Source organism: Ptychodera flava (assembly GCF_041260155.1).
Source record: "Ptychodera flava strain L36383 chromosome 23 unlocalized genomic scaffold, AS_Pfla_20210202 Scaffold_23__1_contigs__length_28996876_pilon, whole genome shotgun sequence".
Taxonomy (NCBI): Eukaryota; Metazoa; Hemichordata; class Enteropneusta; family Ptychoderidae; genus Ptychodera; species Ptychodera flava.
In genome coordinates this window covers 9,722,818-9,794,906 of record NW_027248277.1, presented here as the reverse complement: position 1 = coordinate 9,794,906, position 72,089 = coordinate 9,722,818, and the positions used below count along the sequence as shown (strand labels likewise).

At 38.4% G+C, this 72,089-nt stretch overlaps 2 protein-coding genes and 3 long non-coding RNA genes across 5 annotated transcripts; 3 read left to right on the top strand and 2 right to left on the bottom strand.

Moving 5' to 3' along the window:
* The first annotated feature begins 16,241 nt into the window (after positions 1-16,241).
* Positions 16,242-18,030, top strand: LOC139123924 (uncharacterized). The gene is made up of 3 exons (XR_011549794.1): positions 16,242-16,488; positions 16,950-17,129; positions 17,827-18,030. It is a non-coding gene; the product is annotated as an uncharacterized lncRNA (long non-coding RNA).
* A 1,337-nt stretch (positions 18,031-19,367) lies between these two features.
* LOC139123923 (uncharacterized) lies at positions 19,368-20,632 on the top strand. Its single transcript, XR_011549793.1, has 2 exons — positions 19,368-19,458; positions 19,782-20,632. It is a non-coding gene; the product is annotated as an uncharacterized lncRNA (long non-coding RNA).
* A 9,633-nt stretch (positions 20,633-30,265) lies between these two features.
* Positions 30,266-34,745, bottom strand: LOC139123922 (location of vulva defective 1-like). The gene is made up of 6 exons (XM_070690072.1): positions 34,686-34,745; positions 33,715-34,143; positions 32,921-33,301; positions 32,127-32,516; positions 31,488-31,615; positions 30,266-31,038 (listed from the first exon to the last, which is right to left on the bottom strand). The coding sequence occupies exons 1-5, from the start codon at positions 34,702-34,704 to the stop codon at positions 31,530-31,532; spliced, it is 1,305 nt and encodes a 434-aa protein (XP_070546173.1). The 5' UTR covers positions 34,705-34,745; the 3' UTR covers positions 30,266-31,038; positions 31,488-31,529.
* Positions 34,746-42,026: 7,281 nt separating this feature from the next.
* Positions 42,027-43,132, top strand: LOC139124271 (uncharacterized). The gene is made up of 3 exons (XR_011549907.1): positions 42,027-42,121; positions 42,632-42,661; positions 43,043-43,132. It is a non-coding gene; the product is annotated as an uncharacterized lncRNA (long non-coding RNA).
* Positions 43,133-49,553: 6,421 nt separating this feature from the next.
* Positions 49,554-57,053, bottom strand: LOC139123746 (uncharacterized). The gene is made up of 6 exons (XM_070689900.1): positions 56,953-57,053; positions 55,858-55,925; positions 54,336-54,731; positions 53,088-53,489; positions 51,717-51,899; positions 49,554-49,708 (listed from the first exon to the last, which is right to left on the bottom strand). Exons 1-6 carry the CDS (start codon positions 57,051-57,053, stop codon positions 49,629-49,631), a joined length of 1,230 nt encoding a protein of 409 aa, XP_070546001.1. The 3' UTR covers positions 49,554-49,628.
* Between the last annotated feature and the right edge of the window lie 15,036 nt (positions 57,054-72,089).

The window sequence follows — 72,089 nt, the reverse complement described above, 5'->3', positions numbered from 1 at the left end:
CAGAAAATGGTCGCCTCAACCACTGTCCCTCCACTCACATACAGTAGAACAACTGTGCCTCAACATTTTAGCCAATGCCACGGTCAATAGTTGAGATCACAGCCTCGCTTTGATTTAAATTTACCGAGTGCAGTGCGTTTTGTCACTTTTGGCATATTCTCTAAAGTTGAGGAGTGCGAAGAGCTGACAATCAGCAAACATAGCCACAACAGATAACAAGATGAACAAGTGAATTGCTATAAGAGGCGGCCAAAACGATAAGTCAAAAGACATACGCGCAGGGCTGTCAGGTTGAAACCTCTTTGTTGAAAAATGTTTTAAATTTCAACTCACACAGATTTCAACATGTACAACAGCTAGGCGGGCCCGGGGCTGGGTTGAGACTGCATTGTCCGCTCACACGGGCCATTAGTTCAACATACAGACTGCCAGGGAGCATCAACAAGCGAAGATGGGGAGACTTGCAATCTATAAAAAAAATGGGGATTGACCGTATCTCTTATGTACGGTAGAGATTCAGTTGTCCTCCTGCAACTAATTATACAGTAAATACTCGCATTTTAAATTCTGTTCACCGTCGGAAAAGATTGACTGTCGCTTATTTAACTGCGTGAAAAGCTAGATTTTCATCTTTGAGTTTTTTTTCAAAAGACTGGTTTAAAGTTCAGTTGAAGAGCCGAAGAAAAATACATTTATACTATAATCAGTTCCTTTGTCCTTGCTAAGGTTGTCATCACCTTATTTCAATTTACTTGATGTGAAAAAAGACGGACCAGCTATCTTTGCTCAAAAAAACACAACACAATTACAAAATATTTTATAGTACATAAAGCATACACGTCTAGCGCATTGCTTTTTTATTTCAACAGAGGAATCTACAAGCTCCATATTTAAATCTCTGGATGCTCGAACTAAATATTACAGTATTTGTCTCAATCTGAAAAACAGTAATATAGGGTTAAAATTTAATACATTGGTGTTATAGTAAACCCTAGGCCTGTAACCACAATATCGTATATGTCGATTTTGTGGAATTTGATTACTCCTTTCAAGACGCATGTAATAAAAGCGTCGAACATCACTACATGCACGGCTGTGAAATATAGAACTCTCTTAGTCATGTGGTGACTATTTGGCTGTACAAGGTCGCATCAAAGCGAGTCGAAAAGGTTGCATGAGTCAAATCTACAAACAAAATTAGAAACCCCCGAGTGATTACAACACAAGTATGCCAAAAGCCTCTACAAACATTGATGACCTATACTTTTCACGTCTACCCAGTTTGAATCTCGAGTACGGAGTCACCCTACAAACGGAGCATTTCGCGTTTGACGTCATCCATAGCACCGTCATAAATCCAGGCTGGTTGTCATAGTGTCGTGTCATGTGTATTTAGAGAAAAAATCTTTTTCAAGAAAGAAGCCGAGAGACCACACAGTATACTAAAACTTAGTATCATAGAACGTCTCCGCGTGGCACACTGAGTTAGAGAGAACACAGTGTAGTAGTGCAAGACTCAAATTAAAGTTTATAATTTTGATTTGAACTTGGTGATTGTTATTCTCAAAACTTGTTTTCATTTGATGAATGATCTTGAACTTGCATTGGAGTGCTTGGATATGGATTTGTCGTGAAAATTTTGAGTCACACCACCTGGAAAAAATAATTATGTAAAATTTGTGAATATATACAGAACGTGTTCATTCATTAATCATTCACTTTTCACAAATCTATCTAGCTATCTATCTATTATCTATGTATCTACCTAGTACCTACCTGCCTATCAGTCAATCAATCTATATATATAACGATAGAAACATCATCGATAAAACGATCGATCGATCTATCCATCTATCAATCTGCATATCAATCAATCAATCAATATATCTTTCTATCTATCGATCTCTGAATCAGTCAATATTTCTATCTATCTATCTATCTTTCTATCTATCTATCTGTACTGTCTACCCGTTTTCTGTTTGTCTGTCACTCTGTCTTTCAGTATGTCTGTCTTCTCACCTACTCATGTGCTCTGAATTGTATTCTATTTTATTGTGAAGACCATTCTCTGTTGTAGACAACAAATGAAAAAGTCGATTTTCCTCATTTGTGAAAATCTGAAATTGTGACCTACTTTGTGTCAACTTATCGTAAATGTTTAGGTTCGAGGTATTCAGACAAAAACTGCAAGGTGATCGTAGGTGTTCCTTTCTGATTGAAACATAGTAGTTTAAACTGTTAATGAGCACACGCCACAGGAAACTCCACATTTGATTAAATGGCCATACTGCGCCACAAAATAAAAGCACTCACACTGTTGCCTGCGTTTCAACTTAATTGCCAATCAGAGTCTGCGTTGCCAGGATAAGAATTATCAGCACCGACAAGTTCAGGTATGCTGCTTCAGCACCACTTTCACCTTTGATGTAAAAATTTGAACTCTTCAATCAAATGCCAGGAGACAGAATCACACACAAAAATCACCACAAAGAAATGATATCATTTTTGAGATATTCTTCATCTGGGATAAAATCACGTTGCATTAAAGTTACCGATAGGATTTCTACATCGGGAAGGGACATCGTACAGTATAAGTCTACCCAAAAATCTCTTGAAAATGAATTTTCAAAATATCATGCGCATGAATGTTTCTTTGAAAATTTGAATATAGAAAACTTACTTTCACCAGTTGTCGCATCTGTTGTTCCTGTTCCGCCATCTGTTGCGCTGGTTTGGTCAGGTGGTGCTGCTGTAGTGGCAATATCTGCAACACAAACAGCAAAATCGACAAACTTATTTTGGAGATTTCAGATGGTTTCATCTCACTGAATAGTGGGGTGTCCGATAAATAATAAAATGTGAAATAAATTAAATAGTAAAAAATCCAAAGTAGGAAAACTGTAAAGAAGTAATCGAGTGCTGCATTGTTGGCCTGTGCAATGATCGTCCGGGCCTAGTTCGCTGCTGTGGTTTTCAGACGCGCGATAGAAGGCGTTCGCAACATAATTGTCGGGATTACAAAATCTCAACCTTGTCTAATATGATCTTCACAAATGTCCCCGATTTTTGAAGACAATTTTATTCAAATGAATTGAACACATTGGTTTAAGACATGTCGGGTAACGGCGTTCACCGCACTCTCGGCGCTAGTTCTTCTTGTATTAAATTAAGGTAGTATTTGCCATGAAAATGAAAGAACTTAACTTTTGCTCAAACTTTCCTCAATGAAACTTTAAACCATTGTCTTATCCAATCAAGAATAAGAATTAGGGGGTCACCATGCAAAGTTTTGGACGTGAGAAACAAATTACTTAATATTCACCGATATTTGCTAATTAAAATGGCTGCTATCCCTGTTTTAACTTTATGAGGAAAAACAAAAATTCGATTTTCGGAAAACTAAGACGGTGAATTTTTTCTTACCCAAAGAGTTTTTAAATGAGACCCTACAAGCAATATACCAGAAAAGAATTGTATAAATTTGAGTCTTAATATTTTTCCTAGTGCACATTTTACCTCAACGGCATGATAAACCGTTGTTGACTCCATGCCCCATATTGAATAAATTAAAAACATCATACACCATAAGAAAGATGCAAAATTTTAACTGACGACTATGAAGTCGTGAATATACGATGACATGCCGTCGTGACTGTATTTTTCCACAGCCAGGTAGTGCTGTCTCCATACCTCACGAATATTGAAAATTGACTGAATTCGTGCCGTTCAGTTTGTAGTATTTCTTGCACAGACGACACTCGCGCACATTGAAATTCTACCAAAAGCTGGGCCAGTCTTGGAACAACCTTAATTAAAAAGCCCATTGACTCAGAAAAAAACCCGTTAATGATCATATTAGTGTGCATTGAATATATCCGACGAACTAGAATGTCAAAAGCTACATTAATACTGGCTAATGCATTCGTTGTGTCAGATAATGAACATGATATCTAACATGATATCTATCAGAATCGGGGTGTAGGTTGTATCTTAAGCTCTAACAAATACATCAACAACGCAATATTAACATTCTGTATGAAGCACTCTATGCAACTTTGCTGTCGTCTACTGTTAGGGAGCGTTCAGTTATTATGGCCGGGGTGGGCCGGCAAAATCCAGGGGGGGGGGTCACCTCAAATTTGAAAACTGCAAAGGGGGGGGGGGTATGTATTTTTCAAGCAGCTCAGAGGGGGGGTCACTTAATTTTCATAAGTATCCGTCCGTCAAAAAGCAGTGTCAGTGTTCATAAATATTCAAAATGATTCTTTGCATGATTTCATTCTCTGAAGTTATTCACCTGTAAATCTGAACAAAAGTATAATTATCTGTCACATGAACATCTTGACTTGACAACTCTGAGGTTTGTCTTATTGTAAATCAAGCTCACTGCACTGAGGGCAATGAACAATTCCTATTACTTACATATTAGAGATATAGCAAGTTTTGTCAGGGAAATTATTTAACAGTTACCTGTACTGAGACTACTAGTACCAAGAAAAGTTAAATAATACTTTTAGGTGAAATTCCAATATCATAATTGTTGTCCACATCTGAACTTTTAAATACCCTATTTGAATCAAGTACATTTGTATCAATTATCAAACACCTATAAAAGCACAAATTAATTTAGTTAGCATTGTAAAAAAATTATTCTTAGTATTCTCATAGACTCCAATGTATAGTGAATCAACATTTCGGTGAAATTCCAAAATCCAATTTCTTGCACACATATCAACCTTTAACCATCCTAGGCTAACTAAGTACTTTAAAATGAATTATCAAATGTCTATAAATACACAGATTTTGATAGTTTTGTATTGGAAAACAATTATTCATTTCCTCATAGACTCCCATGTACAGTGAATCTACATTTTGGTAAAATTCCAAAATCCAATTTCTGGCGAAAACATCCATTTGTTACCACCCTAATCTAATCAAGTACATTGATATCAATAATCAAGAGTACATAAATACATGGGTTTACCTATTTTTGTATTGGAAAAAAATTATTCATACTTTACTCATAGACTCCCATGTATAGTGGATGAACATTTTCAGTGAAATTCCATAATCAGATTTCTTGTACACATAATATGCATCTTTAACCATCATATTCTAATCAAGTACAATTATGTTAATTATTGAACATCTGTATATGCACAAGTATACCAAGTTTTTCATTGGAAAAAAAATTATAGATTATTTTATCATGACTCCCATGTATAGTGGATGAACACTTTTGGTGAAATTCTAAGGTCAAACTTTTGGCCAGTTGTAACAACCCTATTTCATTTAAGTACATTTATGTAAATTATCAAATATCTATAAATGCATAGATATAGTTTTGCATTGAAAAAGTATTACATAGATTTCTCATACATGTATGAGAAAATATATGTATACCATGTATGGTGAATCAACATTATCAACAGCTGATTTTTAATTAAATCCAAATATCAAAATTTTGTACACACACGCTTGCGCAAAAATATTGCGATCAACCAGTAATTTCTGTCCAACCCCTTTGAGGGGTAATTTCAAAATTATAGCAAGTCAGAAGGGGAAATCTGAGAATTAACACCTTTTGAGTTTTGTAAGAAAGGTCATTTGAAAAAATCTAAGCTCTTTTTGGGGGATTCTATTGCTCCATACCCCGAGGTGTTTGTGTGTGCAGCTTTACTCAAGCAAGGGGGGGGGGGTCATGAAATTTTGTCATCTTGAAAGGGGGGGGTCATCAATTTTTGGTACAATGGGTAGGGGGGTTCACTTATTTTGACTGATGCGCAGGAAGAATTTGCCGGCCCACCCCCGGCCATAATAAATGAACGCTCCCTTAACGCGTATGCTTGTTGAAAAGATTACCTGAACAGTCTTTGCCCCCGACCTCACCAGGACTTGTTCCTAAATTCAAACAGTGTACGTCGTTGTCGTTCGTTGTATCCACATCACCTTGATTTGTACACATAGTTGTGTTGCAGCTGTACAATCTTCTTCACTGTCGAATATAAGCTCTACCGTATTCCCTGTGAGATCGACATCACTAGCACCGCCAGTAACTGGCGTAGGATTTAAATCGGTAGGAGCACTACCCCCCGCTGCTTTCGCTGTTCCAATCACTGAGTTATCTGCTGCCGCAAAGTACACATCAATCCTTCCACATCTCCACCCGTAAGGGCCGAACTGACCGTGACAGTGAAGACTAAGGAAGTGTCCGTGGCTCTGTTGTATGTTACATCAGAAGCGGGATCAGCCGGATCAGTTATTTCATAACTGTCTATTACGATATCTGAAAATAAAAAGAACGTTTGATCAATCAATCAATCCTCTTCTCATAGATTTTAATATCCTGAAAAATCAATTACACGCAATTGGTAAGTTCCTGATGACGTGTAAATATAATTCTTATTAACTAAATGTATGAAAGTAAAGAAAATGAGGGGAACGAAGCCTAATTTTAATGATTCTAGGAAATGTGCCTGTTTTCAAACGTGTGAGAAAAATGAAGACACTGGTACATTGTTCCTAGGGAATTGAAAATTGTAACAAATATTATAAGATCAGGTTCAATCGCTGCGTTGTTCATGCATGGTAAATTTGTTGACCGTACCATGCCACACATTCCGGTTTTCAAACCAGTGGGATACTGACTGACTAATAATGAAATTCAGAGCGAGTGATACTTGGACTAGCACTTTAGCGACCCATCCTTCTCGAACCCTCACATTTGCGTCGAGTTTACTGTGCTAGAAGTGACCAAGACGTGTGTATGTCGAGTAATACCACTTTGCAACACGACTATTTGAGACTTTTGCGATAATTGTGTGATTGTATGCCAGTATGTGATCATATTTGTCATGCAAATCGACGGCTTACTCACCCGTTCCATGGCTCCAATGCACGGCACAGCACAATACCGATAAAACAATTGCCAAACGGATACTGCTAAATCTGGAAGGAAGACGTCGCCGACGCCAATGTTAAACAAAATCAGACAAACATTAGCACCAAAGAAAGTGATAAAGATCTATCAAAAATTAATTTTAAAACGCCAATTTAAGGTAGTTTGCACCTCGAAAATGAAAGACTTAAACCTTTGCTCAAACTTGTCTCCAGCAAACTTTCAACCATTCACTATCAAAATCGAGAATAATAATGGGGGTCATTTGAAAAAATTTGACATCGGGAAAAAATACCCAATATTTACGGTATTTGAAATTCAAGATGTTCGCCATCCCTGTGTTATCTCTATGGGGAAATAAAATTCCCATTTTTGTCACAAAACTAAGCCGGTGAAGAGTTTCTTTACTACAGAAGCTTCAAAATGAGTCCCCACAAGTGGTGGGCCAAACAATATTGCTAAAAGTTTGAGAGTCCGCATATCTGTCCCTAAGGCGCATTCTACCTTGACACCAATGCCATTGGATATAAGAAAAAGATAGCTCCTGATATCAGCACACAGTCGGGCTGTCTTCACTCCTACCAGTAAAATGTCGGCATAGTTCTACGGTTAAACATGCTTACCGTCCCATCTTCACACCAGTTCCCTGCATGAGTGAACTGAAATGCTGTATCTCTGTTTCCAGCATTTATAACAGAGCGCAAGATTTGATTGGTTGGTGCCATGGATACCTGTTGTTTATTGGGGCTTGTTCGCGCATGACGCTTGGTCAAGAGCCGTAAGCAATCAATTTGCTTCAAGTCAGATATTAATTTGGTTTTATTCATCGGTGGATTAAATATCACCCGATATGTCATTCATAAATAAAATGTTGTTTTGTGTTTGCATAGATACCCGCGACATCACTATGACAAAGGGTTCTCTTGAAACTCCATGGCAAATACACAATACAGTCAATGTTTTAAAAAACATGCTCGAACGTGATAAGCCTGATATGTGAAGATTAAAGATTCAAAAACGGCAAAACTGGTGATTTTAGACCTCTAGGCAAGATTCTAGCCAACAAAGTAAAAAACTGAACTGTAATCTCACTGCCGCCATCTGTCTGACTGCGTCTCTCTCACCATGTCTGTCTGTCTATATCTGTATATGTCAGTCTCTCCGACTCTACTCTTTCTCTCTGTATATGTCCGTCTCTGTGCTTAATCTCTCTGTGTCTATCTGTTTCTGTCCCAGTCTCCTTGTTTATTATTGTCTCTATCTGTCTGTCCTCCTGTCTTTGCTTTTTTCTTTCAGGGGTTCTTTCCAAAATCTTTTCTTTGCTTCTCGTTGCTCCTTGATAAAATCCATGTCAATCACATACGGGTTTGATGTCGACTCTGAAGTGAAGAATTCAAACAGCTTCAGGATGAATAAGGGATGAACCAATAGATCTTGGCAACGGTGGGGAGAGGAGGTCAAAACTACAACACACGTTTTCACCTTCAAAGACTAGGTAACATATATACAATATCACAACTTTCCGCTTAATAAATAATACTTTTGAAGCGATTATTTTTCTCACTTAACATATGACAACATATGTTCGCCATTGATGTCCACTTCTCCTGACGTGATTGCTTTTTACCTTTATCTTTTAAAAAATCTTAGGGGAGCACATTGCTGCATAGGTCACCTTTTAAAACAGAAAATAATGCTTGCTCATAATCAGAACCCTGAAGGATTTCAGTCAGTGCTATCCGTGTGTTTAATCCCTAATTTATTGTGTTATCACTTATAATGCAGAGTGATATATTGGAACGGTATGTTTGTCAGGATTATCATCCAGATACTACAGTGCTAATAACATTGTCACGAATCTCATATTTAATAACACTCAGAGCTGTCTCGATGTGACAGTCTAAACAAATCGTCGTCTGTTTGCTCAGTTCAATGTCTCCACCGCTACTCTATACTCAGAGATAATACCTGACAAATATTTCAATGTCAATGAGATAAATAGAGTGTGTTTGTGCGCCATTCTGACAGAGACACTTAACATGTGAACTTTTTCACTAAAAAATTCAAATTTAACTCATGTGCTCTTCCCGTCACACAACAATATAAATCCACCAACAAAATTTTGCGCAGACGAAGGAAACAGTGAACATTGAACAGAACAGTTGTACGATTGAACTACCACTACAGGTTTGGATGACTTCATTGATGGAGAACGCCAGTCTTGCAACCTGCATTCCATTTGCAGAACAACTATCAAATACATGCTGTATTATTTCTAAATCTTAGTATCATAATTTTAATACACGAAGAACACAGTCGGGTGGTACATTCACACTTCAAGCTTTATACTGCTACAAGAGAAGCTTTACATCAAATTTGCCCTACAAATAGACATCAAAAGTATAAGAAAAAGTTGAAAGATGTATTGACGAAACTTTGAGAAACTTTGTTAACCGAGGTCATAATCGGGTATAGTAGAGATAACCTTAATACTCTGCCATACTCCAGACAAATAACATTCCTCAAGCTCACACTGCTGTCGCCGTGAATTGGCATTACCGGCCGGAGCCGCAAAACAAACAGTCTCTTCAGCACTCAGGGTCAGATAAGGGCATTTCACAGACGTCGATGTGAATTTTACCCTGGACATCTCTTGGTTGAATTTGACATTTTTGAAACAAAAGGGAGTTTTGTTATAAGACCAGAAAGAAAAAAAAATTGTTATTCGGAGTCGCCGCTCTACTTTGCTGATTTGGAATTTTTTTTTGATCTCGGCAAAGGCATACTTCTGCATTTGCAACTACTTCCTTACCGCCGATGGTGGCGCCCTACACTTCGTCGAGTTTTCGCGGGTATGTGATATTCTGAATGAGACTTTCGACGTGTTTGAACTGAGCTCTATCAACACGTTGTTGCGACGTCTGAATTTTGCAAATCACGACACAAACTTGGTCAATTTGGGCAGAAATTTCTACATTTGTCACCATCACTATTAATTTGATCGCCAGCAAAAAAATAAAAAATAAAAAAATTCGCTCGCCGCTCCTGAACCTTGGTCCAAAATCCGATGAACAAGGTTTTTTCCTCTGGCCCAAGTGGGAAATTTTTTCACTATCGTATCTCCACTGCACATCGCTACGTAAACATTGAGATAAACTTCTCTTGATATTTTGTCGCGATCACTGGGCCTGCACACACTGCCGAAGGGAGAGCTCACTTCGTCAACAGGCACAATACTGTAAGCTTCAGCGAGACATATCGTAAGTTTCAAGGCCAATATTAACAATGTCTGATTAATACCCAACCCCTCTCTGCCCTCTTATCTCTACCCTCTCGATGTTAGTAGATTTCCCAAGTGTTGCTGTTGCGATAGCACCAAATTTAAACATGTCCCAGGGTTAAATTACACATAGTGTCCATTGACACTAACCCGTCGGTAGAAAGAATCTGGCTGTTGAAAGGCGCGTTTCAATAGACAAATATCGGTTATCAACACGTGGGATAATTTCCACTAAAATTCGAATTCACTTAATTTTAACTAAATTAGTTTCTATTAATAAATATAAATGAAAAACACATTGTTCTGCCAAGCAAAAATTACAAAATCAGTTCCAACGTGTCTAAAATTCATCAACATTTTTTAAACAGTAACAGCCGATCGAAAGCCAGTCAGCAAATACCGTAAGAAAAATCTGCAGGCCCCGCAGCATGTATTTTGGCCGATTGATAATACTTATATCACAGTACAATGTGATGTAAAAGTTTATAATGATGAAGTTTTTTTACTGTGCAAAAGTCAGGAAAAATCTTGTTCGTGTACGTGTCACGTAACTGTCAAAAACATTCTAAAATCTCGATTTTCGATATGGCGTCGACACTGACAGCTAGTAACCTAAAATGTGACTCCATAGCTGAGCTTAGAAAGACCATTGCAATAACATGACGACATTCTAAAACGTGAGATGGCCGACAACAGCAAGCAAAATATACCAGAAGGACAACAAGCACTGTAACACTACAACCTACAAACGAACGGCGATTGCGGCAGAAACGTCATGGGCACAGCGCAGCCAGCGGCAGAATGGAGTAGTTGTCCAGAAGTAGTCTGGTTTCATGTCCCATTTCTACCGCTGGCTGCGCTGCTAACGAAAATAGGGTCAGGTACGGGCTATGTAAGCATGGCTGTCATTGGTCAATAGTACGAGTGCAGTCATTGCATTGAATTTATTTCCAACTTTGAGCTACCTTCGAATTTAGATTTCGTTTGCCCATGGAGTAATTTTACCTCCACAGTTTTGAGAACCAAGCATGCTATGTCGACATTGAATGAAAAACGAAAAATCTTTTTTTGAGTCATTTCCATGCAAGGTCACCGTAGTCACCAGGTCACGTCTGAGAAAAAAACACCATAGCCGGTAATCGTCATTTCCCTACTTAATACCATCGTAGAAGAGCAGAGTCGGAGACTTAAAAGTGAAGCTGTGCAAACAACTTCAACGTTCGATGTTTCGTCATCAAATTTCCAGCATTACCAGCATACAGATGTGCTGATCACTTGAGTTTGTCAGGTGACTGGGCTCATTAATATGCTGTCAAAATTCTGACTGTCCATACCTGATCCAATTTTCGTTAGCATTACAGCCAGCGGAAGAAATGGGCAAGGGAACCAGACTAGTCCAGAGGAGCAAGGGGCAAGGGGTTGTTTTGTGTAACACTGAGCTGTAGATAGCACGACTTTCCGAGAGGATAATGTATTCGCTATCATTATACAACTGTGCAGATGCATTAGAATATTTTGTATCCGTTAACACGCCCTCACCAAAGAGGGTCGGTCGATCGGCAACTCTTTAATTTTTTTATTTTGATATTAGGTGTGATCCATCAAAAAAGCAACCTTTGGCAAAACCATGCGTGATTTTTTGATAATGTGGGAGGGGGAAGGGTAGAGTCGTAGGGCTTTTAAATAAGTATAGGTGGGATATTTGAAACAGACACATTGTTATTTTGCCAAGGCAGTTGTGCAGAATTACTTTAGAAAAAATGCAAAGTGACAAAGATACTGCTGAAATATTGAACCCGTATTTCAATATTTTTGGGATTAATGAAATAATATGCCGACACCAGGCGTGGTAATAGAATGCCATTATCGTCTAAAAGTTTTATAATACAGGGTGACAAAAGGGGAGACCATAAGTTCACCAGAACGTTTTTGAATGTTTGCTTGAGACTACAGAGGGCGCTGTTGTGTAATCACGTTAACTTCGATTCGTACATGCCAGCATCGATAAAACAGTCGTTACAGTAAAATAAACCATTTTGACGTTCATATCTGCAAAACACAGAAATTTGATTCTCCATATTTTCTGACCCTTCCTTACCGTTGGGTCAATGTATCTCTGCAGACGGTATCAAGACGTCTAATTTGTGTTTGATACACGCATACAGTATGTCATGAGGTGGAATGGGACATTCACTCAGACTCTCACACTTTTACAAGTCCTCTTTAATATGCCACTTGAATGCGTGTACGTGGCGTCCAACCAATTTATTGAAAATTGAAAATTGAAATCACCTCCAAAATGCTATTTTCATTTGAATGAAATAACAACCAATTTTTAATATTCGTTTTTTCAGACAAAATTTTTATTTTACCGATTTTTTGGCACGGTTTTCGCGGCCAATCATTTCTCAAAAATATTAAAATGTATTCTAGCACAAAAAGCGTTATTTAAATGATTGAAATAGAATTTTATTTTTCATATTCATCTTAATTGAAAATACCAATTGACAGACCAATTTTAATAAAGCTTCTATTATTTGGTTATTAATGAAACATAACTCTGTTTCGCCTTGTTCATATTTTGAATCCGAAATGCAATTATCAGTGAAAACAAAATGAAATTTAATCTATTAATTCTATTTTATTTCTTAAATTTCAAAATCACGTGTTCTGGATTATTTTTAAGGACAGTTTCTGTTTTCATATTATAATTTGTATCCTAAAATGATGTTTTCATTTTCAACAAAACAAAAAAAATCATTACCAGTATCAAAATATTACCTAATCTTAAAATAAAAAAAATAGTACTATTTTCAAGATTCGTAAAATTTATTACGGGACATTGTACGTATTTGATGAAGAACAAAATGAAGAGAACGGAAACTCTTTGAAATAAAATCATGTCTTACCGATTTAAGAGGAATTTGCAATTTTACTTTGGTGCGTGCGAAAATTAGAAATTGAAAATTGAAAATTGTAAGTTTCAACCTTTTTCATTTTTTTGAAAATGGTCGAAAGACAACTCATTTGAATTGATGTTCCCGGCCCTCTACCGGCCAGTGGGTGAGCAGCATCAATGCGTACGAGACTTCCGGTTTCCGCAACGCATACTTGTTCCCGCGCTTACTGCATGTGCTGCGGAAGACTGGCCACCGAAGACGATATAAAGGAAATTGAGGGCAACTCCACAAATTAGCCCTACGAGTATGGCGAGAGTGTCCGGCTTTGGCTACAATGCCTCCCACGGCGTAGCCAAAGCCGGACACTCTCGCCATACTCGTAGGACTACTCCACACATCGGCTCTACCAAGATTGTTTAGTATTACGATGTGGTGAATAAAAGGATCATTGCATTTACTTTGTCGAGACACCGGTGAATCGATAGTGCTTTGACCCTAGTCATGTGATCTGGGTCCCCGGTAAACCGGTTTGTTGATTGAGTGATTCGTCTTAACGGTGTTTCGGAACCAAAAATGGGGTTCCTTCATCAGTCGCTCTCTTGTTTTGTATCCCCCCCGCTTGGTTGTGTGATGAAGTCATCTTCGTCCTCGAGGAGGAGAAGCCAGATTCGTTATTGAGAGAGCTCAGAGAGTTAGCCACTCTATTGACAGACTATAGCGAGCGATCCGGTGTGTGGTGTCATATTATAATTAACATGACCCAGCATCGACCGAGTTTCTGGACGCTTATAAATAAGAATTTTTGTTTTAGGGCATATTTTGAGCGTTGCTAGTGCTCGTTATGTTAACAGTAAATGTTGTACTAATCATTGGTCATTGTTCGGCGTGTGGCGTCGCTTAATTTCATGTATTTCACAAAATCTGAGCACTGATCTCTCGCTTAATCCCGACAGATTGTGATCAGGAAACAAGTCTTTCAAAGTACATGCTATCTCGCGGTGTGTTTAACCTTGAAAAACAACCACTTGCCGCATAAACTCTTCAGAGACTAAGGAAGACATCTCTATTTTAAATTTACCGCAGTTCTTGCCTTGACGGAAGCCGGAAATCTCGCACGCATCGCTTCTCGCCCACTGGCCGGTAGAGGGCCAGGAACAGCAAAGAAATTGAAATAACATGTAAGTCGTTTTTCGACCATTTTCAAAAAATGAAAATGGTTGAAACTTACCATTTTCAATTTTCAATTTTCGCAAGTAACAAAATGAACAGCGAATTCATTTTAACTTAGCTGTACATGATTTAGTATTAACGAGTTTCGATTCTCATCATTTTTGTTCTCCTTCAAATGTCAAAATTATCCTATATTTTAAATTTTACAAAAATCGGAAGAAATTCATTTTTGTTATGTTAAGATAGAATAAAGTTGACGACTTGAAATTATTTTATGCTTTGTTGAGAATGGCAACATCATTTTAAAAAATGAATTAAAATCAAAATATGAAACAAGGAACGTTCAATAAAAGTAAACCCGAACTTGTGTCTTCAAATCTTATGAATGAAACAGAATTAATTGATTAAAGCTTAATTTGTGTTTACTGAAAATTGCTTTTCGGATTCAAAATATAAAGAAGGCGAAACAGAATTATGTTTCATTAATAATGAAATTGCAGAAACTTTATTTAAAACGGGCCGTCAATCGTTTTTTTTCAACGAAGATAAAATGATTTGAAACATTTCAAATGTTGCTTTCTATGCCAAAAGGCTGTTTAATATTTTTGGGAATTGATTGGCCGCGAAAACCGTATCAAAAAATCGGTAAAATAAAAATTTTGTCTGAAAAACGAATATTAAAAATTGGTTGTTATTTCATCCAAATGAAAATTGCATTATGAAGGTGATTTCAATTTTCAATTTTCAATAAATTGGTTGGACGCTACGTACACGCATTCACTTGTGAGGCCCATTTTGAAACTAAAGGAGTAAGTAAAGTTTATGCGAGTTTAGCTTTCTGACAATCGCGAATTGTATTTTCCAAATAGAGATAATGCAGGGATGGCGGCCATTTTGAATTATAGTAAGTATCGGTTATATTGGGTAATTTGTTTCAATTTGAGGAACTGACGGTCGTTCTCCGACGTGAACAGTCCAATTGGTTACTAGGGTTGTTGATTGAGTTCTCCAGAAAAATTGCTATATAGGATTCTTGCATCATGGAAAGGTCTCTGTGCTCCCGGGCAAGTAGACAAGATATAATATATGCCAACGTGACTGATTATAGCTGGGTGAATGGCCACATTTATAGCAAATCGTGGACTGTAGCATGCCATTTAAATGGGTATGCACGCCTCTGAACCGATTGAAAATGTCCCTCCTAAGGTTAGTACACGTACGTGACTCTCACAGAATGGGACGCTTACAAACTACACATTGCATTTATATTGTATATTTCAACGAAATAAGGCACCTCCTCTTATTGTTATCTGCAAATCACGATGATGGCTGAAACATGTCAAAGCAAATTATGACATAATGAATTATATGTTTTTGAAAATGGGTACTCCGAGTTCGGGACCGAGCTTTGTAAAGCAAACAAACTTTCAAAACCCTCCTTTCTCGCAAGGAATGATGGGATATATGAAAAATAATTTTAACATAATTTAGAGGTCTATGGACAACCCAATCAAATTCTATTGGGCAGCTGTAGTCTTTATAGACCAATGGCGTGTGGGACATTTACATATTTCTCCTTACTAATTGCATATATAGCCCATGTTTGATTCTCGACTGGCACTTTTTTGAAATCGTCTGCTGTGTTTCATCGCAAGTAACAACAGTGCGGAGAATGTGGAAAATGAGGTAGGACAAATGATTCTCCAGTTAGGAATAGAGAAAAATATTTTAACACTTTTGATTCATCTTCGACTTACAGCTGCTGTAATTTTTAAGCGAGTTCGACACAATATTTGGGGAAGGCGTTGCAGATATCGAGTATTTAATAAAATAGATATCTTACAATGTATCACATGCAATGCACCATGTTTTTTTATTTTTCAGGTTTGTCACAGGTTTGAGCATCCTTGTAGTGTTCTGTTCTATGGAGTTGGTGAGATTGCCTTTAATTTTGTTTAGAATAAAGGAGAATATTAGGATAACCAATTCAACTAAGATAAATCACGCATTTTGGTCTGGAGCAAATTTGTACATTTCCTTTAACATTTGCTTTTCATTATAATTCTAGGTCAATGTGACGCGCCTACAGTAGCATCGCCTCTCAAACACAAGGTACTGCTCCATCATATCCTGTCCCTGATACGCAGAAGTTGAATTTGAATGCGAAACTGGCTACACTTTAGTTGGCACCAACCCAGCTGTGTGCAGTGGTACAACGCTTACTCCACCGACATGTTCAAGTGAGTAACAGTGTATCCTTACGCTCTGAAAAGTACTATTGGCAAAAAACGAGCATTTTAGGCCAAAAAAAGAAAAAGAAATGTTTCTGGTCAGCGCGCGCGTCACTTGAACAACAGCGCGTCACCCTTTTTTTTCTGTTTGTGGCCGGCGGCCGTGGCTGACACCAAACCAAAATGGCTGAAGAGAAAGAGAAAATTCTTTGGGGGGCATGATCAGTGACTGCATGAACAGTATATATGTGACTATATTGATAAAACTATAAACTGACCCTCCTCCACCCTTGAGAGAAAAAAAAATAAAAAAAAAATAAAATGCGCGTCGCCGCACCATTTTTTAAAGAAGGACCTGACCAGAAACATTTCTTTTTTATTGGCCTTACATGAATAAACTGCATATTTAATATCTGCTTTTCATTGAACACATTTTTCCAATATGTTTTCTTATTCTTCTCTTAAATTAGATACAAAGTGCCCGGATCCAGGAACCCTACCAACTGGACTGAAATACAAAACATCTGATCCAACATATCCTATAGATGATGGCACTACAGTGGAATTTGAATGTGAAGCTGGCTACGCCATAGGTGGCACCAATCCAGCGCCATGTACTGGTGTTACATTAACACTTCCAACCTGCACTGGTAAGAGAAAATTACAATTTTCTTCCTCGAGGTTAACTGCTTGGTGACGAAGACTTTAGTATTTGTGCTTTCACAATAAACCCTTCAAGGGCTAAAGAATTCTTTTAACGTTTGAGTAGTGTTCTAGCCACTGCATTGTTGAGTAAAATGTTTAATCAAGTAGATAGTAATTATTGTATGCGATTTGCGCTTTCTTTCCTGTCCCTCCATGACACTTCTAATGTGGTTTCTGAGTAATAAAATTAATCACGTACCATTGTCTCAAAATGATGAGCCATGGGATATTTGAAAGCAATTGTGAGAATGGAAATAACCTTTCTTCGCAATTCAGGATTTGTCTATTTTTCTTATCTTAATGAAGAAGCAAGATAACACGTAATTCAATATTTTAATATTCAAAAGGAAATTCTCCGGAATTCAAAATATTTATATTTAAAGTCATGTGAATATTTTGAAACAAGGCAAGGTGAGTGTAATCTTTTACAGAATTTGATGAGCAATTTTCCCGTATTTGACTGCTCCTTTCTGAGATAAAATAGTCAACTACTAAGGAACAGAACCCGGATATGCTATTAATTACTGTCGAATCAATGAAACTGAGATTTATAAAAACTTCTTCACTTAATAGAAAATGCACTTAGTAAAGTAGCTAGCCCTGGTACATGATTAAAGTCAGTTGCATTTTATTAATATGCAGCAACAACGTGTGCGGACCCTGGCACATTGTCCACTGGACTCAAGTACAAGGGTGATGCTCCAACTTACCCAATAGCAGACAAAGCGACGGTGGAGTTTGAATGTGAAGATGGACGTACGTTGAGCGGAACCAACCCTGCCGTGTGTAACGCGGGTACCCTGACTCTCCCAACATGTACAGGTAGGGCCAAAATTTCTGTCCACTGATATAGATTCTCCATCAGGATCAGCCCGTGAATGTCAGTCAGATGGAAGGGGTTTTGTCGCGATTGCATGAGATAATTAATTTTTAAAGAAAATATGTTTTCAAATTTACAAATCACAAGTAAAATATTAAAATTACAAAATTCGTACATTGTGTCGTCCAAACGTCTTAGTCTTTGAGCCAAAATTTAAAGTGTTTGTTCAAGGCTCGCATTGCCTTGATTGTATAAAATGTTTAACTCTTTGAGCGCCAACGTCAATTTCCCCCACCCCCTTTAAAAATATACCTCAGTCAATTTTTCTTAGATTTTTCCAAAGTTTTAATAAAAAACTGTAGCAAATGAAATATGGTGTCCATTTGGTCAAAAATTATCAACAAATTTCAGAAAAATTCATAAAAACTGGCAAAATGTGGCAGTGAAGTTTTGGTGGGAAAAATTACAGCACTCAAAGGGTTAAGTAGGTTATGCGACAACTTAACAGACATATTCCAAAGGCCTTTACGATTTTTTGTAAGTTGGGATATTTGTTCAGAGCAAGGCACAATAATTGCGATACAGTTTGTCCCTGGTTGAAACTCTAAACTAAGAAATAAATAGATTTTATCATTACGCTAAAATTCAGCATCTACTTGTGCCGATCCCGGCACATTGTCCACTGGACTCAAGTACAAGGGTGACGCTCCGACCTATCCCATTGCCGACAAAGCGACAGTGGAATTTGAATGCGATGACGGATACACTTTGGGCGGAACCAACCCTACTGTGTGTACAGGGGGTACCTTGACCCTCCCCACATGTACAGGTACGGGGTGTAGTTTAATGTCAAGTTTGAATCTGATGAAAAGTTCTTTTAAAATCCCAGTTGCAATGGCTCCGAAAAGTACATTTTGATATTCACCTAGTCACCACCTGCATCGTAATTTTCATTTTCAAAGCAAAGGCAGCAAACTTCAGTCACTATTGGGAGGATGGTTCACGAGTTAAGAATTCCCCTCGCCTCTATTAATCTCATTTGAGTTAGGATTACTAAAGTATTGAAAAGACGATATGTTAATTGAATCACTAATAACTTGTACATGGGTCCAATGGCGCTATAGCAAACAGTGTTTATGGCAATTGAATATTTATTGTTTACACATATTTTAAAATTTCTCAATGCATGCCCAGGAGATATTGTTTTTTGTATTTATTATATTTTATAAATTGGTTTCGTGATTCCTTTTCTTTCACATTACCAGTCTCTGAATTTTCTCTCTGCCTATCTTATTCTGTCTGCCTTCTGTTCTGTATCACGAACTGTCTACGAATTTGTCAACGTGTGTCTGTCTATTTACAGCCGACTCTGGATCAGCTTCCCTCACTGTTGGTATTCTGACTATCTTGGTACTGGCCATCGCAGTGTTGGCACAGTAGGACTCAAAAACCAGGTAATTAAAGAAGTAGAGTTCCTTTCTCTTCTTTGCCGACTTTTATGAGAGGAAATCATTGCTGAGTAGTGCATAAAGTAAGGCGATGTAATTTGCGCGCCACTTTTCTGGAACTTGACATCGGTGAAAGTATTTCATGTTACATTATACCCATCTCGGCATTGTGCATCAGAATAATAGCCAACCCAATCCAAGCCAACCCAATCCCATCCAATTTTTGTCTCTCCTAGCAAGTTGAGCGCATTCATTATTGTTTTAGTTTTTTCCCTCATTTTTCCATCGCAAGCTTGTCGGACTAATATCAGTTTTCTTATTTTTTTCAGACAGCGAAATATCATCAGCTGATCACATTTTGTTGGAAATGACAGCAAAATTTAAACACCGAGTATTCTTTTCAATGATTTGCAATAGCCCGCTACACAAGTTTTTCGGTATAATTTCTTTTTTCAATTTCATTTAGATAGTAATGTCACTATTTACTCAATTGTAACACGATTTACAAAAAGTTTATCCCAAAAATTACTTACAAGCGCCAGTCCTCAATCCAAGATTTCGCGTTCTTGACATTTACCTTTTTACATAATCTCATTTGTTCTTTCACTTTTTAAAGTTGTGTCATCTTGATCAAGTTGTTCAGAGGTACACCTTATAAAATTTTGCCGACCAACAGTGACCCATGCGAGAACCAGGGATTTAGGACTGTTGCTGTAAATTTCATCGTCATGTGACTATCAGAATAATGTAACTATGACGGTACTATGGATGACGGCAAGTGAGACTCATAATAATAATGATTTCGTTTCTACTTAGTTCAAAGCTTTTGACAGAATCAGAATGGTTATGATGTCTTACCTGTCGAACGACTCCGTACCCGAGTACTAAAAAGTTTCGATTAAACAAAAGCATGAAAATTCTGTAATGTCCTTTACATTCAATGTCACCTGTTTGTTATCTGATCAAGCAGAGAACTAAATGCAAATGAATAGCTTTGTTAGTTGAGTGTTTGCACGTGACTCTGAAGTTTTGTATTGTTGACATGTAATCGCTTTCTTGTTCGCACTGAAAGAAACTTTGGAATATTTTTTTTCATCGTTTTGACTATGTGATGAGAACTTTGCCTTTACAAGTTAGCGTGGCTTTCAAAGTTTGAATAAACTTTCTTTGTTCAAATGAACGAATGAAGTCTGCACATGCTCTGGTCATGTCTGGGGTATGAGAGAAGTGCACGTTTGTTGTTAAGGACTACGTGGAGTGTGCGAGTTCGTCTTGACAACTAATACTACCTCTATGGCTTGAAATATCAAGCTTAACGACTTTATCATGTCAAAATGAAACTCATCACCATGAAGAAATAAGTAAATACCGTTTGAATGAGATTTTACGTCCTTTAGTTTACCTTCGTTTTCGCATAGACAGTGGAACTTTACTGTCTATAGTTTTCGCTGCTCCGCCACTTAAAAAACTTCCCTTGCCCGACAAGCGAATTCGAGAGGTTAAGCTGACCTCTGACTCTTGACCCTATGATCATGGAGAATGCAGACGAAAAGCAAATATCTAGAGTAGCAGGGACCTATAAATAATCTCACATTAACGGCGAATTTTTAACAAACTGGCTAATCTAGACTGGCCAATTGATCTGTTTCTGTGTTTCAGCAAAAATGTCAGCATTACTTGATTTGCTTTATGTAAACGATAATTTGTTGAAAATATGTCCCCTGAAATTCATCGACATACAGACTTTGGGCGAATCGGTTCTTAGTCACCAGCTATGTCACCCCTGGTCCATTCACATCGTTCACAACCAACAGCGGAGGGAAAGGGTAACGACCGACCGAACGGTATCGGTGACCACTAAACTCGCCTATCAGGGATTCTGTACAAATAATGTAGCGATATGAATAGACTTTGAGTCTTGATATTATGTGATAATTTGAGCTAAAAACGGAAAAATGGAAAATAGCATCTTGCTGAGTAAATAAATTTCAAGTTCCTGTCGATCATTGAACGTGCGTGTATCGTCTGCACCCCATGCTAACGCTGTCCAAAATGAAGTCGTTCATTTTATATCGGGACATCAAATCATAGACCCTAAAACGGATCTATGATCAAATCGGCTTCACGTCCAGCCGACAGAGAAAAGGGACGAGCAACTTTAGACATATAGACGGTGGGGTAGAGATAGCTACACTATCTCAAAGAAGGGAGGGACCAGGAGACGACACAACAGAAAGTTGGAAGTGTAGTATGTAAGACTGAACTCGATCGAACCGAGGCCAAATATATTCTGCATGAGGCTTCAAAAATCTCTTTACTGATTAAGTGGCTTACAACAGTTTAGTGTTCAGGCGCGACTGCGCAGAGAACAATATCTTCAAGTTTTAAGTCAACTTTGTAGACAGGAAATATACGTACCATTTTAGAAAGAGTAAAATCTTTCAAACAAATAAGTCTCTAATTTCTTGTGGAAATCCTTATGAAATATGTCCTACTATCTCAAAATATATATTGGCTCACAAATTGAAATATAGATGCCGTTCCCGATGCTTACCTGTAACTATGTCAATAAATTATAAACGAAATTAGACGTAGCTGGGGAGTCCGCTATTTATTAGCTTCCAAGGGTCTCAGCAAGGTTGTAAACACCGTGATATCGTAAACATGCCACCGGGGGCACTCCCATATGCGCTGTCACACATATTGCCTTAAAGCAAAGGATTGTGATATTCCTATCGTCTGTAGTACAGTGACTTCCTTTATTATACATTACGAGAGTACCGTGTCTTCCGGTCGCCGCTCACTTTTGAATAACATTCCGCAATGACGATCACGATTCGGGCAGTGGTGGGAGCTGTCCGGGCTTAACTGTTGTAAGGACAACAAATGAAGTGGGAGGTGGAAGGTATAGGTTGGCATTTGAAATCCCGTTTTGCAAAACGTTCTGTTATTGTCGGAAGCGACCACGCCCATCACGCTTCTTCTGCAGTGCTCGTCGGAAGGTAGCGTAAACATTGCCAATATCTTCTTATTTCGGTTATTGGCATTATAGTTCTGATGTTCCTCGTTCATAAGCAGAGTAGAAGAAGACGACATTTTGCGTCTGAGCAGATAAGGTCCCAGTTTTCACTTCACCGTTGGGGTGCGTGAAGAGATTATACACTGTATCCTGTATCCATGGCTGTCATTGGCTGGTTTAATCGAACAATCTGATTGGCCGGGCATGGTGGCGGAACCATAGATCGTAAATTTTCACAAGCATTAAAAAGCCGACGTTCATAATTTATTTTACAGGACTGCAAAACATGCTCTTGCGCGTGATAAGTGTCTACGTACGTATATTAATCATGTTGCGGTATTGCCAACTACTATATTATTGCCTGAATACATTGGTTTAGGTGCCGAGAGCAGGTGACATTTTGCCCGATGCCAGGAGGGCATATTGTTACCTGCTGCGAGGGCACATAAACCCATGTATTCAGGCAATAATGTTTTTATTACATTCCTCTTCACATTGAGTTAATGGTATAACATTTGGTTACATGCATGGCATTTTCAAACCTTTACCATTATCGACCAGCATCAAACAGATTTTAACGAAAGTCAAAATAGTCCAGTCAAACTAAGCCAAACAAGGGGTAAACCTAGGACTAATTGCAACAGAAATTATTTCTTCACCATGCATTTTGGAAAGGTCCTAGAAATAACATACTAAAGTATAATAAAATCTAAGGGGTGCAACAGTGCCTAATTTGCATAAATGTAAAGGGGGCTCATGGGTATAAAATTGTCGCTGATAGACGGTTTCTACTGAAAATATGTGGCTAAACATGCTTTTGATCAGGTTTTTTTGGCTTATTTGCCTCCTTTTTGGTCTAGGCAATGTTATTGAAAATATTTTGTCGTCATACAAATATTCCTCATTTGCATAAATCCAATAAGGCCGCCACAACACTTCACTTTCTTAGTTTTTTCTCGAATTAATAACTATTTTTAAGCTACTACTGACAGCAATAGATTAATTTTTTCACAGTGTATTTTATACAAGTCCTAGAATAACATACTAAAAGCCTAGTACAATCTAGAATTGTAAACAGTGCCTAATTTGCATAGATGTAAAAAGATTATGGGTACAAACTAAGTGCTGATAGAATGTTTCTGCTAAAAATAATTGGCTAAACATGATCTGTTAAGCAGGTTTTTGGCTTATTTGCCTTTTTTTTGGTTTAGCTAATGTTGATGGAAATATCTAGTCTTCATAGAAATATTCCTAATTTGCATAAATCCAATATGGCCGCCACAACCTTCACTTTTCAATGTATTTTTCCCAATTAATAAGTATTTTTATGCTACTTTTGACAGCAATAGAATTATTTATCCACTGTGTATTTCAGAGAAGCCCTACAGTGACATACTAAAAGCCTCGTACAATCTAGAAATGTAAACAATGCCTAATTTGCATATATGTAAAAAGATTATGGTTACAAACTAGGTGCTGATAGAATGTTGCTACTAAAAATATTCGGCTAAACATGATATATGCGGGTTTTGGGCTTATTTGCCTTGTGTTTGGTTCAGGCAATGTTGATTAAAATATTTTTTCGTCATAGAAATATTCCTCATTTGCATAAATCCAATATGGCCGTCACAACACTTCGTTTTTCTTTGTATGTCCCTAATTAATAACTATATAAGCTACTTCTGACTGCAATAGAATTAAATTTTCTTGGTGTATTTTAGAGAGGTCGTAGAATGACATACTTAAAGTCCAATACAATCTAAGATTTATAACATTACCTAATTTGCATAGATATAAACGGATAATGGGAGCAATACATTCACTGATAAAAGAAATATGCATATTGAATTGAGAAAAATGCGACATTATGTTCAAGTAATGTATGCATTTATCTTAATTTTTGTCCAGGCAATATTTTTGAATACATTTTATCGCCCGAGAAATATTCCTAATTTGCCTAAATCAAGTATGGCTGCCACTGCATTTCACTTAAAAATTATATTTAATCTACACAACAAGTAGTTTTTGTTTCCACTCTGTATTGAATGTACAGAATGACAAACAAAATGACTGTTAAGAGGGGAGACAGTGCATAATTTGAATAAATATAAAACTTAGAAAAGGGAACAAAATCGTTGCTGTTAATAGATTTCTTAAAAATATATTCAGCTAATGATATTTAATTCAAGCAATTTGATATTTTTAATGTACTTTTTGTGTTTGTAGGCAATGCATAAAATCATTTAAGATTCCTCATTTTACATAACTGCAATGTGCCCCTCCTACCACTTTACTTTTCCCTTTATTGACCTATAGTATAAATGACTATATCCAATGTTAAAAATCAACGGAGATCATTAGAACTAAATTTTAGTAGCTATAGGGTCATGGAAGTGACATATCGCAAGTTTAAAGGCCTTTGTTGGCACCAGATTGTCTTATCAGAACATTTACCCACTAGATTACAATTTCAATGGAAAACAAAAGGCTATTACACCTCAATCATTCTCTTACAGACTAGAACAAAGGCGATCCAAGGGATCGCGAAAAGTGCATTTAATGAAGTTGTGCATAAGACAGCTAATTTACCCAAAAGGCTAAATGGGTCATAGATGCTATACAAACCTGGTGCTGATAATCAATTTACGAAAGTGATTTAAGAGATAAGTTGACATTGTAATGACTATGTAACATCATTTTCTTGTTTTTAGTTCAGGGAATGTTTTCAAATATATCTTACAGCGATAAAAAAAATCTTATTTGCATTTGTCCAAAAAGTCAACCATGTCACTTCCTTTTTCTAATTGGAACATGAATTATTTCTTCACCTTAAATACTTAAAAGGTCCGAGAATGGTATTTTCAAAGCCTAATACAATCTACATTGTGCAAAGGACTAATTTTAAAAGATTTTATAGGAAATGCCTACACTGTATTAAATGTAATAATTGAAACTTGAAAGGTTTTACAATATCGTAAAGAGAGATTGGAAGTTTTTACTAACATTGCTAAATATAATTTACCTAATTTTGAGCGATTCCTCATGTGCATAAATCATATATGATGATCATTAAAATAATTTTCTTTAATTTTTCAAATTGACGTCAACTTATTTTAATTAATTATGCTATCAGTAAATGAGAAGTTACATTAAGAGTCACTACTTGTTTAAGTTATTTAATACTTTAAATTCTTCCTATCGAAAGATGTCCATTTTATAACTTGAATGAACATTTTGCTCAGTACAAAGAAATTGACATGGTTATTTATTTTCTGTGTATTTTAACTCATTTTAATAATTATATACTAATAGGGCCTACAGAATGAAAAGACCTGTAAAAATAAACAATGATTGATTCGTATAGTTCGTTTCAATTATCTAGAGAATTTGCATAATGTCAATAACATGGGAACTTACTGGAAGATTTGGATTTTCTTAATGCATACCAAAATGCTTGGCCAAATAACCAACACTTTGAACTAAGGGAGGCTGAAGAAAATTTGTGTTTCAGCTCTATTTTGTTTATTTTCACCCTTACCCGTATTACTTATATATAGATTAAGTGTGGGTAAAATGTAATAAAGACCAGGTTGTGTGGTCACTGGTAAATCAGATATACTTTTGACTGTGTGCAACTTGCCTGTTCATGCCACATACAGAAATTTATGATAGTAATGATTTATAAAGTATAATGATCATGATGATATAGAGGGACGATTGTTATACTATACTGCCAATCATCATGAAATATGGATAAGGAAAGCTGTTCCTTTATCAGCTGAAAGACATTACAATAATCGAAGGACACTGCATTTCTCAAAATTTTGAAATTTTTTGAAGACAACAATTGAAAATTAATATAAAGTCATATAATGGACTGAAGAGAGAGATTTCCTGTTTAATCTTACCGTACACAGCCATAGCATTTGAGGAAAAACTGAAAAAAATCTGTTGACTGAATCATGATAATCTAAATCACTGGTAAAAGCAAATCTAGATACTTTTCATAATGTTACATGGTCTAGCTGCTCTTTCAAATTTTCATGACCGTGAAACAAAAAACCAAAATGTGAAGGGATTTGCATCACAGAAGTGCTGTTAACGAGTTTATCAATTATGATATCAAATTTTGACATCAAATTATCATAAAATTGGTTATCCTGTATTTTGAACCTTATGGAAGTCTCACCTCAGATTGGCCAGACTCTCAATTCCTTGAGTGATCGATCTTATTGGTAATAATACAGAAGTCTAATAATCTGCAAATGGGAAGTCCATTACATAACAGCCCCATGAGTGATACTTGCACATCTAAGATCTGATATGATACGCAGTACAATTATATCATCCTATGCTTCACATCTTTTCATTGACTTATCCTTCCCCATACTTATGGGTTCTACATGAACTGCAGCAGCATGAATAACCCGACAGAAAAACAAAATCTAGACTTTCTGTTGTCAACGAAAGGATTCTGGCTGTAAACAAATGAACCACCTAGAGGAAGATGTAAACAGAGAGGAAGAGGAAGAAATTTTGATATGATAATGACCATCATAATAATTGTCAAATTATGTTCGTATTTATACTAATGATAGTTTAATAATGAGAAGGATGATTCACAGGCACAACTGTTAAGTGTGGTGTACCATATATTAGTAGCTGAATATTTCCATCGTCATTGAAGATAGTGACCAAAAGCATAAAATATTCCTTCAAAATATTTACTGCAATCGAACAAGTTGTAGGAGAAAATGACTTAAAATGACAATTGATGTCAAAAACTTGAGCACGTCCAATGATTTTTTATGAATAACTTATCGTCGTAAAAGAAAGAAGAATATCCAAAGACAGAATTCTGATTCCTTTTATTTAAACAGTAATTCTCTGAAACTCTTCTCTTTATTCATTGCATGTCTGAATAACCAGAAAATGTAAATGGAAGCTATTGTAGGCTTAATATATTCAGAAGACTGTTTGTGTCAATTATGCAAATTAGGCCTTTTGTATTAAAATAACATACATGCAAATTAGGTCAACCTAAGATGTTTTAGGTAATTCTTGCAAAACCTTAAGAATTTCATAGAGAAAAAAGCTTGTTGAAATATGAGCTAAAACATTTATTTTGTCTGAAATAGTGGGAAAACTGCGAATATATGCAAATTACTTAATTTGCATAACCTAACCTTTATTGTTCAAGAATTTAGAAAATAACTTGTTGAGCCTTACTAAATTGTGTTGCAATCAAAACAGTCACTTGAATTCAGTTTACATGCCCAAAATGTGAGTATAGCAGTCATTTTAAAGGCGATATATAGCTAATTTGAATATATGCAAATTTAACCAATTTGCACCCCTTATACTTTTCTATACTTTTAATGTGTCATTAGTGAGACCTTTCAAAGGTCATGGTGAAGAAATAATTTCTGTTGCAATTAGTCCTAGGTTAAACCCTAAATTGACTGGACTAAAATAGCAGTGCGCGTATACATCTAGCGTTAAGCGTCTTCTCTGTCGTCGAAAACGTCGAAGGGCTTCACTGGACGGGTAACCATGGAAACCGGTCAGTACATCGTTCACCGGCCCGCCAACTTCCCGGATGTTCCTATTCAAATCACTGCACTGTATGCACTCACATCGAGGCATGGCTATTGACTCTCTTGTCTGTGAAAGCATGAAGATGTTTGTTGCGAGGCAAGGCACGGTTCGAGTGTTTGTGCCGCAAAGACTTGCAACTCAATGTTTGTTCCAATCGATCAAATGCCCCATCACGTCAGGAAAACATACGTTAGTAAGACTATAACAATTCCTAAAAGTGTAGTTACCAAGGACAGTCGTGCAAGGATTATATCAGCGATGGAAGCCCTTTTTTGAATTTATCCCAAGATTCTACCAATATTGTAAGTGATATCGTGAAATACATGTAATCGTTGTCGCATACCGAAAATTCGTGTCGCGCTTAGCGCAGCAAGTGACAGAATTGGTTGACAGAAAAGTTAGATAGCATTGTAGAGGGCGTAATTTGTCATGGAGATGGTGTGTTCAGTATAACTCACAAGGCAGATTATTCCACCACTGATCCAGCATTATAAGGCCCAACGTTTCTGCAACAATACAGAATTGAAAAAAAAAATATTTTTACAAACCTTTTACCATATCTTTCAAGACGTTGAGACAATCAAGATTTAATAAGCAAAATTACAAATAATCAATAAAGATTATAGTTGCCTTGTAAACGTCTCATCATTTGATCAATGACTGCCAAGACTACCATGCCTCGTCATAACAATCCGCAAGAGAGGGCGTTGTTGTGTACTCATACCAAATGCGAATCGTAGGTCTTTGATGTGCCCGTTGTGCTGCCCTCTACATTTGAGGGACTTAAATACGTTTTGGAGTACCTTTCGTTCAGGTGATTAAGAAGGACTGACTAAAGAGGGCAGCAATGTGCAAAGACCCCACAAAGCAGATGAAATGTAACCTTGCTACGTACATCATAACATGTTCCTTTAAAAGGGCCTTGAATCATAGACCCTCGAGATTCCTTCAACATGGAGACACTCACTTCCGAGAACACAGTACACAGTTCATATATCGCATGTGTCTTGCCAATGATCTGCGACATTTTCTGCATATCCTTCAGTTTCAAAGAATTACTTCGTCAGAGAAACACGGACCAAGTCAACTGCGGTCTATCAGCGAATGGTGAAGAACTTGCATTTTTATATTCGCCAGGAATTTTCATCGACAAGAATAAGCATTTAAAACCTTGCATGTGAATTGAATTACACAGCTAGAGTAGGGAATTCAAAGGAATAAAGGAGCAAGCCTGTAAGAGCCATAGAGGGCGCACCAGACCAGACCGCATCATCTTCAGTTATGCAAAGTACAAGTAAAGTTCACGTAAAAGGCAAACAACGCCAAATGTGGACATTTCTAGGTCAGTGAACTCAATGATTGCTCTTGTCCTGATCGCAAAGCTAGCGTTGACAACTGCAATATATATATATATATATATATATATATATATATTATATATATATATATATATATATATATATATATATATATATATATATATATATATATATATATATATATATATATCACGTTATGTTAATTATCATTCGGGAATTCGGAAAAAAACAGGACAGTGTTATGATAATGTAACTTACTTGTAACTTACGCAGTTTACGCAAAATTCGTTAAATTTAGGCATGATCTTTTCCAGATTCATTTGAAATTACGAGATCCATAGACATGAATACGTGGACATTCTAGTAGGGATTTGAACACTTTGCAAGGAAACAAAAACCTTGATTTCCGTTCTATTCAAAACATAGGGGTTTTCAGTAGCTCATAGCCTTTGAAATGATAAACTGAAAGTATTGCATTCTTTAAAAGCTGAAAACTTCACGGCGTTTCTTTTTTCACGGTCGTCAATACTCTCGATGAGCACTAGAAGGGCGCCACCAGGTGTCAGAATAGACATTGCTACTGGTACGTTTGTAAGCCTAGCAATTGTCTAAACCTGAACTAATTCACTGTGTTAGAATTCAATCGGTCTTCCTATACAACCACGTCTCTCTGTCCGCTTTTGCTTTCCTTTCAAAGTTTCTCTCACTCACGCACTCACCATTTCACTCACTAGTTGCTTCTTTGAACACACAGACAGACATGTTGATGTGCAACTGAAGCAACTTCACGATATGCATGCAGAATATCATAGTGATCATGATTGGTAAATAGACACAATCAAAGCCGCGAAAAGTGGTTTCTGGCGAAAACATTTCCATAATGCAAATGAAAGACATCAACTGCTTCTCATTTGTTTTATTATCAACACAACTGCAGCAAAAGACAATCGAGATAAAACTAGTATGTCATACCATCTTTTTTATCTTTTCCTATCATTTTTTCGAAAAATGTCACTGATTTATATGTGTATATTTTGACTCCACCATAGATTATTTGCGTTCATTAGAGGACGGCCCAAACAGACGCAGTTAGAAGAAACGATTTTAAACAATTGAAGACATAAACGGCAACTTAAATCATTGCCTTTCAGGTAATAATACTGTAACTTATTCAAATTTTCTAGCAAAGTGTGTCTCGAGTACGGAGTCACTCGACAAATGAGACAACGTCTGCGAAGTGTGACGCTATCTCAGGTGACGTCATCCATAGCACCGTCATAAACACACTGTCATCAATTGAGACTGTTTCCTAAATAACTTCAAAACCGTTTGAGAAGCGTTTTTCTGACGCTGAAGACAGAAGCCAAAGTTACTAACAACCATAACACAGCATACATTTACACGTTCAGATAGATATCTGCGTGATAAATTTGCTTTGAAGGTTAAGCATTCAACATCCAAAGTGGGTTTCCACTGCACTCACAAAATATATCAAAATTATTTGGGTTGCGAATTTTGCTATGAATTTGTCTTTGGACAATTTTGAATCAGTCATGTAATTAGAGTGACGTCAGAAGAGCAACTTTAGTGGCTAATGGTTTAAATGATTTCCATTGGTTTCCGATCCACCTGCTACAATGTATCTTTCACCTGAAAGGACAATGGAAAATGGAAAATGTTAAACGTGTCGATAAATGCTCTAGATTCGGTACATAAACAAAATTTCAGCATAAATCTGCTAAGCGTATCACCTGAGATTTCTTATTAAAGTAAAGATAGCATTGTTATCATCATTATCCCGTCACCATCATCATGTATCTTACATAGAAATACTCTTGGATCGTGATTTAAATAAATTGTTTGGCTTAAAACTGCCAAATTCATATGCATCAGCTTGGATGTCATATTCAGATTATCATAATAATTCAGTTAATTGGTTATCATTATCATCATCATCATCATCATCATCACCATCATCATCATCATCATCATCATTATCGACTTTGTGTATACATGCTACTCTAACACCATAAAAATAATTTGGCACATTATATTTTATGTACAGTAAATCAGAAAAGCACAAACACGGAGTAACTTACATAGAGATGATTTTTGTGGAATCGCGCGTGGCTGGACAAAAGTCAAGGTCTCACGGCTAGCATCACAGCGAATGCCAGGATGGTTGTCAGCAGAGTGTTAGAAGACACGAATCCAGCCCCAGAGTCACCTGTAATGTGATAAATAAAAACACAACTTGGCTCAGTATTAGAACTTCTATGTTAGTGATAGGTAATAACAGCTCTGGAAGTTAGGCAAGCAGTATTTACAGATTCCAAACCTTCTCCGCCACAAGGGAGCCACCAAGAGGTGCCAAAATAACTGGTGTGCATAGAGGGCGCACTTACGCATGGTAGTTAGGCTACATATTTTAACACACGAGTTTTAGAGAAATTTTTACGCCAACAGAAGGTGCTATAAAACAGATTAATTTCTATTTTTAAAGTTAGGCAACTGGGATGTTAGTACAGCAACTACTTGCGAAGCCATGCATTTGAAGTTTATACTCAGTGGGAGCCGGAGCATTTGGTAACGCATGATGTCAATTCCTACTATGTGAATATGGTGACATCCGCGCGTTAAGTAAAAATTCAACGCTTCCAGGAAAATGTATTTAAAAGTTGAACTGAAACTTTAGAAGCAAAAATATTAATGTTTATTTGAATTTAAAATTACAAAACCTTCACAGTTAATGTTTTTGCTGACATCACGGCAGCCTTTAGCGCCACCCGGTGTGAGTTCGGCACACAGACGGTCATACGACGAACACTGCGCCTCGTCGGCTTTGATGCTTGCGGTTAAACCGGTAGTCGCAGTTGAACCGTCCGCACCGGCGGCAACCGATATCGGAAATGTCGCGCCGGCGACTGGAAACGAACTTGACTTCGTTGTTTCCGAAGTGTCCTTCATCAGGTAAGTGTTGATGGCGGTGCATTCGACGGCAGCGGTGTGAGTGTTGGTCAGACCGATCGAGAAGGTAATATCGACGGCCTTTGCTGTTCCGAATGTGTAGCTAGACGGTGACGTAATGGTGAAACTGTCCGCGAGAACACCCGGCGCTGGGGTAGAGTCTGATAGAATGAAATATCGGACACAGAAATCGGTAAGTTGAAAAATCGTTCTGTAGCGGACAAAATCGCGGTGTCAAATCTTCATTATTTTGAATTCTGTCGCTAGAAGTTGTGGAATATTATGAAATGGACAAAATGACGGCGCAATTTTTCCATGTTGAATTTTCTGGCGTTTTACATTTTTGTCGAAAGTTGAAATGTCTAAGCCTATGCATGCTAATTGAAGCCGAACTTGAAAGACCGGATATCGCCATCAACACCGCCACCAACGCCACCGAACTAACTGGAGTGGTGGTGACCGCACCACTGTTCGTAGGTTTGTTTTGTTTAAAATAATTGACCTAACAAAATATAATTCACCTTGATTTCGTTTAAGCAGTTGCGTATAGCTGAAAAATTCTTACCTGGGCATTTTATCTTGTCGCTTATGCTGAAACAGTCTATGGCATTGCCTGGAATGACTTGCGCACACATGTATTTGTACGAAGAACACTGCGCAGCGTCTGCCTTGATGCTAGCGGTCAAACCAGTAGTGGCGGTGTTTCCGTCTGCACTAGCGGCGATTGTGAGTGGAAACGTCTTCCCAGCCGCGGGTACAGCGGTAGATTTCTTTGTCAGAGATTCGTCATCGGATAGATGTATGTTGATAGCTGTGCAGATGATGGAATTCGCGGTGTCAGCATTCGACAAACCGATGGAGAACGTGAAGGCAACTGCGGTTGTAGTGTCGATGGTGTACGTTTCGGGAGCCGTGGCGGTGAAACTGTTGTCTTTAATACCTGGAACTGTGCGGGGAAAGAGAAACGTTCATTGCTATTATACCCGGCCGACCTCAAGACATCTTCATCATTATTCAGTCCAATACATCATTATTAATATTTCACACATGTACTTAATTTCTCTACCGTTACGTTGGTAATTTTCATCAAACGTTGTCTATTATTTTGCAAGCCATAAAACTAAATTTCGTAAACTTCTTTCTCAGAAATTGGTTTTTTCTCAATGACGATATATACACACTAGCCTACTGAGTGATACTATCAAGATAAATGCGAATGTGGGCCCTTGGAACTAAGTTAATTTTAAATAATATAAATGCTAGTCCTGCACTCAAAGGTTTATAATAATATATCTCTTTAGCAGATTTTAGAATTCGAACCTATATTCAAAAAGTAATTGTAAATTTTTCTGTAAATACCTGTACATTGCTTCGTTCCCGCTTCTGTACCAACGGAATTACCGAATGGCAGACACCCATCGTTATCGTCAGTATCAGGATCATTTGTCGCAGTCAGTACTACGCAGACGTGAGAGTACTCTCCGCACTTGGCGGAGTCTATTGTAAGTTCAACGGTTTCATCTTCAATGAGATCTTTCTTGTCTGATGCTGCGCTTGGAACCGTAATCGGTGGTGTGAAGTCCTTTGCTACTGGACTCGACGTCTTAGCGGTATCTCTATCTTCAAATTTTACATTGTCAGTGAAGTAAACTTCCATCTTGGTGACACTGCCATCATCGGTCCCGTCCCCTGTCAACCCGAGAGTGATGGTGATAGTCTGTGCACTGCCACCAACCATGTACGTCACCTTGTCGGCGTTAGTAATTAACGTGGATGCAACCGAGACATCTGTGAAAATAAAATACATCAATTATTGGGGAATAATATTAACTTAAGTACATATGCCAATGTCAGTAATGTTAAGCAAATTTATTACGATATAAGACAAATTAAAAATGACTGATGCAACAGACAAATACATGCATGTGCATGAAAATTCAAAAATTCATATTGAGGTAGAATACGCCTCGGAGACAGAAATTCCTTACCATTCTTTTCTGATATACCACTTGTGAGGATTCATTTTAAAGCTCTTTGGGTAAGAAAACTTTTCATCGTCTTAGTTTTTCGAAAATCGATGATTGTATTATTCTCCATATAGTTAACACAGCAAGGATGGTAGCCATTTTGAATTTCAAATATTATTGGTAAATCTGGGCTAATTTGTTCCTCTAATACCAAAAATTGCACGGTACCCCCTGATTTTTATTCTTAATTTTGAAAGACAATTGTTGAAAGAATCCTCGAGGAAAGTTTGAGCAAAAGTTTGTCTTTCACTTTCGAAATAAGCCGAATAATTGTGTACAATTCATGTATTCTTTGAAGCTTACCTTGGGCTTCAGATTTCATGGAAACACCGATTAGGCAAAGTATTGCCAGAGTAAGTTTGAATGTCCTGAAAAATAAAATACATAAAGTGTGAATCTTTTTTCAGAAAAAGTCTTATTAAACTGCGAATTCAATAGTTCTCTAACTGCGCAAAATGATGTAAATTTCTCGTGATTTATACATATCATATCTTATCATATATTCGAGAATACTTCTGCATTGGAACGCTTGCGAGTATCAATGCCTTCCATAAAAAACTCACCCGATTTCCGCCATGGCTGTACAGCAGAGTAAAACAACAGTAACTGACTGTTTCATCGGTATCATGCTGCTTTATAATGCCTTTGTCGTGCATGGTTTTTCAAGCATGACATGACAGGAACATCTCGTTGGACGGATTTCTAAATTTATTGTTTTCAGGCGTGTATTTATGAAATCTATTGGCTACGAAATTGAGTTTATGGCCATCCAGTCTACCTCTTTAAATGTTTTGGCGTCCTTAGCGAATAACTAGTTGAATTTCTCGGGGGAGGGGAGTTAATTTGGCCTGATAAATGACAAGGTCTAGTAATATATAACCAAAGATAAACCCAAGATTAACTGGACTGAAAAAAGCCACTTGCCCCCATTTTTATTTAACGTTTGTATATTTCAGAAGACATCCTACTGAGCTGAAGGCTGTTCTGATTAACACAATCTCTCTCTCTCTCTCTCTCTCTCTCTCTCTCTCTCTCTCTCTCTCTCTCTCTCTCTCTCTCTCTCTCTCTCTCAAATCTTTAAAGGTATTTTCCGATAGCGCATATCATCTAACATCTTCACAGCAGCAAAATTTAACGTTGGTTGTATTAGGGCAGTCAATCAGACAGTTTTGAGGACATTTGATCATAGATGTTGTACATGACAATATGCTATTCTAACGCATTTTGAACAAAAACGCAGATTAAAGGGGTAAAAATGTTTGTTACTGTCCCGGGCCTCCCGTAGCGATTTAGACAATTCCCTTTTCCGCCTATGGGTTCCCCTCTAAACACTCAACGCAAGGAAATCTTCCTGCTTCCCTCGCTCTCTACCAAATAAACTCTTCTCCGTGAAAGACAATCCCAATGCTATCTCTTTGCAAACTTCGTTCCCCCCCCCCCCCGAAACTACCGAAAACAGCCGGTCGTGTTCCCTGCCCGCCCATTTTGCCTCATAAATTACCGGCTTATAGCTGTAGAATGAAATTCCCCCTTCCGCCATTAAGGGAAAAACTGCCCGCCCATCCGTTGCTCGCCCGCTGACACGAAGAAATTGTCCGTCCGCCGAGAAATTGCTCACGAACAGCTTTGTTGACCAACCCTGCTGTCGAACCTCTTTAAAGTTGTACGCGGCTCGCCTGTTACGAATTCTCACTTATCTGCAAGGGGAACCTTGGCCTCACTTTAAGCTATGTCAAACACTGTAGAAGCGTAGAAGATGTCCTGCTGGATTTTCACGCCCCGTAGAACGATAATCATGTAGTAAATTAAGTTGTCTAATCGCGTGCTATACTTTACAGCCCTACCTGTTTGACATGTTTACACAAACGCCAACCGTTCCTCGACTCATATGCATGTACCATAAAACTGCCCTATCATCAGACAGATTTACAGTATCCAGCTGCAAAGGCATTGAAAGGCGAGGGCCGGTGTTTTCCTACATGCAATTTACAGGCGACATCCGTTTCGGGAGCCTGGCAGTAGGTCGCTATATCCGTTTCAACGAGAGGGAAGCGAGCCGCAAGTGCGTCATGGGCGTATGGGAGTCTGTACAAACGTTTCGCGAAAGCACAGTACAGTCCGTCCACTTACTCCGTATGAGCTCGAGTTCTGCCTTCGGGAATTCTCTATGATAACGTGCAAGAGTTGCTAATATCGTCTTGACTTGCAAAGCCGTTCATTTCCTGTCTTAAAGTTTGCAAATTATCTCTGATTCCATTTGTCTGTTCTCTTCTTATGGGCCTGCCTCTCTTGTTACTTCTGTGTTCGGTGTTAATCAGTTTATACGCCTTTCTGTAGTCCCCCTGTCTCTCCTACAATTAATTTTACAGTCAGATTATCTCAACTAGCAGGACAAGAGCCGAATACCGGTCATTTATTTGCGGGTGAAATAGGTGGCACAGGTTTGAATGCCGTCCCAATCACCTGTTGATGGGCATTGGGTTTCCAAATGCTTTTAAATGCTAAACACTCTCCTGTTTATTTCTTCTTTTGAAACAGTTTGGGTCTTCTGTGACATTTCATTCGAGAATATCGAAGGCGACGAGAGGTTGCATGTAGTCATGAAACAATAGACGGTAAAGAAGAGCTACACCACTGTGATGCTGTGATGCTGATGTAACGAAAACGAAATAAAAATAATGTAAAATGCATTCTACGAATATTGAACCCATTACTTTCAGGCCATTCTAAGGTACTTGTATACGTTTGTCTCGTTTTCACTTCCCAGTCGATATCTTCATTTACAAAAATTGACAATATGTCTTATACTGTGAAAAAAAAATAAAATCGGTAGAGTTCATGACCTCCTGGGCCAAGAAATAGCCAGAATATCAATTCGAAATCAAACTTTATAAGCCACTTTTAAGACCCTACGGTATCATGATCAACTTTGAGATGACAAACAGCAAGACATAACAATGAAGTTACAACCATCTTCTTAGGACCGCTCATGCGCAAATGTTTATTCTGTTGAAGTACCGTTTTTTGGGTGTTCCGGACGTCGATCTTTCTGTCAAGCGCGCCGGAAATTCTATTCTGGTAGGGTTTTTAGCTACAGGAAGTCCATGTTGTACAAGCAGGACGGTACAGCGTATTTGCATCGTCGTAAACCACGCGCCTCTTTACGGCAACAGCTCAGCGCTACCCGTCAAGAGACCGTGGTTGATTACGCAGAGATTCGCGGATCTATCGCTGGTTTCCAGCGCTGGCTAAACGGAGCCAATCAGAAAGTAGGTCTCATAAACGCGCATAAATTATTGTAATGAGCAATACACAACGACTTGGGCTGTGGTGCTTACCGCTACACAGCGTTCACTATCGACGAAGAGCGCGCAATGTGTAAATGTTTAATGTTTTTGGACTCAACCGCTCTATTCACACCAAAAAGACGCCATTGATAATTATTTTACAAGGAAAAGATGGGTTTCTTTGCACGAGGACCAGCGGTGGCAAGTCTGTATGCTACCAGGCATGGCAGGCCGTCCCTGCCCATCGTGTTTCACGGGCGTTATATCGAAGCATGATCGAAGGGTATCGCATAACTGGAGCAGCCTACCCCACGCCTCGCTGTGCACATTGTCCGACCCAGGCGTAGAACAACAACCGCTGTGTAAAACCCGTTGGTCAAAACTATTGATCATAAATTTACTTTACCACAAGTTATGTATAAACGTTTATGTATCGATTTCTTCATCTAGGTTCACACTGAAAGCTCTCTAATCGTGCTGTGGGGGTATACATGGAGCTAGAAACGTATGAATGGGGGCCCTTTCATTCGAGCTGGTGCTCCGCGATACAAATCACAAATGTACGCTAGGCTCCCGATCGTCTCAACACTGCCGAAATCACAGATCTCGGAAAATTGCGTAGTTGTTCAAGGAAGTCCGATTATGTTTCATTAATTCATCACAAAAGTTACGCTAACAACGGAATCAAACCAAGAGACCTTTAGTTTGTTCCATGGGTTTGCAGTTCAGCCGAGTGCGACCACATACATATGCGTACACTCGCTCAGTGCATAGACTTTAAAAACGGTCTATGGTCTATGCTCAGTGTGACCTGATGACAGTTTTCGGACAGTGTATAGTGAATTTCGCCCAAAGCCGTTTCACAAATGACGAGCAGTACGAAATCTTATTACCATACCCTTCGAAACTTTATTGTGTTTATCCTAAAACTGTTAACAGGACGGAAGTGGTATTTAGGGGGTCAAAGTTGCCAAATTGTTGACTCCATAGTGAGTGCGTAGTAATCGGACTGCTATCGCAGTAATCGGACGTCGTATTTGGAATGTGATTATAGGGGCCTAAATATTGATATTTTGAAACTTCAAACCCTCGATTTTCAATTTCGATGTGTTTAGAAAACTGTTTTTAAAAATTTTGTGATAAATTAGTTACGTTCAATCCATGGACGACGCAACTATATTTCGACGTGTATGGTGATTACATCAGACATGGGCTGTCTGTGTGTTGCTTTCGACACCTTGTTGTATCGTACGGTGTGTTAACTTCGCGAAATTTTATAGCGCCCGAAATAGCTTCTACCGAAAAAACTAACTATTCAAAACGGAACAGCAGCGTCACCTGACTTAATATGCGGTATCATGACTTGTAAAACGCTATCAATACGGAGCGAAGTGAGTACAACGAACAGCATGTCTTTAAATGTCCGAACTGAGATCGTCCGAAAATAGTCACACTGAGTGTACGGGGATGACCTTGCAGTGGGACCGGGCCGGGTTCTTTGCTGGCCATAGTCTGTGTACATACCGAAGCCATAGTATTCACATGGTGTCGCCGTTGCTCTCGATCATGACAGAAAAACTGTCAAAATTTTGAAAGCTGTCGGATTTAATGCAACATATATCGGAAGAGATGCAACAGAACCAGAGGATCTCAGGAGGCTGAAAGGAAAGCTCGATTGTGCACACACAGACAATGAGGAGCTTACGACCCGACATGACTTTGTAAAACGGATTCGTGATTGGCTAATTCTGATGATATGTTCTCATGAATAATTAATTAACCCCCATTCATACTTCCGCAGTTTCCCGGCGTAATCTGCCAGAGCTTGATTTTTGCGTAGGTCAGCGGAGCGGAAATTATTGCTCTGGCTTGCGAGAATGTGTATTTGTCCTTTAACAGGATTCAGTTACGACACTTTTATTGCTACTGATATAAAGCTCTAACATTCTGATATGCTGGTATGGCTACACAGACATGCCTGCGCTGCTCCAGGGGGATTAGAATGTGTAAGCACGTGAACTTTATGACTCGCTTTGCCAACACACGCTGACGTAGTGTAAGCAGAGTGGTCGAGTGACTCGATGAACCCATCTCGATTGCCATACCGGCTTCTTCGAAATCTGTATTGATTACAGAAAATTTGAGCAAGTCAGGTTCTTATGATATTTTCGCCTTTATCGTTGGGGCACGAAATAAACCGTCACAGCGGAAAGATACGCCATTCAGACCTCCTACGCCCGTTTGACTTTCATGAGATGTTGAGAGCGCCCTCAACTTGAAAGCCCTCTGTCTACTCGACCGTTGTAAGAGATCTGACGATTTGAAGGAGGGTGAGCACATTGCGTCACTTTGGGAAACGGTCGCGCATTGGTCACCTATCTAGATGACATTTGGTGGATTGAAAAGCACAATCCTGTTAACTTCGACATGTCAACGCATGCAATCAAAATGAATCCCTCCAGCGTGTCTAAAATAAACCACAGGCATGTCAATTGAGAATTCAATAAAATGTAATAAATCATTGCCGGATATGTCAGGAAAATTGGCCAATCAGAAATAGAGGAAACTTTTCAGGTTGTCATAGTAAAGGCTATAAAATCACAGAGATTTCTCAAAATCTGTCAGTTGAGTACTGTTTGCTGCCTCGTTGGTATAAAGTAGGTTAACCGCTTGCACAGTCGAACAGGTAGGTATTTGGAACAGCGGTCACGGTCATGTCGTTTACCATTTTATACCGAGTTTCCAAAATCTTGAAATTTTACTCAAAAGAATAATTGCGATTTTACTCATGACCTCTTTAACTGATTGCGAGTGTAAAGATGTTAAGTTCATTGTTCGTTGCACATACAATTTTGTTGTGTTTTAACACTAATTATCTACAGTTCTCTTTATTTGACGGTATATTTTATGAATTGCTTTACCGAAGAATTAACCAAATAACATTTCATTCTAGGTGCAGACAGTATGAGCATCGTTTTGTTGACAACTTTGGCGACATGCCTCTGCCTTTCTAACGCTGGTACGTTACTTCTTCTGTATAACAATAATAGACTCATATGAGCTATGGTGGTACAATCGTTATATTTGCAGGTAATACAAGAATTATACGAGTAAACAATCGTTCTCACATCACATCTTTACCAGTTTATGTCTCTTTCTTCGCTAAATTCAAGGCCCCCTGCCATGAGTGATGATCGGTTGATTTCGCGAAAGTTCCTCGGCGGACCGCTAATGGCCCGTTGAGGAATGCCCGCTCTTTCGAACCAGTGAATGAGTGCAATGCAATGAAATATTGTATAATATTGTTATATTGGACACCATTATTCGCATATCTGGTTACCTGTATGTTAAACTTATATACTTAATAGCTCTCTCTCTCTCTCTCTCTCTCTCTCTCTCTCTCTCTCTCTCTCTCTCTCTCTCTCTCTCTCTCTCTCTCTCTCTCACACACCCGCCAAGCCATTACGGTTGAGACTGGTACCTTTTCGGTAACACCCTCTGATTTCAAACTCATGCTGGTCGAAGCTACCGCTATCACATTCGGTCTGACACTTGAAAACGACGATGACACCGTCTCAGAAGGAACAGATGTTACCAATATGGCTCTGTACTTGTCAGATGACGAAAACTTCGAACCTACTGACAAAGTCAAGGTAGCTGATAAAGACGGTGGTTTATCAGGAATAACATTCCCTGTAAACGTACCGAAAAAGGAGGGAGGCAACAACGGAGTAAAGCAGGTTTCCAATGCTATAGCTAACATCACCGTTCCTGCACTAACTAATTGTGGAGATTTCACAAAATTAGTCATTCAAGTTACACCCGATGATGACGTCGCCTCTGTCGACATAACTGGCAAAGTTGACTGCAGCTGTAAGTATTTAAAGAAACTCAAACTTGACCATTACCTTATATCCTGTTGATGTATTAAATATCAAATATCATATAACACTGAGTTTATTTATCTATTCATTCATTGAATAACTTTTATTATTTCTTATTATTTGTCTTTATTTTATCAATTTATTCATTATTAATTCTATGATTCATTCCAGTGATTACAATCAAAGCTGACTCATTTTCAATCACTGGACCCAGTGACTACACTCTAAAAGACACAGAAGCTACAACTCTGACATTCGGATTGACGTTTTCAAACGCCGGTACCGCCACCAAGGTCACCGACGTACAACTCTACTTATCCGACAATGCAGATTTCACCAAAACCGAGAAAGAAGTTAAAGTAGCCGACCGGAGTTTAGGAGTCAGTGATATTACCTTCGACGTCGCTATACCTGCCGAAGATAGCGGAACGGCGGGGGAGAAAGCGATCAGCGACGCCAAGGGGAGTGCCTAGTACAAACTGTGCTGACTTCAGTCTGATCTGCGCTTTTGTCAAACCTCACAACGATGTGAAATGTACCGACATCAGTAAAAGTACACAGTGTACCGGTAAGTCTAATGACCATTCGACGTCCCTCATTCAGTATCATACTGTTCATATTTCTTTACTACATTAATTTATCACCACGATATTTTATCCTTTCATGGAACATTTCATTGCTTTCTGATCCGTTCGTAGAATTTAGTCTTGTATACTCGATGCAACTTCAATTTGTTTTCAAGGGAGAGAAACCACACGTCTTCAAAATTCATTTGTATTGGCAAACAAACCTACTTGCAAACGTATCATTGCCACATGATCTCGATTGTGCAGAAAACAAAGCAATATGGTACAACACACTGAATAGATCAAAGCTCAAAGCAAAATTAAAATTCATAAAGGTCAGATATCTTTATTAACGAATCCCGTCCCGGTGAACTTGACGTTGCACGCTTTATACGGCTTATGTTATTTGATAGCAATGAAATGACAATTCATGGTTTTCTGTACGCATGTAACGAGTGTGTGTGTTTTTCTTTCCTTACATGCGTTCTATGTGTCTACAATGATCTCGTCAGACAGTGGAACGACGGCTAAGGCCACAACTGGTAATAATAAACAGAATAATTGCTTAATAGGATTGATAAGCCACGTAAAATCACATGATTTCTGACCTTTCCTTACAGCATTTCGTTTTTTGATAACTACATAAATATGGTAATAAAAGCCGTCATGCTAAAATGTGCATGCAATTATCACATGTCAACTTCCTTACAGTTAGCAATTAACGCAATAAATTAAAATAATATATAACACGTCACTTTCTTATTTAAAGCTAACAATGTGAAAACAGTTATATCCCATAATCCGCTTCCGTCAGCAACTTTTCCATGTTCAAGTAAATGCTTGAGTTTCAACACTAGACTAGAAACGAGTGGTTTTTATCTCTTTTCTTTCCATTGGCCTGAGTTTTGCACATTTTCTTTCAGCTGATTCTGGTACCGGGACCTCTGCTATGAGTGTTGTCTTGCTCATGATTTCCAGTCTTCTGACGCTGGTCGCGATAAGGATGTGATCCGATCGGTAAGTGAAAGAGATTGACGTCCATGAATGTCAAGAATAAGTTTTGCTTTCCTTTTACAGTTTGACCACCAGTTTTTAACGATTTTGACACAGACCAGAATCATTCATCAGGAAAAAGATTATCATAACCGATGACAATTTTCACACTGAAAGTAGAATGCACTTAATGGGGATAAATATTCTGAATTTCAAAACTTCACAATTCTTTTCTATCTTCAACTTATGGGAGTTCATTTTAAAGCTCATGGATTAGGAAAAATCTTCACCGTCATCGGTTTTCGAAAATCGGAAATTGTATTTTTCTCCATAGAGTTAACAAATATCAGTAATACTTGTTTCTCTACTACGAAACTTTGCTGGGTGACCCATTATTGTTACTTTTGATTTGCTAAGAGAATTGTTGAAAGTTTCATAGACGAAAGTTTGAGCATAAGTTTAAGTCTTTCCACTTTCGAGGCGCATATTAAATATAAGAAGGAAAAGCTACGCCATACATTACCATGTAGGCCTATGTTGGCAAAGTGAGGAACTTTTCAACTGTTTAAACTGAAAAGATAACTTTTATGTCATGATAAATTCTTAATACTCTGTGTTCCTCAATCTGTGATTTCAGATGGTTCCGTCCCAAGAGAAATTTTAGTCAGGTGATGAAGATGCCTGTCAACGCTTGCATAAGTAACGCGTTCGGTGTGTTATGTCAGTAACGGTTTGGGAGAATGTAGTTAAGACTGAGGCAGAGCAAAATGTAAATGTGATCCATCAGCAGAGAGACAAAAATAATTATTTATTCATGTAGCTTGCGTCTTGAAAGTGAAAGACTTAAACTTTTATTCAAACTTTGCTCAAGCATACTTTCAGCCACCCTCTTTCAATATCAACAATAAAATTTAAGGGTCACAGTGCAAATTCCGATGTTAGAGAAACAAATCACCCAAGATTTACAGATATTTGAAATTCAAAATGGCCGCCATCCCTGTGTTAACTCTATGAGGAAAATAAACATTCCTAATTTTCACAAAACGAAGCCAGTGAAAACTTTATTCACTCCATAAGCGTTAAAATGAGCCCCCAAAGTGGTAGGCCAATAGAATATTGTAAAAGTTTGAGAGTCCGAATATCTGTCCAAGAAGCACATTTTACCTTAAACGACGCAGAGATGTTGCTCTGACTATAATATGTTATCAGAGGTTTCATGTTCAATGGATAGAATATGCTGATTTTTCACATTATCTGTTCAAATTTTACCAAATTCATTGCACCCGTCTCAGAGAAAGTACGTCAAATGTCTAAGCCAGGCAAGCCAGACCAAGCAATCTTAGTCACCCAGTTTAAATTATTGAAAGATTGATCAATAGAGGGCGCAGCTTTGACTCCCGTGTAAAGTTGACTGTTTTTCAAGTTGCACTTTTTCCTCTTTCAGGTTGTACATTGTTCAGTCAGTGTGTCACTTTACTCCGGAAAGGAAAAGACGACGCTGTGCTGTAACTGTTCTTTACAATGAGTCACCAAAACCTGCGAAATGTTGTCTTTGTTGTTAAAATAATGAAAAATTTATAAAAAATAACCGTTTTGTCGGGATCTTCATTACTCTTTTTATATCCGCCTAGAAAACATTCTTGATCTTTATGATCGTGACGAAACCGCCCCCTGGTTAAATAAATTTCCCGTAAAATATTAAAAGATAGAAACACAAGTGCCAAAACATTTTAAAGAACAGCAACGACTTATATTCAATGAATATTTTTTGTAAGAGAATTATCTTTCTGCCATTGGACACAATGTTCATCCTTAAGTTCTTCTTCCCATAGACAGAATTCGCATGTCCTATGTCATATTTTATGCTGCAAGCTATCCAAGTATCTATGACGTTTAACCTCTTTTACTTTAATGGACTAGAGATGTTTTAAGACACTGCTCATTGTTTAGGCCTTTGAGATTACGACTTAATAGTGTGTGACCATGCACGGCACATGCATGTGACAACGGGGACGCGTTGATGACGGTACTATGGATGACGCAGGACGAGGCTGCCGTGGCACGTATGGCGAGTTTCGTTCAGCGAAAGACTCCGTACTCGAGATGCGTTCCTGTTTGAGTTAACTGTTTTTGAGAAAAAATTTTGTAAAATATAAGATCCTACTTTGCATAAGCCGCGATGGAAGACTATCGACTGGTTAAGTCTCAGGAATATAAACTTAACATACATTGTCGCTCTACACGAACTGTCTGTGTATCTCTTACATTACTGTGTACTAATCATTGTCTGGTCAAATGCCATACATAAATGATCAATGTTCAAGCTATTTAAGACTGACAATGTGTTATTTTTAGATGAATAAAACATACAATACAATGAGAGCCCTTTTCTGTGAGTTTGTAAGTTCATGCATCTTATCATAATCTGCAATATTATCATGGTCGATAAAACCGGCATTTCTGTGAATTTTAGATCTGGCAATATGAACGGCTTTAATTATGAAGCATTTCAATGAACACATCGCCCGACTGAAGCAAACTGAGTCCAATCTCCTACGTCCAAACTAAATTGTATTCTTGGGGCACTCCCATAGCTCTATGAAGCAGCTAGACGTCCTAGGTTGTATTAACATTAATTGTTGATCCCGTATTCTAAGTGTTGCTAGACAGGCTTCAATCATTGCATATTTGCTTTCAAACATCGAAGTTGTACTCTTTTCAATCAGATCAAGATAATGGATAAACGAAAAGTACACCTCAACAATCAAGTCCAAATAAGCCACTGTGATATTTGTATGTTTCTGTGTTTTGACATTTTCTCCGTCAGTAAATATTGGTACAAAGATTATTCGCGTACCTTATAGGATGGGTCTGAGAATAGTATTGTATTATCATACCCTTGAACATCCGTAAAACAATTTTGCTTCACTGATTTATCTGTGATCAGTTGGATAAATATTGTACAATTTATGTAGCGTCGACGAGGTTGCTATGGATAAATACTAAAAGCAATGTGGTTATGGTGTGACGTCATCAGTTCGCCATAAGTCTGGGTCCCATGTCCCATCATTTTCTGCCGCTGGCTGCGCCGCCCACGAAAATAGGGTCAGGTATTGGCGGACGCTACTTTCGTCAGGAAGTTGACTGCACATTAGTGAGCACAGTCACCTGACAAGATCATGTGATCAGCACATATGTATACATCCAACTTGGAAATAAGACGACGAAACATCGAACGTTGAAGTTATTTGCACGACTTCACTTTTAAGTCTCTGACACTGTTCCTCTATGATGTCATTTTGTGGTGAAGTGACTATTATTGTCTATGTTTTTTTTTTCTCAGACTTGACAGACTATCCTCCTTTTGCATGTATGACATGCAGTGACTCGAAAAGAAGCGATTTTTCGTTTTTCATTTCATGTCGACATAGGATGCTTGGTTCGGGAAACCATGGAGGTAAAATTACTCCCTGAAAAAACGAAATCTAAATTCGAAGATAGTTGGAAATAAATTGAACGCAATCACTGCACTCGTACTATTAACCAATGACAGCCATGCTTACATAGCCCATACCTGACCCTATTTTCGTGAGCAGCGCAGCCAGCGGTAGAAATGGGGCAAGGACCAGTCATCTATCGAACCATGCCGCAACTGACGCCCTCATCGGTCAATACATTTCTTCCTTCCTTGAGGACGCCATTATGATATGGTACTGGTATGTTGCAACCTATGTCCTGAATTGAGATATGCCAATATCTTAACAAGACCTTAACGTTGTTCAGAATGTAAATTGCGCATTTAATGGAAGAATTACAATGTGTAGTTTGTGTACTGTCGAAACGAAACACTTAACTCTGTAACAAGTAAAATTTTCTATTCATGTCTCATGTTTCCAATTCTCAGTAACGTACTGTCCCCGAGGCGCGATCTACCTAAAGTTGCAACGGTGATGTTACACTTTCAGTTATGTTCCAATTTCTCGTGAAAATCTGCTGACGGCATTGACATCACATCACTCACTTGTGACTCATGTTTAATTCAGCAAAGTCAGTCATGTGTGAAAGAATGTCCCAAGTTGTCCTGAAAAGATACTTTATGTTATGTGGATAAAACAGTGGAAGCAGCAACCCGGGGAAAAGGTGATCGGTAATGATTTTGTTCAATTCTACAAAGATGCCAAACGTAGAGGTGACACAAAAATTGAAAATATGAAATAATCTCAGGGAGACAGACAGACAGACAGACAGACAGACAGACAGACAGACAGACAAAAGAGACATAGGCAAGTAGACAGGAAAACAGAGGGCGATACAAAGAATGACTAAAGAAATTGCTAATTCGGATTCACGAGTCGATTAGGAAAGCTTCATAACATAACAAGGCTCACATCTGTGATACAACTCAGTTCACAGTACAAGAGTCACAAAATTTGAATAGAATAATCATCCTCTCTCCCAAGTCTCCTGCTCTATCCAGTCTTACCAGAGATAATGTCAATACCATATAAAAATAATATGAATACATAATTCCCTATTCTTCAGCGGTTTTCTCTGTTGCCTCTCCGCTAGGCGACTGATGCTGTATGTTGTGGGTTCGAACCCGATTGAAAACTAGCCGTAATTCATACAGTCGTGCCTTGTTGCTATATCGCCCTCAAGCAACATTTGAGCAATTTCAAATACTTTGTCTGCTCTAATAAACAGGCGGATAACATGATTTTGAGAGAGAGAGAGAGAGAGAGAGAGAGAGAGAGAGAGAGAGAGAGAGAGAGAGAGAGAGAGAGAGAGAGAGAGAGAGAGAGACCTACTCCGTCCTGCATTTCACTTTCCATGAGAGAATACCATACCTTTTTTGTTCCTTGGCATAAGTGTCAATGCGTTAGAGCACGACAAAGGAGCAGAAACCTAGTGACCAGCTAAATAATATACTATAAATTTTAATAAAATTACTAATTACTCTTTCTGAGGAAAGTTCTTGTTTCGTCCTTCACCTAATTACTGAGATTCCGTCATAGTGCCAAGATAGTTAAGTGTCGTTTGGTTTTTGCTAGTGTTGTTACTATCGTAAGATTCCAATACTGATGTTGATCAAATTTTGCTTGAAGACAGATAAACGGATCGTCTAGAGTAATTTACAAGAGAACCATAATAAGGGAGGCGACAAGTAGATGTAGAGAAGAAACACACATTGTATTTTATTTAACAAAGATTGACTATATTTGACATTTCTCAGCGTGTTTGCAACAAATCGTGTCACTTAGTCGAGTATTACATTTCTGAATCTCTTTCGGTTTCAAATGATTATTTTGTCGCAAAAACACAGAAAGAGGTAACGTTAGTCTAAGAAAGTCTTAAGAACTTGCATTTCAACATTCACTGGGAATTGTCAGCTTGTTACAAAACTGCACATTAAGTTTACAGTTAATAGTAGTGAATTATCTGTTGTTTCAAAAAAGACATTATCGTCATTTGAAAATAATTCTGAATATCATTCTAAGTTTTCCAACATGAGGGTCACTCAGGTACGGAGTCGTTCGACAAAATACGTATTTCGATGCGTGGAGGCACTCTGCATTCGAAGATATTGTATTTGACGTCATCCATAGTACCGTCAAAGTGACATACAAGTTGCTGTGGCATTGTGCCATGTATATACTACAGAATGCAAAGTTCTTGACAATGGAAAAAAAATGCAATAAGCCCTTGCGATGGTTGCAAAATTATTACATTCCCTTATCATTTGAACGAAATTGGAACACAAGATTTGAAGACTACGATGTGAACACAAGATATCAAGTATCAATAGTGATGTAAGGAAAATACTATTGACCAATTAAACAATTCGTTTTAAAATTTCTCTAATCGTTAATACTCTTTGAACAGCCTGAACATCACGTACGATTGCATTTAAATTATAAATTCTGTCTTCAGGCGAGGCGATTTTGGTCTATTTCCTAAAAAATGATAACTGCAATTGTAATAAATGATAGAAGTTGTCAATGTTGGTGTGGTGACGACATGAAAAATGCAAAACACGCACACCAACAAGCAAGTTTCTTGATTTGGGTAAAACTTTAAAACAAACAGTAGACGAAGGATTCGGATTACGAGTATAGACATATCAAATAAAACAAGAATGGACAGCTTGCAGATTCCCTAGATGATTGAGCTGAAGCAACTGTATATCTGAAAGTTAAAAGAAAAAGAGTTGCTGTTGAGTGAAATGAGGTCAGCAGAAATATCAACCAGTTCACACTCAAGTTTGCGTACAAGTGACGCCCTTCACTAGACTTGTCCATTGTTGGTGGATCCAAAGCATACATCAGAGAAACTGACATTCCATCGATCAACTGTGAATTTGATTGCTCTTCAACTTAATAATCGAAATAGTCTGTCAATCAACCTCAACTTTGCAATCTTAACATCTTCTCATAAAAGATATCATCAATCAGTCTCTGGTGTGTGATTTTTACGTACTTGTACTTATATCTTGCAAAGTTCCTATAAATTCATTCTTTACATCTGAAATAGAGCTGCCATGAGTGCAATCAATGTCATGAACATGTTCACAGTCAGCATTCCAGCACTGGAATCATCTGTAAGCGATGGTAAGGAAATGGATTAAAGAAAATCCGCGCCTCAGTCTAACTTGTTAAAGGTTAAGATAGCATGCGCCTCAAAATTGAGAGACAAACTTTCGCTCGATCTGTAAACGAAACTTAAAACCATTATTTTTAAAATCAAGAATACAACGGAGGTGATCGTGCAAATGTTGGTACTATGGAAACAAATAATTCCAAATTTACCGACATTTGGAATTCAAAATAGCTGCCTTCCCATGTTAACTCTACGGTGACAGTATTACATTTTTAAATTTCACAAAAATAAGCAGGTGGAAACTTTAGTTACCAAGAGCTTAAAAATCGGACCTCACAGTGGTAGACCAAAAACGCAAGTTTGAAAATATGAATATCAGCCCCCAGGGTGATTTCTCATTTGAGTTAATTGCTGTGAAACAAGTCTTTTGAGCTAGCATGTTTTTTAGCTAATTTAGCAAAGTGTTTAAATTTGCTAATTTAAGATGCCTCTAATTTAATCTCTTCCTCATATTTACAATGGTCAAGATGACTTTTAAGCTAAAAACCCGTTGATTGCAATATAAATTCAAATTTGCTACAAAACATGAAGATAACTCAAAATGTTTTATAGTGCTGTGATTAGGTGATCTGCTAAGTAAAGTATTTCGAGTTTATAGGCGTGTTCGTGTTCTTCTATTTCGGATAAATATATACCTGTTCTTTTCTACCTTAGTCACTTAATAATCCCGGATTGATAGTTAACAGACATGGGGCAAATACAGTTTAAAATGTCTGTTAGTACTGCAACTTTGGGCAAGTACATATATAGCGAAAGATCAAAGAAATGAGGAAACTAAATGAGGCAACACAGACACATGTAAGCTGTTCGGAACAATGATATGTTACAGCGGTAGCAAAAATTTTGAGTAAGAAAGACATGACCCACTGAACAGACAGCGGGAGATAATGCCAAATGTTAAGGTAACATGCGCCTCGAAAGTGAAAGACTTAAACTTTTGCTCAAACTTTCCTCAATGAAACTTTCGACTATTTTTATCAAAGCAAGAATAAAAGTCTGGGGTCACCGTGCAAACTTTGATATTAGAGAGACAAATTGCTTGAAATTCCCCGATATTTGAAATTCAAAATGGCCGCCATCCCTGTGTTAACTCTATAGGGAAGAATAAAATTTCGATTTTCGAAAAACTAAGACGGTGAAAACTTTAATTTCATCAAGAGCTTCAAAATGAGCCCCCACAAGAGGTAGGTCAGAAGAGAATAGATAAAATTTGAAAGCGCGAATTTCTGTCCCGAGGCGCGTTCTACCTTAGGGTAAAGGGCGACGAATTCGGACGCGCACACGCTTTAGAACGTTTCTGCGCAGATTTAACTCCAGCCTGTCGCAAATGGGTTACTTTGTAGCGCATGTATTTAACATCACCTGTCATTGTTGAAATTGCGCTTTACCTATTTTTTTGACCCAGTCTCTTAGAAACACATGTGACCTATAAACTTGTCATATTTTGACCCCCTAGGAAGCTGGTTTTTATTCAATATGAGCGAAAAATTAACATTTCTCTCCCATTTACATGGCGCATATCACCCATTAAGAAAGTTCGAAAATTATGTAGTGATATAATTTCGATATCGTCATTTTGTAATCGATACTTGCTTTCTTTAGTTTGAGTGAATTATATCATTTTTATTTATTTCTAACGACGCCATTTTAACGTCCGTTTCCATGGCACTTGCACAACTTCCAAGAATATTTGTGCAAAGTTTCAAGAAAATGACACCACAACTTAATTTTGACGTAATTCGTAGTACTTCACCTTAAGGGGAGGAAAGTAGCAATTTGTGTAGATACAAGCAGACAGACAGACGGACAGACAGACAGACAAACAGACAGACAAGAAGCCAAATAGACAAAATAAGCAGATAGACTAATGAACGATTAAAGGTGAAATTTCAGCCCTACGTCACTGCTGATGTCTTGATAAACAGCTGATCTGTATTGATCACCTACCAGTACACGTAGGCACAGCGTGGTTCCATTTCCCATCGTCACATGTTAAAGTACCCTCACCACTCAAAGTAAAGCCACTGTCACAAGTGTACGTTACAGTTGAGCCGTGAGTGTAATCTGTGCCACTTTTCTGACCATTAGTCGGTGCTGGTCCGGGATCACTACAGTCAGCTGGGGAATCAGCTAGTGCAGAAAAGAAATCCCCAATGTGAACACAAATATGACCGTAAACGAATGTACAGGATGAAAAAATAGGATAGAGAGTGCGCATGTTTAATGGAAAGAATCATGAGCGCTTCTCATAGGCGTATATGGTGTCAAGGTCGTGTCACTGCTTAGCTCAGCAGTATAGCTTTCAAAGATTTTGCACGAATTCCTGACTTCATTTTTTATACGCGAATATAAAAATGTTCTGACCAGCGTGGTGCCAGCCTGATACATTGTATTGTCAAACCCTTATTGTGTGACGTGATGGTCTGAAGTGATAATCTAAACTGATAATCTGAACTGATAATCTCAAAAGTCAGACGTCTATGACTTCAAGCTCGGATTGTTTCTTCCGAATCTTTTACGGATAGCGACCGCTGGCTGCGCCCTTCAAATCTCCGCTGTGTTCGACAGTCACCTGTATAACTCATGCACGGTAACATGTACAGATAAGGCGCCCTTGTGTCAAGATCGCCGAGTCTCTGTTATATAATTAATTTGAGGTAGATGAGCCATTCATGAAGATATTTGCTCCCTTGTTCGTGTAATCTTTTAACTATTCAATTCCATAAATACATATGAAACACAAGAGTTATCGTTTAAATTTTAGATTAAATATGCATATTATATCTCAGGTCAAATCGCAAATTAAGAATGACAAAAATTCCTTGTGGTTACTTTGAGAAAAATATGCTCTATTCATAGCAAAGAAGTGAAAACAATAACAGCATTCAAAATGAACCGATATAAACTGTGGAACAGATAAAAAATTAGGGGTCCAAAAATGTATCTACCAGACGTATTCTGCTTCGACTATAGAATATTAAGATCAGTAGTACACGCGACGCCAAAGAGAAGTCAAATCGTGCACCTGTGTTAATTCAACCAAAAAGTATATTACTGACATGACGGACTCATAGGAGAGATTCTGCGCAGATGTGAACCCGGTAGTTGTTATTTCGCGAATAACTCACATGTACTGCGCAGACATGGACCAAGTCCGCATACCGCGTAGACTGAAAGATCCGTCGCTCGAGGGCGCTCTCTGAGCGCCTCCTTTTTACGAGAGCAGCGAGCGCCCTCGAGAGACAGATCTGTCAGTCCATCTACATACACTTGGATACAGTAACGTGAAATATGACCCTGAAATAACTTGTCTCTTACCTGTGCAACTTGGTTTTACACCAGCCTTGTCTGCGCCTGCTCCAAATTCGATGCATTTTTCGTTGTTACCTTGATACTCATCGTTAGCGGTGATTGAAACACACTGTTTGGTGTATTTCGCGCAGTTCGCTTTATCCAACGTAAGCGTCGCTGTAAGCCCAGTCCAGCTGCCAGACGTCCCAACGGCCGCGTCTTTGGGTGCATTGTCCCCACCTGCAGTTTGCTCTGTCGATTTTGTGCTGCCGTCAGCATCACTAAAGTACACCTTGACATTGGCGACCGTCGCCCCGGTGTCGATGACAGTGTAGGCGAGATCAAACGTGGATGCCGTGGCTTTGTCCAGCTCATAACCACTCGATGCAGGATTTGGTGTTTTCAAAGTAAACGTTCCCGCACCCACATCTGCAAACAGCACGAAAATAGCATTTTTCAATTTTTTGGTACCAAGCTAGAGCTGTCTCTCAATGTTTATTTTTTTAATTATGCATTTAAAATTTTACATACCAGCCGAGAAGAATTATTAAATTGTTCCATAGCATTGCCAGTGTTAACAAATCATGCATGTATTTTTTGAAATTGAAGCAAGCAAATACTACCGCACTATAGTTCTATCGATTAGGTCTCTCTTGGTATGAGACTTTTACATCCTAGCATGTGGAAATGCTAACATACAAACAATCTCCAAGTAATCAGTGAAAATGTTATTGATAGGAGATTTTGCTTGTTCATACAGCCCATAATTTTTTTAAATCGTTCGCCGCCTGCTTTGCTTTGCAAAAAATGTCAAGAAAGAAATATTTTGTTTTCTTTTGACTGCGGTGAAAGTGTTAACAAGGATTGTTCCATTTGCAGCTACTAGCTTCCTTAAACTTTGTGAAACTTCATTTCCAATGAATCTCTTTTCCTGACTTTCATTATCTACTTGAAATAATTAAGATATCATTGAGATAAGTGAGGGCGCTGCGCACGCTGTTCCTGTTTTAAGAGAATTATTCTGCCTTATGTCTGCGGCATTAAAAGTAACAAACGACGAAAATGATTTATGTATTTATACATCAAGTCTACCTCTTATCATTGCATGACGAAGGCAGTGTAGAGCGATCCATGGGTATACAATGTACTTGCTGATAGTCGACATGCGTGCACGGGACCAAGATCATAGCTATGAAAGAATATTTATTTGAAAGCCCTCAATTCTATTGGTACTGATCGAAGCAGTAAGTGGAGCTGTTTAGTTTAATTGCCTACCTGCACACACTGTTGTACCAGCAGTTGGGCCTAAATCGTTACATTTTTTATTATTATCGTTATTTGATTCGCTTTCTTCTGTTTCAATGTTGACGCAGAGTTTAGTGTAAGCTGCGCAGTTTTCCCCGTCCAATGTTATTTTTGCAGCCAGATCAGAGTAAGTTCCGCCGTCAGTTATTGCTTTACCATCGGGTGCACCAGCTCCCAATGCAGTTACTTCTGGGTTTGTCTTTTTCGATTCGTCATCATTGCTGAAGTACATCTTGACTGCTGTGGGAGTGATTGTGTCTGTCACAGTGTACGTTAAGTCGAAGCTGATGGTGGTTTCAGTGAACACGACATATTTACCAGTGGCGGGAGGGGGCGCCTTGACCGTGAGATCGCCTGCTGCAATATCTACAGAGAAAATGGAATGCATATCAGTATACATTGGACGAAGCAATCTTTTGTATTGTGGCACGGTGAAGATAATTCTCCTGAACAGCAATTGAGATTCTTTGTCACCAGGTTTAATTGAGTAAGCCGAGTAAATAGTCCAACTTTCTCTGAAGGGTGCGAGTCCGACGTAGGTAATTGAGCTCCAGATATAAGAAATGAACTAGAGTTTAGATATATATGAAGACGACCATTTCGGCCAATCTGTTGACTTTAATGTTTCATCATTCACTTCCCCTACCTTCTAATAGAAGATAGACCATTTGCTTCGACATAATACATCGCTTAATTTAGATAGCTCATACAAAAACTATTGAATACGTAAGGAAACAGTGATTGATAATAAGGGGTCGGATGTAAGTCGTCTGAGCATAAAATTTTGATTTTTTTTCTCATTATCAGTGGGTTTTCTTTCACATGTGTCATCTATTCATGTAAGTAAACCTACTCTGGTAGTTTATTTTATAACGACCAACTGATGTACATCAAGATAGAAAATAAGGAGCCAAAAATTTCGGATTTTGGGAAACAAAATAAATCGAAATTACAGATGAAATTGATAGCTATCATGTTGAATGGCCTTATAAGGAAAAAACAAACATAGCTTTTCACACCAGGAAAAATTGGAAGTGAAAATTAAATTTAGGGTGCATCCATATAATATGCGCTCCTGGAGAAATAGGATTCTGTGTGTCCTTAGATCACATTTCTCCTCAATAACAACTTCATTAGATTGATAGCTATGGAACTATCGATTTGTTTAGGTTAGCATTGAGAAAAGCCAGACATAGAGAAGTAGTGTATTTATTCAAAGGTCAATGTCAACGTTGATGGTGTTTTATTTTATCGATTAAACGTACGGCTTGCAATGACCAAGTTTACCTAATAAATGTTTGGACCAGTCACATCTAACTTGAAAGGAAATTTTCGGTGTTTTTGTATGCATTTTAGTGTATCGGAAGAACAATCAAAATTAAATGTTTCTCTGTTAGTTCTGTTGGTAATATATCAAAATAAGATACAGCTCGGGTTTATGTATTGCTATTTTGATACCAAATATGAGATTTCATAAAGCCAATACAGTTACCTGGTTGGGCATGAGACTGTGAAAGACATCCGCACAGGACAAAAGCCAGAAGTAGTCGCATCATATTCCTGAAGGAGAGAGAAAAATGAAAAAAAAATATTCAAGATTGCACTACTTTGTTTTGAATGACGGAGAATAATTAAACGTTGAACGCTGATAGAAAATTAACGTAAATAATGTTAAGATTTTTTCACTCTTTTCCGTACGTCTGCCGAGGAACATCGCATCTCAGAGATGAACGCTTTAGCAATGAAGAAATGTGCAAAGGTCTTGTTAAAACTTACTGATATATATATATATATGCTATCTTCGATTCAATCTTTACTCGGTGTGAAGCTGACGGCTTGTCTGATTTCAGGGCACTGCAGCCTGTTTTATAAAGCTGTGGAGAACATGATGACCTAATGACCCCAAAATATTTCGCTCTGATGAAAAGCAGACTTTGTCATCATAATTTATGACCAAAGGACTCAGAGAGGGCGTAACCATATATTTACGAGTGCCATCATTCATTGCTGATTGGTGGCGTGTTTATGGCCCTGTACTGTAAAGGTGCCGTTAAAGGTCTGGCTCTGTTACTGAACAAGATGCAGTTATACCCTAACTTCCAGTAGTAGAGTGGACGATTGAGGCCAACTTCCGATTCTCTTGCATTATAATTTGTACTGCTATGTGCAAACCGTAATGAGTTATCGCCAGATTTACATTTAAATACCTAGTAATGCATTTTATAAACTGACAACTTTTATCTGCGCCTCAAGTATTATATTTTTATACACTGGTTTGTTCCAGGACTAAAGCCAAGGTGTGCGTAAGCATTTGGACGGTATGGATTTCACCACTGGTGGCGGTATCTGAAGACTTGCCTAGACAGACGAACACAATTTTGACTATAATTATTGATGCCATTTATCCAGCGCCATTCCGAACTCGACGACGTTCGCGCCACCATTTCCGTTTTACAGGGGGAATGTTGACGACAGCGCATAAAGAGTCGCCATTTCAAATTTGGCTATTTAGTTAATTTTTAACCAAAGCCTGCTGTTGAAGTATGCAGGTCCATGAAACAAAATATTATACATGAAGTATTTTTACTTATTCACCATCCGCATTTCAGATGCGTCCTCCAAAGAGTACATCAGGGCCAACCGATCGTAAACTTGGACATTCTTGTCCCAATTACTCACAATTAGCATTGTTATAAAAGATAGAGTTAATGGTTTTCTCAATTTACCGTGATCAATATAAAAATCGTTTTTGGATACATCGGACACTGAGCGAATTTCATAAACTTCCATCAGGCCGTCCGAGTGGACCAACATTGGTTGGAAAATACGTTCTACAATCATGTTGCATGATGGAGCTCATAACTTGTTTGGCATCCAAAAGGAATATCGTTCAGAATTTACCGCCTTCTTTGTCATGTACGATAAAAATGTCAATCATTTACTCTTGTTTGAAATAATTTTCCTTTAAAGGATTGTCTAACTTCAAATGTCATCGAAGTTGCTAGATTTATCAAGACCAAGATAGTTTTCTTATTCATGGCCAGGACAAAGCTTCAGAAGGCACACGCCTCGAAACAGAAAGTTAAAAAAATGAATTCAATGCACATTTTGTATACTACCGCCACGCCTGACAGACTCAACTAGTCGTTTTCGCCGATTCGGTTCATCTACATTAATTAATTTGGGTCTGTCTCATTGATGTTTCTTTTCTAGCAATGCGAAAAGGGCACGCTTTATACTTCCAGTTCAAAGGTCAAAAATGGCTTATAAGTAGGGTAATTATAACAAGCTTGATATTTACAACCAATCCATTTTGATACTTCGAAACTATGGAAAAACTGCGATATTCATTAATGAACTCTCTCTCTCTCTCTCTCTCTCTCTCTCTCTCTCTCTCTCTCTCTCTCTCTCTCTCTCTCTCTTGAGTAAGGCCTAGCAGCTAGGCGATGTTGCCGTGAGTGTGTGGGGGTTCGAATCCCGTTGGGTTATAGTAAAAAAAAATATTTCTTTATCCTGAATGGACAGTTTCTACTGGTGGATATTTACTTGTCCCCGATTCTGTCTGATAGCTCAGTAAAAAGCTTCGTGCTTTTCCGATTACTATATGTGTGTGTGTACTGTGTCTATGTGTCGTCTGCTCCATGTACACTGTGTTGCTCGGTCGCGCACAGGATTGTAACATCTAAGTCGGTTGCTGTGACCAATCATAAGAAAAGATCTCGTGCGCACAAGAAAAGATGTTGTGATCACAATAAATGATCTCGTGAGCACAAGAAAAGATCTTGTGATCACGAGAAAGTTTTACGTGAGCACAAGATAATTTTTTATTTTTTGCTTTCAAACATGTCCCTTACGGGCTTTCATAGAAAAATATGTTACCATCGTTTACTGTAACTGAAAATTGACTAAAACACACGCAACGCTTTCAGAGTTGATATTGTGACAAGATGAATCTCAGCCATATACGTCGAAACAAGAACAAACAAACAAATAAACACATACTAAATTATTATCAGCTATTGGTAAAAACTTTATTACACAAAACTAAACCCCGTTGCACTTTCACTTTAACCAGTTTCTTAAAACTCGTGTACAGCGAACACCCAGAGTGTATTAATCAATGCACAATGTTTAGTAAACAGGCTTAGAGAAAAAGTCTTTGGACACATTTTACGTTTACCAGATTCGCAATCTGCTTTTACAATGAAGGCGCAATTGAAGCAGTCTCGTATTTAGTCTGGTTCCCTGACCCATTTTCCCGGTAGAGGGCGTGGGGAAATATAGGGTCAGGTACGGGTAGCCATCTTGAACAGAATTTTGTTCAAGATGGCGGAGGTTAGTAACTGACAGAACATGCTACAACAAATATGGCTGCTACTATGAAAACGCCGGTCAAAATTCGACTGGATCAGAATTATGTTCAAACACTGGTACCCGAACCAAAAACATTGGCACACGAGACGGGAAACATAAACTGAAAGGATTAATCCAGAAGTACGGGGAAATAGAGGTGATTGAAGGCTGGCTGTGATATCGCAGCAGTACGTGGCGTGTATCGAACGCGCTAGGGTCATTGAGGTCATCGCCGACTGTGGCGTGACCCCAATGACCAGAGCACGTTCGATACACGCCACAAGTACTGCTGCGATATCACAGCTAATTGAAAGCAAACTTTGTTGGAACTGTGAATGACGATTGATTTCGATGGATAGAATGGTGTCCGAATTTTGTGAAAAATGCAAGGCATCATGTCGACGTTCTAAAAGTATCAAGAGGTGTGCTAAATCACAGTGGCTAAATCATGGAGGTAAAAAGTCTTTCTTTCTACCTCCACGGCTTTGTGGTACAAACAAGAAGTTGGTGTCAAGTGAGCCTGAAAGTGCGAAACCCAAGAAACATGAGAAAAAGTTACAAGTGTTACTTTCATCCAATCATAGCCTGTTTTATTTTAACCCAATAGCGTCCATGTTTACATTAGCCGGTACCTGACCCTATATTTCCCCACGCCCTCTACCGGGGAAATGGGTCAGGGAACCAGACTATCTCGTATTCAAACTGACTTGCTTCGCTTGAGGGCGCACTTCGAAGAAGGCAGGTTTCTTGGCTCGGCGAGCATGGCCAATGTTGGGGCAAGTATTACAAAACTGAAAACCGTTTTCCAATCAAAGCGCTGACGTTTTGAATTTCACTATTAAAACTAACATTAAAACTAATATTTATTTTTCATTGAATTACCTGATATACGTCGGAATTGGAAATTGTAAAAAGGAACAAAAAAATTCAGGCCCCTACAGGCAGTGCGAAACTTTCAATACCTCCCTCTACTATCCCAAAAATTTTCGAATCCCCCTGAATTCTTCTCGCCCCCCCCCCAATCGTTTTTTTGTGAACGCAGCCTTATGAGATAACAAGGAATACTTTTTTACAATACTAAACTAACTGACTCTGTGCTTTTACAGATGTTTGACAATTGATACAAATGTACTTGGTTCCAATGGGGTGTTTGAAAGTTCAGATGTGGACAACAATTATGATGTTGAAATTTCACCTTAAGCATTCTTTCACTTTTCATAGTATTCTACCGGTAACTGTTAAAAAATTTCCCTGACAAAACTTGCTATATGTCTAATATGCAAGCAATAGGAATTGTTCATTGCCCTCAATGAGATCGATTTACAAGAATTCAAGCCTCAGAGTTGCAAAGGGAAGAAAGGCAAGATGTTCATGTGACTAATGATTATACTTTTATTCAGATTTACTTTAGAGAATGAAATCATGCAGTGAATCATTTTTATTTCCCAGAACATTTTTGAACACCGAAACTGCTTTTTGATGGGATAGATACTTATGAAAATCAAGTGACCGACCCCCTCTGTGCTGTTTGAAAAATACATAAAATACATTGACTACCGTAACTAGGCGAGTTTCAGTAGCCAATGTCTCTTCTGCCTAACTACACAACTGGTGTCATTCCTGCCAGTTACGGTAGCTGATGTCTTTCCTACCTAACTACACAGCAGTTGCCAGACATGATGCGTTATGGTAGCTATTGTATTTTCTGCCTAACTGCACACTCTGGACAGGTGAGTTACAGTTGCCAATGTTTAGAGTTACGGTAATCAATGTCTTTTCTGCCTAACTGCACACTTCTCATACCTGCTGTCTGTCCAACGTGTATAGTTAGTTAGAAAAGACATTGGCTTCCGTAACTGGCAGGCATGACACAAGTGTGTAGTTCGGCAGGAAAGATTGCCTACCACAACTAACATAATTTGGAATAGCCGTGTAGTTAGGCAGAAAAAATATTGGCTACTGTAACTCGCAGGTGTGGTAAAACGTGAAGATAGGCAGAAAATTAGCTAGCGTACGGAACATGTCTTGCAGGGGCTGTTAGTCAGGTAGAAAACACTGGCTACCGAAACTAGGAAATCAGTAGCTGTGCAGTTAGGTAGAAAATACATTAGCTACCATAACTCGCAGAAATGACAACAGTTGTGTAGTTAGGCTGAAAAGACATTTTCTTGTACGACAAACACATGACTATTGCTTATTCGTTGAATGAAAATACTACGTATACCTTGTCTAGCTGTGGGTCCATAGCTGTGGTGTTTTCAGACGGGATTCCTGCCTTTTACGGGCTGGTTTTGGCTTTTACGATTTTAACCCCGCCACATCGGCTATTCCATCAGCCGAACGACACGATCGTCCCAAGGGGTCGGAGAAAGCGGCATTAATATTACCTGATGAAAAATGTTATAAGCCTCGTACATGTAAGATAATCGATGTTATCTACTACTCTCAAAAGAAAGTATGTAAAGTCCTGTCCCGGAAAATAGCAATTTGCTTGATAATTTGTCCTGTCAATAGAAGTTGGCTGGGGCAAAGGCGATTGAAAGTATTGTGTACGGTCATGCACGGTCAGTCCACAAACCGTGGATCACGCCCAGGAGGCTAAAGCAACGTAATCGGTTTCTAGATTTTCGGGTTTGCCTGAGTCGATTTGTGTTTATTGAGACCCTCAATGAGATGTCATACAAAGGGCTGATTGTGCGGCTTATATCGTACTGTGTTGATCTGAATGGCAAAGTGTGTTACTCAAGGCAACAAGGTATTAACACCCTGTCACCTCTAGAACAAACCCTTCAGCCAAGGGCGATACAATAGTGTACTGTAGGTGCGGTTCTATGCGGTCATCAAAAGGTCAACCCCGCCAAGGATACCTTTTGATGACCCCTAAAGCGACGCACGCTACCCCGCCAACAGTAGCTGCGTTTCCACAGCTAGGGTGGTTAGTGACGGGTGAATCATTGGTGAATAAAGAGAATGTCCTTTTAATCGCGTAAAGTGTACCTTCACATATATTTTTATCCAATGACAAAAATGACCTTTCTTTAGCGCAAATGGAATGGGTGTACACAATGTTGTCCAGCACACCCGGGGCATATCAGGTCATATCTGGCAGATTGTGTTTCCGTACAAGCCAATGGCTCTTCTACCTAACTACACAACTCTTGTCATTCCTCCAAGTTACGGTAGCTAACTTATTTTCTACCTAACTACACACTCCAGATATGCTAGTTACGGTAGCCATTGTTTTCTAACTAAACTAACTAAACAGTCGTTGCAAGAAATGTTACGGTAGCCAATGCTTTTCTGCCTAACTTCACACTTTTGACATACCAACGAGTTACGGTAACCAATGTCTTTTCTGCCTAACTACACGGCTCTTGCAAGATATGTTTGTTATGGTGGCCAATGCATTTTCTGCCTAACTACACATGCTCGTCATACCTGCTAGTTAACGGTAGCCATATCTTTTCTACCGAACTCCACAGCAGTTGCTAGATTCTGAGTTATGGAAGCAAATGATGCATTTTCTGCCTAACTGCACACACTTGACAGACAGGTGAGTTACAATAGCCAATGTCTTTTCTGCCCAACTGCACACCCTGCCACAGTAAGTGAGACTACACACAACTCCCCTTGATTTGTGTGTTCAGACATTGTTTTGTAAAGGCTTCTTCAATTTTATCAGTTTCTGAACAATTTGAAACTTAATATTTAATTTCAGGATTATTGGTTAAAACTATGTTCCAAAATTATTGATTATGTTTAAAATTCAGGAGTAAATTGAATTAGAATTCGATGTTTGAAGGTGCTAAAACTTGTACACTTGTCAAAGCAAAGTTATCAGCAACTAAGGTGGTCTCATCTTACCACCTGTCAGACATGTTAATTTCCTTTGTTACAAACATTCAAAAAAAATCAGTATCCTTTCTTTTGCCAACACAGATGCAACTTATTCCCTTAGTTTCCTTGAAAATGTTGCATTGATGTCAAAAATCTATGTTGACAAAATCACAAAATTGCTATCTCCTCTGCGGAAAAAGGGGTTGATCTTCTCATTATTCACTGTGAGAAATTAGAGAACTATGATTATCAAAACTATGGTCCCAGAATTTTGAAATATGGACCGAGCTATTCTGTGTACGAAGAAATTTGCTTCAGTTCATTGAGTGATCTCCGTGTGTACGGATCATGGAGAATTGTGGGTAGCCTCACTTACTGTGCCCTGTAATACCTGCTGTTACGGAAGCCAATGTGTTTCAGGCCTAACTGCACACTCTGGACAGGCAGGTTTTGTGGAGGGACCGCGACCGGACCGTGGTTAGAGTGGCCTAGTCTGGTTCCCTGACCCATTTCCCGGTAGAGGGCGTGGGGAAATATAGGGTCAGGTACCGGGTAGCCATCTTGAACAGAATTTTGTTCAAGATGGCGGAGGTTAGTCACCTGACAGAACATGCTACAACAAATATGGCTGCTACCATGAAAACGCCGGTCAAAATTCGACTGGATCAGAATTATGTTCGAACACTGGTATCCGAACCAAAAACATTGGCACACGAGACGGGAAACATAAACTGAAAGGATTAATCCAGAAGTACGGGGAAATAGGGGTGATTGAAGGCTGGCTGTGATATCGCAGCATGCAGCAGTACTTATTGTGTGTATCGAACGCGCTAGGGTCATTGAGGTCATCGCCGACTGTGGCGTGACCCTAATGACCCGAGCACGTTCGATACACGCCACAAGTACTGCTGCGATATCACAGCTAATTGAAAGCAAACTTTGTTGGAACTGTGAACGACGATTGATTTCGATGGATAGAATGGTGTCCGAATTTCGTGAAAAATGCCAGGCATCATGTCGACGTTCTAAAAGTATTAAGAGGTGTGCTAAATCACAGTGGCTAAATCATGGAGGTAGAAAGTCTTTCTTTCTACCTCCACGGCTTTGTGGTACAAACAAGAAGTTGGTGTCAAGTGAGCCTGAAAGTGCGAAACCCAAGAAAGATGAGAAAAAGTTACAAGTGTTACTTTCATCCAATCACAGCTTGTTTTATTTTAACCCAATAGCGTCCATGTTTACATTAGCCGGTACCTGACCCTATATTTCCCACGCCCTCTACCGGGGAAATGGGTCAGGGAACCAGACTAAGAGTGGCCAATGTCTTTTCTGCCTAACTACACACTCTTGCAATACCTGCAAGTTAACGGTGGCCAATGTCTTTTCTACCTAACTACACAGCAGTTGCAAGACGTATCCATTGTCTTTTCTGCCTAACTACACGGCTCTTGCAAGATATGTTTGTTATGGTAGAAATGCCTTTCCTGCCTAACTGCACATCCCGTCATACCTGCCAAGTAACGGTATCATGTCACTCTGATACGCCTTTACAGTACAAAAATTTGGTCCACATTTTCCCGAAATCATAGCATGCACAAAGATAAAATATGTAATTATGAAAAAAAGTGTTTTTAAATAAAAGCATCCTAATCGTGTAAAGTTTCGCATTATCTCGTGTTTTATTTTCATTTTACAAAAATGTGTTGAACTGCGACATTTTGGCTAATCGTAGCACCTAACACTCCTCGCGAGAGCGCTAGAAGTGCTTGGAATATGGGTGACGAATTTGAAAATTTCATTTCCCCTAATATCCGTCGAGGGCAAAATTGGGGTGAGTGCCCCATAGAGTGCCGGGGACACGTACCCATCGGCCGAAGACACGATCGTAAAGTTCTGTCCCGGAAAATAGCAATTTGCTGGATAATTTGTCCCGTCAATAGAATTTTGCTGGGGGCGCACAGGCGATTGAAAGTATTGTGTACGGTCATGCACGGTCAGTCCACAAACCGTGGATCATGCCCAGGAGGCTAAAGCAACGTAATCGGTTTGTGGATTTTCAGGTTTGCCTGAGTCGATTCATGTTTATTGAGACCCTCAATGAGATGTCATACAAAGGGCCAGCGGAACCTACTGATTGTGCAGCCTATATCGTATTGTGTTATCTGAATGGTAAAGTTTGTTACTCACGGCAACAAGGTCAACACCCTGTCGCCTCTAAAACAAGCCCTTCAGCCGGGGGCGATACCATAGTGTACATATGCGGGTCATCAAAAGGTCAACCCCGCCAAGGATACCTTTTGATGACCCACACGCTACCGCTGCGTTATCACAGCTAGGGTGGTTCGTGACGGGTGAATCATTGGTGAATAAAGAGAATGTCCTTTTAATCGCGTAAAGTGTTTCTTCACTTATATTTTTATCTAATGATAGAAATGACCTTTCCTTAGCGCAAATAGAATGGGTGTACACAATGTTGTGCAGTACACCCGGGTCATATCAGGTCATATCTGGCAGATTGTGTTTCCGTACAAGCTAATGGCTCTTCTACCTAACTACACAACTCTTGTCATTCCTCCAAGTTACGGTAGCTGACTTATTTTCTACCTAACTACACAGCTCCAGATATGCTATTACGGTTCTAGCTAAAACTAACTAAACGGTCGTCGCAAGAAATATTATTACAGTAGCCAATGGCTTTCTGCCTAACGTCACACTTTTGACATACCAACGAGTTACGGTAACCAATGTCTTTTCTGCCTAACTACACGGCTCTTGCAAGATATGTTTGTTATGGTGGCCAATGCATTTTCTGCCTAACTACACATGCTCGTCATACCTGCTAGTTAACGGTAGCCATATCTTTTCTACCGAACTCCACAGCAGTTGCTAGATATCTGAGTTATGGAAGCAAATAATGTATTTTCTGCCTAACTGCACACACTGGACAGACAGGTGAGTTACAATAGCCAATGTCTTTTCTGCCCAACTACACACCCCTGTAATACCTGCTTGTTACGGAAGCCAATGTGTTTTTGGCCTAACTGCACACTCTGGACAGACAGGTTTTGTGGAGGGACCGGACCGTGGTTAGAGTGGCCAATGTCTTTTCTGCCTAACTACACACTCTTGCAATACCTGCAAGTTAACGGTGGCCAATGTCTTTTCTACCTAACTACACAGCAGTTGCAAGACGTATCCATTGTCTTTTCTGCCTAACTACACGGCTCTTGCAAGATATGTTTGTTATGGTAGAAATGCCTTTCCTGCCTAACTGCACATCCCGTCATACCTGCCAAGTAACGGTATCATGTCACTCTGATACGCCTTTACAGTACAAAAATTGGTCCACATTTTCCCCAAATCATAGCATGCACAAAGCTAAAATATGTAATCATGAAAAAGTGGGGTTTTTTTAATAAAAGCCTCCTAATCGTGTAAAGTTTCGCATTCTCTCTTGTTTTGTTTTCATTTCACAAAAATGTGTTGAACTGCGACATTTTGGCTAATCGTAGCACCTAACACTCCTCGCGAGAGCGCTAGAAGTGCTTGGAATATGGGTGACGAATTTGAAATTTTCATTTCCCCTAATTTCCGTCGAGGGCAAAATTGGGGTGAGTGCCTCTAGAGTGCCGGGGGACACGTACATCAGCTATTCCATCAGCCGAAGACACGATCATCCCACGGGGACGGAGAAATCATCATTAATATTACATGATAGAAAATGTTATAAGCCTATTACATGTAAGATAAGCGATGTTACTTCTACGACTCTCAAAAGAAAGTACGTAAAGTTCTGTCACAAGCCCACTAATTCACGAAGATAGTTCGGAAGAAAAATAGTGCAGACCTTGACGTTTTGATATCTGCATGGATGCTTGTTTAGTTTGAACTTTAACGTCAAGAATTTTTGTAAAGATATTTTTCGCCTGAATCAAAATGCAGACTGTTGTGAATAATGGCTGAAGCATTTGTTGGTAATATGAGGAGTTCTAGGGCTAATAGAAATCATAACAATAAGCCTGAATTTTGTCAAAAACACCACTGAGGGCGCTATTTTCATCGCTATCTCAAAATTCCGTAGACTTGCCCACACGAAAAATTAATCAGTAGTCCAGCTGACATTGACCTAAAACCTGTTAAGAGGATTCGTGCCGCTGAATGTTTTAAAATAGGAAAATCGAGCTCAACGCTACTGGTGGTGGCCTATGGGAAATAAATTAGTGGTCTTGTGCCTTCTGTCCCGGAAAATAGCAATTTGCTGGATAATTTGTCCCGTCAATAGAATTTGGCTGGGGGGTATGGGGTGAGAACACCGCCAAAATTATCTTGAAATTTTTATTTAAACTTATCTCATTATTATTATTCCATTGTTTGGTGATTTAATGATAATTATGTCAGTATTTGGCCATTATTTTGCAATTATTTGATCATTATATGGATATTATTTTGACATGATTATGAACTTATTTGGTAATTCGGTTGTTTTGACATTATTCAGCACTGATGTCTTGATTTGGAACTTAGTTCATAATTATTATGCCATTATATGGTGATTTGGTCATTTTTATGTCATTATTTGGTCTTTATTATGAGATTATTTGGTCATGATTACAATATTATCTTGACATTATTATGAATTTATTATGATTATTCGGTTCTTTTGCCATTATTCAGCATTGATATCTTGATTTGGAACTTATTTCATCATTATTATGCAATTATTTGGTGATTTGATGATTTTTATGTCGTTATTTGGTTTTTATTATGCGATTATTTGGTCATGATTACAATATATCTTGATATCATTATGAATTTATTATGTTTATTAGGTTCTTTTGCCATTATTCAGCATTGATGTCTTGATTTGCAACTTATTTCATCATTATTATGCAATTATTTGGTGATTTGGTCATTTTTATGTCATTATTTGGTCTTTCATATGCGATTATTTGGTCATGATTACGACATTATCTTGATATTATCTTGACATTATTATGAATTTATTATGTTTATTAGGTTCTTTTGCCATTATTCGGCATTGATGTCTTGATTTGGAACTTATTTCATCATTATTATGCCATAATTTAATGATTTGGTCATTTTTATGTCATTATTTGGTCTTTATTATGCGATTATTTGGTCATGATTACGACATTATCTTGATATTATCTTGACATTATTATGAATTTATTATGTTAATTCGGTTCTTTTGCCATTATTCGGCATTGATGTCTTGATTTAGAACTTATCTTATCAATATTATTCCTTTATTTGGTGATTTGGTCATTTTATGTCATTATTTGGTCTTTATTATGCGATTATTTGGTCATGATTACAATATTATCTTGACATTATTATGAATTTATTATGTAAATCCGATTCTTTTGCCAGTATTCGGCATTGATGTCTCGATTTAGAACTTATCTTATCAATATTATTCAATTATTTGGTGATTTGGTCTTGTTCATGTCATTATTTGGTCTTTCTTATGCGATTATTTGGTCATGATTACAATATTATCTTGACATTATTATGAATTTATTATGTTAATTCGGTTCTTTTGGCATTATTCAGCATTGATATCTTGATTTGGAACTTATTTCATCATTATTATGCAATTATTTGGTGATTTGGTCATTTTTATGTCATTATTTGGTCTTTATTATGCGATTATTTGGTCATGATTACAATATTATCTTGACATTATTATGAATTTATTATGTTAATTCGGTTCTTTTGCCATTATTCGGCATTGATGTCTCGATTTAGAACTTATCTTATCAATATTATTCCATTATTTGGTGATTTGGTCATTTTTATGTCATTATTTGGTCTTTATTATGCGATTATTTGGTCATGATTACAATATTATCTTGACATTATTATGAATTTATTATGATTATTCGGTTCTTTTGGCATTATTCAGCATTGATATCTTGATTTGGAACTTATTTCATCATTATTATGCAATTATTTGGTGATTTGATGATTTTTATGTCGTTATTTGGTTTTTATTATGCGATTATTTGGTCATGATTACAATATATTCTTGACATTATTATGAATTTATTATGATTATTCTGTTCTTTTGCCATTATTCAGCATTGATGTCTTGATTTGGAACTTATTTCATCATTATTATTCAATTATTTGGTGATTTGGTCATTTTTATATCATTATTTGGTCTTTATTATGCGATTATTTGGTCATGATTACATCTTGATATTATCTTGACATTATTATGAATTTATTATGTTAATTCGGTTCTTTTGCCATTATTCGGCATTGATGTCTTGATTTAGAACTTATCTTATCATTATTATTTCATTATTTGGTGATTTGGTCATTTTTGTGTCATTATTAGCCATTATTATGCGATTATTTGGTCATGATTACAATATTATCTTGACATTAGCTTGGCTTTCAATTATTTGACCTCCTTTATTATCTGAACTCATTATTTGACCTGCATTTGAACCCTACCCAGAAATCATTGCACATGGAGATTCACAATGGCGCGGTTGATCCCTCGCATAGAGAGAGAAAAGCGGGCTTTGCGTAAGTTTTAAAGCGCAGCTCAGCACATCGCGTATCTAGAATAGTTGGGCGTGCTCGAAAACTGAGATCGACCACAATTTTGGATTAAAAATCGATTGTTTTCGGCGGCGGAACTGGGCTGTGGTTGGTAGCCGACGGTGGCCTATAGTATTACACCTAGCACAGCGTACAGGTCTGTGTACCGTGTGTTCTCGGCGTTATATGGTGGAGGCCGTATAACACCGGAAACACACAAGACCCGTACGTACGCAGGGCTAGGTTACATCCAGCCTGCCACACAGAGATCAGTAAAGGTGCGCGCTATGTTAAAAAAATCGCCGAGCTGTGTTAAAAGCTCCGTGCTGTGTTAAAAAATGTCCATAAGCTTATGTTACTATACCCCAGTTCCATGGAGCGAAGCGCGACCAAGATTAGTATGTGTTTATGTTTATTAGATGCGAAAGTTTCTGAAGTCTCTTGCGTTTTTGCCAATGCGGACGCAGTGGATGTGACCGCCCGCGCCCTAAAGCTCCAACACCGTGATCCAACACGGTGTTCTCATCCCATATATGATAAGAAACAGAGTTTGACATTATGATTTATGGCGCAGGGACTCAAGGGCGTAACGTTTACCATAAATACTCGAGCAGCACCATTCATTGTTTATCGCCCTGAGCTTATGGTCCGGTGCAGTAAAGGCAACGTTGAAAGCGGCTCTACAATTTCTTGCTCGACTGTTATACACTGGACTTCCTATGGCAACCTTTACTAAGTAAACGCTACATCCGGTCTCCGGGTTGCAAACAAGAAGCGAGGTTAAATTGCTGGCAACGGGAAAATGAAGTATCATTGTGAAAAAGTCATCGCCAAGCAGGCCGAGACTGATAGATAGAGATGCAGGAAGATGGAAATGGTCAGACAGGAACCGATTGGGCAGATTAAAGGCGATAGACAGACACTGCCATGGAAAATGAAGGACAAAGGGATAAACACCTAAGCGTTAAAATTTTAGATTGAGCTAGATTGATAAAAGGCTCCATAGGTGACGCGTGTCTTGAGAATTGCCATTCTTTATGTATCATATACTAAAGTAGCTCGGGCCTTGTATCCCTGCGTGACTGTGACTGCTTGAAGTGCAGACAAGTATATCTGTTTTTGATAATGTAATTTTTTTATTTTTTATTTCAAACTTAAAGGTAAATCTTACTGTTCGAAGGGACGAAAAACAGTAGGGTTTACCTTTAAGTTTGAGAGAAAGAGACACAGACAGACAGGAACACCTACTGACAGACAGGTAGAGCAGACATGTTTTTCGGGTTTCGACGACCGCAATCTTTTCATTTTATTTTCAATTGTCTCAGCATTATTTGATTAAAGAATCATTTACAACTTCTAAAAAGCCTTGCAATTGGGAAACGCGTGCAGCTCGATTAAAATGCAACGTGACGAACACGCAGAAAAATGAATGTTATGTTCCACTGTTGCTGTCTTTGGTTTTGGAAGTACAATCATGACTGATTTCAGTGAACTAGTTCATTATACAACTAAAAGTATTGTTTCCTTGCTCTGGAATCATATTCTTTTTGCCTTAATTCCAGTAACTCAGAGCCAATGGCTTTCGGTAGAAGATTTCGACTGAATCACTCAGCCTTCATCAGCTGTTATAACACACCTCATCCACAGTCTGTATTCTAAATCGCCAATTGATAGTCACATGGGATGCGTTCTTTATGAAAATTACAAATGACCTCAAAAGAGAGATAAAACTGCAGCAAGTGTGAAGGAATACAGTAAAAAATTGGCCGACTAGCGGGAAATACAGTACTCGTTAAAAAGTATCACAATGATACTTCATTTTCCCATCATGGCATTTCGACGTGACACGAACATCAAAGACCGGCTGGTGCGTTCCAGTTTACCTAATCACGATTGCGCTACTGGAACATCATCATGTGGCCGTCGAGTATGTAACACCTGCCCACATACTTTTACAACCAATTTCATTCAGGGCCCGCGTGGTAGAGTCAATGTTTCCGGCGTGTTCACATGCACGTCGGCTAATATCATCTATTGCATCAAATGCAGACGCTGCAGCATGCTATATATTGGCGAAACAAAGCGTCGCTTAGGCGATCGCTTTGCTGAACATCTTCGCACTGTGACCGACAACAAGCTCGCATATCCGGTGGCCAAGCATTTTTGTACACCACCCCACCGCGGTCGGTCCGACATGGCAGTGTCTGCTATAATCTCCACCACAGACTCTACCCGCCATAAACTCGAACAGGCCACTATTTTTAAACTCGGTACTCTGGCACCAGCCGGTATGAATGCATATTTTAACGCGTTTGATCGTTCCCTTGTTTGATTGGCTGTTTTTCTTTCTTGTGTTTTCACGTTTCCCTAGCGAGTTTTTAGTACTGACGAAGGGTTGCACCCGAAACGTCTGCGCGTTTTAGTCTCTGCTTTGCAAGTGTTTTATCTCCCGCTGGTCGGTTAGTATTTTACTGTATTTGTTTTAACTTTGCTCTTTATTTAACGAGTACTGTATTTCCCGCTAGTCGGCCAATTTTTTACTGCGTTCTTTATGTGCTGATCCACGTAAACGACGTCATCAGGCATCATTTGTTGGAACTGTTGCCTGTCAAGTATCAGTTCAGAAAAATGATGCCCGCTGACGTCAAAAACGACATTAACGCATGCGCGGACCGGAATGTAAACTAAGATGTCGTCTGCGGCCGATCGAAACAATAGTCGAGAAATTTCTGGGTTTATCCCACTTTCTGAAGTAGAACTGAATGCTCTGGTTTCCAACAAGGACTCGAAACGGACGAAAACGTTTTGCAAAAGTACTGCGATCCTGTTGGGAAAAACTTTTTCTTGCTGAACCACTCCAACTATTAATATTACATGAGACAAGTTTTGTGTATAGTACATTCTTATGCATGACTGCGGATGAGGTGTGTTCTAAAACACATATTGACTGGCCATGAGGACAAC

What these genes read in the sequence shown, in the direction of transcription:
- LOC139123746 (XM_070689900.1), bottom strand. Translation starts at nt 57,053, where the DNA reads ATGCTAATTGTGAGTAATTGGGACAAGAATGTCCAAGTTTACGATCGG. An exon ending in TGTAAAACCAAGTTGCACAG is followed by an intron (nt 51,900 to 53,087) that starts GTAAGAGACAAG and finishes TTTCTGCACTAG; the next exon opens with CTGATTCCCCAGCTGACTGT. An exon ending in CGCTGTGCCTACGTGTACTG is followed by an intron (nt 49,709 to 51,716) that starts GTAGGTGATCAA and finishes CATCGCTTACAG; the next exon opens with ATGATTCCAGTGCTGGAATG.
- LOC139123922 (XM_070690072.1), bottom strand. An exon ending in CGACAAGATAAAATGCCCAG is followed by an intron (nt 32,517 to 32,920) that starts GTAAGAATTTTT and finishes TCATTCTATCAG; the next exon opens with ACTCTACCCCAGCGCCGGGT. An exon ending in CAAAAACATTAACTGTGAAG is followed by an intron (nt 31,616 to 32,126) that starts GTTTTGTAATTT and finishes ATCACATTACAG; the next exon opens with GTGACTCTGGGGCTGGATTC.